This window comes from Piliocolobus tephrosceles, chromosome 17 (genome assembly GCF_002776525.5).
Source record: "Piliocolobus tephrosceles isolate RC106 chromosome 17, ASM277652v3, whole genome shotgun sequence".
In the NCBI taxonomy this organism is placed as follows: Eukaryota; Metazoa; Chordata; class Mammalia; order Primates; family Cercopithecidae; genus Piliocolobus; species Piliocolobus tephrosceles.
The window spans coordinates 17250238-17311227 of NC_045450.1; the positions used below are offsets into that span (position 1 = coordinate 17250238).

At 42.5% G+C, this 60990-nt stretch overlaps 1 pseudogene; it reads left to right on the forward strand.

Moving 5' to 3' along the window:
- The first annotated feature begins 22629 nt into the window (after positions 1 to 22629).
- LOC111524557 lies at positions 22630 to 51029 on the forward strand (annotated as a pseudogene).
- The last annotated feature ends 9961 nt before the right edge of the window (positions 51030 to 60990 follow it).

Sequence of the window (60990 nt, forward strand, 5' to 3'; positions counted from 1 at the left end):
AGATCCGGCCACTGCACTCCAGCCTGGGCAACAGAGCGAGACTCCGTCTCAAAAAAAAAAAAAAAAAAAACAGAAATCACAGCAAACTATCTCTCAGATCACAGTGCAATCAAATTAGACCTCAGGATTAAGAAACTCACTCAAAACAGCACAACTACATGGAAACTGAACAACCTGATCCTTAATGACTACTGGGTATATAACGAAATGAAGGCAGAAATAAAGATGTTCTTTGAAACCAGTGAGAACAAAGACACAAACTACCAGAACCTCTGGTACCCATTTAAAGCAATGTGTAGAGGGAAATTTATACCTCTAAATGCCCACAAGAGAAAGCAGGAAAGATCTAAAATCGACACCCTAATATCACAATTAAAAGAACTAGAGAAGCAAGAGCAAACAAATTCAAAAGCTAGGAGAAGACAACAAATAACTAAGATCAGAGCAGAACTGCAGGAGAGAGAAACACAAAAAAAGCCTTCAAAAAAATCAATGAATCCAGGAGCTGGTTTTTTGAAAAGATCAACAAAATAGACCGCTAGCAAGACTAATAAAGAAAAGAGAGAAGAATCAAATGGATGCAATAAAAATTAATAAATGGGGTATCACCATTGATCCCACAGAAATACAAAGTACCATCAGAGAATTCTATAAACACCTCTACATAAATAAACTAGAAAATCTAGAAGAAATGGATAAATTACTGGACACATACACCCTTCCAAGATTAAACCAGGAAGAAGTTGTATCTCTGAATAGACCAATAACAGGTTCCGAAATTGAGGCAATAATTAATAGCCTACCACCCAAAAAAAGTCCAGGACCAGACAGATTCACAGCCGAATTCTACTACAGGTAAAAAGAGGAGCTGGTACCATTCCTTCTGAAACTATTCCTAACAATAGCAAAAGAGGGAATCCTCCCTAACTCATTTTATGAAGCCAGCATCATCCTGATACCAAAGCCTGGCATAGACACAACAAAAAAAGAGAATTTTAGGCCAATATCCCTGATGAATATCGATGCAAAAATCCTCAATAAAATACGGCAAACTGAATCCAGCAGTACATCAAAAAGCTTATCCACCATGATCAAGTCAGCTTCATCCCTGGGATGCAAGGCTTGTTCAATATACACAAATCAGTAAACGTAATCCATCACATAAACAGAACAACAAAAGCCACATGATTATCTCAATAGAGCAGAAAAGGCCTTCAACAAAATTCAACAGCCCTTCATACTAAAAACTCTCAATAAACTAGGTATTGATGGAACGTATCTCAAAATAATAATAACTATTTATGACAAACCTACAGCCAATATCATACGGAATGAGCAATAACTGGAAGCATTCCCTTTGAAAACTGGCACAAGACAAGGATGCCCTCTCTCGCTACGCCTATTCAACGCAGTATTGGAAGTTCTGGCCAGGGCAATCAGGCAAGAGAAAGAAATAAAAGGTATTAAGTTAGGAAAAGAGGAAGTCAAATTGTCTCTGTTTGCAGATGATATGATTGTATATTTAGAAAACCCCATCGTGTCAACCCCAAATCCCCGTAAGCTGATAAGCAACTTTAACAGTCTTACGATAAAAAATCAATGTGCAAAAATCACATGCATTCCTATATATCAAGAACAGATAGCCAAATCATGAGTGAATTCCCATTCACAATTGCTACAAAGAGAATAAATTACCTAGGAATACAATTTATAAAGGACATGAAGGACCTCTTCAAGGAGAACTACAAACCACTGCTCAAGGAAATAAGAGGGAACACAAACTAATGAAAAACATTCCATGCTCATGGATATGAAGAATCAGTATCATGAAAATGGCCATACTGCCTAAGGTAATTTATAGATTCAATGCTATCCCCACCAAGCTACCATTGACTTTCTTCACAGAATTGGGGGGGAAAAAAAAACTACTTTAAATTTCATATGGAACCAAAAAAGAACCCACATAGCCAAGATAATCCTGAGCAAGAAGAACAAAGCTGGAGGCCTCATGCTACCTGACTTCAAACTATACTACAAGGCTACATTAACCAAAATAGCATGGTACTGGTACCAAAGCAGATATATAGACATATGGAACAGAACAGAGGTCTCAAATAACACCACATACCTACAACCATCTGATCTTGGACAAACCTGGCAAAAACAAGAAATGGGAAAAGGATTCCCTATTTAATAAATGGTGCCGGGGAAACTGGCTAGCCATATGTAGAAAGCTGAAACTGCATCCCTTCCTTACACCTTACACAAAAATAACTCAAGATGGATTAAAGACTTAAATGTAAGACCTAAAACCGTAAAAAATCCTAGAAGAAAACCTAGGCAATACCATTCAGGATATAGGCATGGGCAAAGACTTCATGACTAAAACACCAAAAGCAATAGCAACAGAAGCCAAAATTGAGAAATGGGATCTAATTCAACTAAAGAGCTTCTGCACAGCAAAAGACACTATCATCAGAGTGAACAGGCAACCTACAGAATGGAAGAAAATTTTTGCAATCTAGTCATCTGATAAAGGGCTAATATCCAGAATCTACAAACAACATTAACAAGTTTACAAGAAAAAAACAACCCCATCAAAAAGTGGGCAAAGGATATGAACAGACACTTCTCAAAAGACATTCATACAGCCAACAGACATATGAAAAAATTGTCATCATCACTGGTCAGAGAAATGCAAATCAAAACCACAATGAGATATACCATCTCTCACCAGTTAAAATGGCAATCATTGAAAAGTCAAGAAACAACACTTGCTGGAAAGGATGTGGAGAAATAGGAATGCTTTTACACTGTTGGTGGGAGTGTAAATTAGTTCAACCGTTGTGGAGAACAGTGTCGCAATTCCTCAAGGATCTAACACTAGAAATACCATTTGACCCAGCCATCCCATTACTGGGTATATACACAAAGGATTATAAATCATGCTACTGTAAAGACACATGCACACATATGTTTATTGCAGCACTATTCACAATAGCAAAGACTTGGAACCAACCCAAATGTCCGTCAATGATAGACTGGATTAAGAAAATGTGGCACATATACACCATGAAATACTATACAGCCATAAAAAAGATGAGTTTATGTCTTGGCAGAGACATGGATGAAGCTGGAAACCATCATTCTCAGCAAAATATCACAAGGACAGAAAACCAAACACTGCATGTTCTCACTCATAAGTGGGAGCAGAACAATGAGAACACATGGACACAGCAAGGGGAACATCACACACTGGGGCCTGTTGAGGGGTGGGGAGCTGGGGGAGGGATAGCATTAGGAGAAATACCTAATGTAAATGACTAGGTGATGGGTGCACCAAACCAACATGGCACGTGTATACCTAAATAACAAACTTGCACGTTGTGCACATGTATCCTAGAACTTAAAACAAAAAATGAAACCATGTGTACCTGTTATTTCTCTAGGATAAACTTCTAAAATATATTTAGAGCTCATGGAAACCAAGTAAGTCACAGGCTCCTAAGACCAGCAACTTTATGAACAGATGCTGTTAGGTGGGACTGCAGGATGATTTTAGCAGCCTTTGACAAATCTCTTTGAGGCTTTAATACACTTTGTTCTAGAACACAGGAGATGAATGGTCTAATACAGAGGCTCTGGAGACAGATAAACCAGGCAGAAAAACGAAGTTCCAATTCTGGTTCTGTGTCATTTCTAATGATGTGACTTCAGGCCATTTTTGTGACCTGAGCCTCAGTCTCCATATCTAAAAAATGGGAACAGTAACTATACAGCTCTCCTAAAGTTACTCTTAGGATTGAGTGAAATGCCATGTAAAATTGTTCAGCACAGTGCCTGACTCTTGGTAAAACCTCAGGAAATGTGGTTATTAACATTTTTGAGATCTGGTTTGGATATGTCAATCAATATACACATACACACAGATTTCTGCATTTCTGTCATACTCACCCCCTCTCAATGACTTTTTTTCAAACAGATTATCTATTTGCTAAAATAAATTGAAATGGGTGAAGAATACGAGGCACAATTTATACTAGATATATCTGCAATTACTAACTCTGAATTAAACATATCCCTTCATGAATAATGAAGCAGAAATAGGCCAAAGGAGAAATGAGATAAGATCTTAAATCCATGTATTTTTAATTGCTTCATTATCTAGAATTTGCTATGAATAGCAGTGGATACAGTTTGCTGTTTAAAGCACAGAAAGAAATAAGAATTTCCAGCCAAATCACAAAAGGCTATCAAAAATTAATTTTGTGTGCTGTGATCACTGAAAATTTAAGTGATTTTGAGGCAGAGTGACATTTCAAAATGCCATTTATATGCTAATAATAAATGAGTCTTTTTTTCATTTTGATGCAAAATAAATTTTATTTTCATTTTAATGAACTGTAATGAATTATAAGCATTTTCTTTTTATCTTTAAGTAAAAGTTTGGGACAGATAGCAGAAGGTTGGCAGAGACAGGTTAGATGTCTAAGAGGAAGTGAAAATGGGACCTGTCCCATGAGCTGCTACTGACCACCTAAGCTAGATGAGATCCTTTGCAGCTGAGGTGGTTGTTTCTTGGATTTTAGAAATTCATAAAAGTTGGGTTTACCCCGAAGACAGTGAATTATCAATTCATGCCATATTAGAGAATGGTATCTATGAACCGCATTGAATTGATTATCCTTTTTTTCTTACACTGGACGACATTCTTATTCTAGAAACTAAAATCAGCAATGCAATTCTTCACATCCTCAGTCTCTAAAGGATATTTTTAGATAATAATGCTTATTTTCTTTTTCAGATGGAGTCTCACTCTGTTGCCCAGGCTGGAGTGGAATAATGCTTTTTCTTTATTGAAGTCCTACTCCATGTTGGACATTTTTCTATGTTTCACATCCATTCTTTTATCTAACCTTCATGACAGCCCTAAGAAGTTGGGACTATTACAATCCCTGCTTTACAGATGAGAAACTTGAAACCAGAGAGTGTAGGCAATTTCCCTTTGATTTCACAGTTAAGGAAGTTTAGACCTGAATTCACATCTATGAGTTAAGTGCCATAACATTTAAGTTATGTCCACTGTCAACTCTTTTTTGAAAAAGAGGAAACAGAAGTATGTCAGCTTTTACTTAAAAAAAAAAAAAAATTGCTAATGGTGACATTTCAGGCATCAGCTAAAAAAACATCACATCAGGGGCTGGGTATGGTGTCTCACACCTGTAATCCCAGCACTTTGGGAGGCTGAGGTGGGCAAACCACTTGAGGCCAGGAGTTTGAGACCAGCCTGGACAACATGGTGAAACCCCATCTTTACTAAAAACACAAACATTAGCCAGGTGTGGTGACACATGCGTATAATCCCAGCTACTTGGGAGGCTGAGGCAGAAGAATCACTTGAATCCAGGAGGCAGAGGCTGCAGTGAGCTGAGATCACACCACTGCACTCCAGCCTGGATGACAGAGTGAGACTAAATAAATTAATAAACAATCAATAAAGAAAACACTTTAGGAAAGACAGAGAGGACTTTGGGTGTTATTGTCCACTGTGTTCAGGGTGCAGGTACCTGCCAGACACCTCACCCATATCCAGGCGAGGTTTAAAGCCAAGTTAGTCATTTGATTAGATCTGAAAGGATGCACGCTTGAGACATCTGGGCATGTGTGCCAGGCTTTGGTGAGAAAACAGCCAGAGCTCTGCTGAGCAGAGAGGCCTTTGGTTTTTACGGAGGGTCCGATATTACTCTCTGAAGGCTGCCTTCTTCAAAGTGAGAAGTCAACTTTCCAAATTCATTTCTGTGTTTTCCTCATCTCTTACTCTTAGGTCTTGGGTTGCCTTTTCCTAACTTGGTTGTTGATGTTAATTCTCTTTAACCAGGGTCGCTTTAAATAGGAGCTAGTGAGTTATGGAGCAGTAATTCACCCTTTGGATCTAGTGGACCCAAGGCCACAGGCCAGTCCCTATTAAACAGAAAGGTCTGAATTATTATCTTGTAATTCACCCACTGGAAGTGTCTTAATTCAATTATACTATGCCCCTGAATGACGATTAAAAGAAATAGAAAAAAAAAAAAGTCCTGGATCTTTTTTTGTTACAATCTAATTTTCAGTGCCAAAGAGTTCTTCCTTTAAAGTCATTAGAAAGCAAATTAAAAAGGAAGATTAAAGAAGAGAGCCCCTTATCACTGGTAAGGCTGCACTGTAGACAATCAATCGTATTTCAACCAATGGTAACGTGGCAGGAATCACAGCAATACAAGTATCTTCTTTTTAACCAAATCCTGTTGATTTATATCTTGCCTCCCCTTCCATTTTAGAATTGTTCTACTAGTAAGCTTAAGTTAAAACTAGTTCTAAATTATGTTATAATCTGCCCAATGATTACACTAGACATTGCATAATAAGTGCAGATGGGACTAGGCATGATTTGTGCCTGTAATCTCAGCACTTTGGGATTCCAAGGCAGGGGGATCACTTAAGACTGGGAGTTTGAGGCCAGCCTGAGCAACAGAGTAAGACCCCGTCTCTACAAAAAATTTTTGAACTAGTTGGTCGTGGTGGCATGCACCTGTAGTTCCAGCTACTTTGGAGGCTGAGTCAGAAGGATTGCTCAAGCCCAGGGGTTTGAGGTTGCAGTGATTTGTGACTGGATCATACCACTGCTCTCCAGTCTGGGCAACAGAAAGGGACCTCTAAAAATTTAATTAAATGCAGATGGATAAACTTGATGACATGATTAGCCTCATTGAAAAAGATGCAAACACAATGCAAGTTAAACAAAAACCAAATTTGAGGTTTTCTTGTGTCTTGGTTTGGGTTCTCTCAGGAGCAGACCCTAAGACACCCATTTGTAGCTGATGTGAGAGGTGAAAGTAGTGAGTTTAAAAAGGGAAAGAAGTCAGTGTACAGTGTTATCAAGCGACTCCTGTGGGCAACGGGGGCTGCAAAGCTCTGGTGAATGGTATAGGACAGGCACCTAAGGGGAGTGAGGGAGCTGGATATTGATATACTAACTCCCATAGGTCATGGGTTAAGAGCCATTGAGGAAAATGGTGATCTGGCCAACTTTGACTTTGCTGTCTTCTTGCCTTTCATGAGTCTAGAGAACTCTCAGATGGCTGTCTAATTGACTTTGTTCCACTCTACCTATAGCGATACGGCCAAAAACTACAAAACACCTTTTTCATGTTCAGAAACACTCATCTTCAGCTTTCTCTAGAGTCTTTACCTTGTAAAGAAAATAATCTGCCAAACTCTGTCTTTTTAAAAACTCTGCTTATGTAAAGACGGGGCCTCACTTTGTTGCCCAGACTGGTCTCAAACTCCTGGCTTCAAGGAATTCTCCCATCTGAGCCTCCCAAAGCACTGGGACTACAGGCATGAGCCACAATTTCCAAAACTTTTTTTTTTTTTTGAGATGTAGTCTCATTTTGTCACCCAGGCTGGAGTGCAGTGGTGTGATCTCGGCTCACTGCAGCCTCCACCTCCCAGGTTCAAGCAATTCTTTTGTCTGAGCCTCCTGAGTAGCTGGGATTACAGGCATGCACCACCACTCCTGGTTGAGTTTTGTATTTTTAGTAGAGATGGGGTTTCACCATGTTGGTCAGGCTGGTCTCAAACTTGTGATTTCAAGTGATCCGTCCACCTCAGCCTCCCAAAGTGCTAGGATTACAGGCATGAGCCACTATGCCTGGCCTAAAAATATTTTAAGTCTGTTTTATCTGAAAAATGACATGGTATTTTGATAGGGATTCATTACATCTATAGATTGCTTTGGATGGTGTGGTCATTTAGTGATATTAATTCTTCCGATCCATGAGTATGGAATGTTCTTCCATTTGTTTTGGTCACCTAGGATTTCTTTCATCGGTCTTTTATAGTTTTTCTTGCAGAGATCTTTCACCTCCTTGGTTAACTATAGTGCTAGGTATTTTATATATTTTTATAGCTAGTGTAATGGGGATTGTCTTCTTGATTTGGTTCTTAGCTCAATGTTGTTGGTGCATAGAAAGCTACTGATTTTTGTATCCTAAAACTTTACTAAATTCATTCCAACCTGTATCTATAGTTAGCAGAGGGTAATAGATCAAAGCTCAGAATATAGAGTCACAGGCTCAAATTCTGGGTATGCACTCATTTGTCATGTGATTATGAAGAGTCAGCTCTCTCATCTGCAAAATGGGTCCCAGGGTGTTTTAAGAAACACATGAGGTAATAATAAGACCCTTCCTTTATGACGCCATGCACACAAATGGCCATTATGATACTGATAAGGATGAAGAGGCTTTGGTTTGGGAGCAGGAAAACCACTCACCCTGAGTTGAGCAGACCTTGAATCTACTATCCCTTCCTTCTTCACCCAGTCCACGTTTAACTTTCTGAACTGAATTACTCTGACATGCAAAACCCAGATAGTTCCCAGAAGCTAGAGATCACCATCTGATAACCCACACATTACATCTACATGACATAAATGACGTCAAAGAATTTCCATTCAGTGTATTAAAGCAGATAGAGTTCTTTAAAAATTCAGATTTTGACCGGGGGTGGTGGCTTGTGCTTATAATCCCAGCAGTTTGGGAGGCTATGGTGGGTGGATCATTTGAGGTCAGGAGTTCAAGATCAGCCTGGCTAACATGGCAAAACCTCATCTCTACCAAAAATACAAAAATTAGTCAGGTGTGGTGGCACATGCCTGTAATTCCAGCTACTCAGGAGGCTGAGGCAGGAGAATCACTTCAACCGAGCAGGTGGAGGTTGCGGTGAGCCGAGATCATGCCACTGCACTCCAGCCCAGGGGACAGAGCAAGACTCCGTCTCAAACAAAAAAACAAAAAACAAAACAAAACAAAAAAAACCAAAAAAACAAAAAAACAAAAAAACAGATTTCTAGTCCTATTAAAATGTCAAAAAAAAAAAAATTGCCATATTGGTCCCAGTTGCCATTCTGCTGTATCGGCTGGACCTGAGGACTAGATGTTTCCTCTAGCCTAGGCGAGCTCCCTCCAGTCTGTCCCAGTTACCACCACCTTCTATTTTGATGACCGGTTCACATTTTCCCAGTACCTCCCCCGGCTGTGTGGGGATTTTTTAGTTTATGACTTCTGTTCTAGTTCATTGCACCAAAAACAGTTGCTTTAGACATACCCTTGCACAACAATGTAAGTCTATCCAAAATTATTTATCTTTCAAATCATTTTAATGAGGAGACTAATGAAATGTGATTCCTATAATCAGCTATGAATATAGTATGCAAAAGGATGAATATTGCTGCTGCTCAGAACATATCAGTGGAGTTATTCCATTTAGAATAGGAAATTGTGCTCTTCTGGCCAGAATTAGAGAACCAGGCTGGGCAGTCATTGGACTAAAGGACTGAACAGGCACAAACCTACCATCCTGAAGAGTGCAGCCCACAGAGGCAAGATAAGGAAAACACTGCATTTTCATCTAATAGCCCTGAAATTGGCTGATCTCCATCTGCCTGCCTCTTATGAACAGGGCAGGCGTCTTTTATACCTGGACTGGCTACAGACATGGAAATGAGTGGCTCTGGATAGCGATTACTTAATGAGGAGGAGTGTTAGGCATGTGGTGGAAAATCGCTTCTTCTGCAGCATAAAGGAAACGGGTGGGCATTTTGGGAGGTGTGGAGGGAACAGGGCAATAGTGGAGCTTCTGGCCCATCTGATCCTTTCCTGGAATTGCTGACCTCAAACAGTTTCCATTCACAGCCACATTCTATTCAGCACAGGTTTTCCAGCTAAGGCACAATTGATGTTTCCAGCCAGGTCATGTTTCGTTGCAAGGCAGGGGGAGTGGGGCTATCCCGTGCGAGGCAGGATTTATTTCATTTATTTTATTTTTTATTTTATTCTTTTGAGATGAAGGCTGTCACCCAGGCTGGACTGCAATGGCACGATCTTGGCTCACTGCACCCTCTGCCTCCTGGGTTCAAGCAATTCTCCTGCCCCAGCCTCCTGAGTAGCTGGAATTACAAGCACCTGCCACCACACCTGGCTTTTTTTTTTTTTTTTTCGTATTTTTATTAGAGACAGTTTCTCCATGTTGTCTGGGCTGCTTTCGAACTCCTGACCTCAGGTAATCTGCCCACCTTGGCCTCCCAAAGTGCTGGGATTTACAGGTGTGAGCCACCGCTCCTGGTCACAAGGCTGGATTTCAGCAGCATCCTTGGCCTCTATCCACTAGGTGCCAGTAGCATCTGCTTCCCAGTTGTGACAGCCACACACATCTCCAGATGTCCTGTGGGAGGCAAAATTGCCTGCAGTAGTGAACTACTGGTTTTAGCCTATGCAGTGTTTAATCATTTTTTCAAATTAGTAGACTTCCTTTAAAAATTAAGAGATACCATTTTAAAATCCTGATTTCCAGCCTCTAAGTTTGAATGTGTTGGCAATACTGGGTTCAGCTCATTCTCTCTGCGTCTTGGCCTATTACCCCTCTAACCTCATCTCCTGTACCCCCTTCCCCTGCCAACTCCTAGCCTTCAGTCACACTAGTTCCTCTCCAAGTGGTGCAACCCTGGGGCCTCTGCACCTGCTGGTCCATCTGCAGAGAAAGTTATTCCCAGGTATTTGCATGGATTGCTCCTCTCTTCCTTCAGGTCTTCGCTCAAGTAGCACCTGCTTGGTAGGGACGTCTCTGGTTGCTCTACCTACAACTTAAACACCTCTCTCTGCAAAATGTCCTGTTCACACTCCCAATTTTATTTTATTTTTCTCATAGCAGGCTGTATAACCATCTTCTCTTTACCTAAGATTTTGATGTTTTGTCCTTGTGGATATTTTTGCATTGTATTTTAAAACTTGCATTAAAGTTGCAAGTTGCATTAAATTATTTATCCTAATTACTCCAGTTTTTTGCACTGTCTTAAATTTTGCACCCAGAGTCAGCGCCTCATGTGTATCACCCTAGACCTGGCCCCACTATGTATGTTTACTTCTCTTGCTTGTTATTTCTCTACGCCTAGCACAAAGTAAGCCTCTTGAGGACAAGGATATTTTTTAATCTCCTTTGTATACTGCATTCGTCGTAGCACCTAGGTTAGTGTCTGGTATATAGTATGCATGGAATAAGTACTTGATAAATGAATGAAATTCCTGCCCAGCAATATCTGACAAAAGCTAGCCCTCAGCATCCTGCCTTTACTCCCAAATTCTTTCATTCATTCATTTTACAAACAGAAGACACTTCCCATGTGCCAGGCCCTGTGGCAGGTTCCAGGAAGAAACAGGTGAGTTCCTTCTGCTCTGAAGCTTTGAGTTGGATAAGGCCAGTTATAATGCAGAGAAATTAAGTGCCTTGATGTGGAGAAACAGAAGGGCTGCCCAGAGCAGGGGATCCTGACCCAGTCTCAGGCAGGGGTATCAGCTTGCTGGAGCTGCCATTACAATAGCACAGACTGTGTGGCTTAAAAAGAAACGTACTTTCTCTCAGCTCTGGAGCCTGAAAATCCAAGGTCAAGATGTCTGCAGGTTAGTTGCATCTGGGGTCTCTCTCCTTGGCTTGCACATGGCTGTCTTCTTGCTGCATCCCCTGTGGACTTTCCTGTAGGCACGAGCACCCCTGGTGTCTCTCTCCTTATAAGAACGACAATCATGCTGGATTAGGGCCCATGCTAATGACCCCATTTTAACTTGCCTCTTTAAAGACCCTAACTCCAAATACAGTCACATTCTGAGATATTGGGGATTAGGACCTTAATATATGAATTTCAGAGAGACACCATTTTGCCAATAGCAGTGGGGGTAGATATCACAGGCTTCCATAAGAAATATACACTCAATCTCAATGGAACAAAAGCTTTTCCCATCAATCAAAGGAGATGCAGTCCATATTCACAAAATCATGTATTCTACAAATGTCTATTGAGGATCCATTAGCTGCAAATCACTCTTCTAAGCCCTAGGCATATAGCAGTGAGCAGCAAGACAGAGGCAAGCATAAAAATAACCGATTCCAAAATTGCCATTTAGTTACTATTATGATAAGTGCTCTGAAGAAAACATAAGGAATGTCAAAAGGGGTTCAGCTCATTTCCTGTCAAAACAATTGAGAATGGGAGGACTCAAGTTTAGATTGGAAATCAGTGAGACTCTTCTGAAGAGGTGATGTTTAAGACATATAAAAAGAGTTGACTAGGCAAATAATAGGAGGGAGAAAGGGCATTCCAGGCATAGTTACAGTCCATGCTAAGGTCCTGGGGTGGGAATCAACAAGGAGTTAAAAGCAAGTCAATGGCGATGGATCACAGAGTACAAGCTGAGATGGAGACGTGATGGAAATGGAAAGGTAGAGGACAGATCACATATGACCCTGGGAATATGTCCAACACCCTCAACTTTATCCATGAAGAGTAAGAATGCAAACCATCTATTAATGCCTCACTCTCTGCCTGGACACTGAGAACAAAAACACCACCTTTCTGTCTACATGAACATGACTTTGTGCTATGCCTCTGTCTTCATTAACACGACTTTCCTTCTCCAACAATCATCTGCCAGGTAGAGGAACTGGTGTTCATTTTAAGAATCTGCAAAAGATCTATCAACTCCTCCATGGAATATATCAACTACTGATACTCTAAAAATTTTAAATCCCTTTTTTCAAAATTCACATCTTGGTGTGTCCACCAATCCCGGGTTGTTACAACAAGCTCCCTATCTGATCCTTCATCAAGACCCGCTTTGGAAGACCCTGAGTTCAGTTGAGCTTCTGATTCTCATTAAATTCTGACCTTGGCCAGGTGTGGTGGCTCACACCTGTAATCCCAGCACTCTGGGAGGCTGAGGTGGGCAGATCACGAGGTCAGGAGATTGAGACCATCCTGGCTAACACGGTAAACCCCGGTCTCTATTAAAAAAAATACAAAAAATTAGCCAGGTGTACTGGTGGGCACCTGTAGTCCCAGCTACTCTGGAGGCTGAGACAGGAGAATGGCAAGAACCCAGGAGGCAGAGCTTGCAGTGAGCCGAGATCGCACCACTGCACTCCAGCCCAGGCCACAGAGCAAGACTCTGTCTCAAAAAAAAAAAAAAAAAAAATTCTGATCTTACCATCCCTACTGAGGCATGAGGCGGTGTCCTTTTTTACTGCAGTAAGCAATAAACTCATAGCTTTATTTTATCAACAGGTTGTGTTGTGATATTAGGGGATGCTTGGGACTGGAGCCACAGAAGGAATTTGAACAGGAGACTGATAAATGCATGTAAAAAGTCAGATACGGAGTCAAGTCCAGAGAATATCTAGAGATACAACCCTGCTTGCAAGTAGCATTGGGTTTTTATGGTCATCACCTTCAACCTCTCTAGACTATTGGGGAAAAGCACAGAACCAGCGCAGGGATGAAAGAAACAAAAGCCACACAGGAAGCTGCCATAAGGGGAAGGAAACCCATGAACAATGCCCATATTCCCGTCTTCATTCCTCTCCAGCAGGAACCAGGCTGTGAATTCTTTAAAGATGTTTTTAAGTTGCTATCTTAACACATACACTGGAGATTGCCCAGGTTTTAGTTTTGTCTTTAATCAAGTAAAATTACACCATAATTTTGTTTAGTCATTAAGATGTTCTATAGTAAATCTTGTCAACAAGAGCCATTTTAAAGGGTTTTAATCAGTCTTAGTGGATCTTGAACAAGGTAGAGTTACGATATTTGCAACAAGGCAAGTGAGGCGTGAGATGCCCAAGACAGGCAGACCAAGCCTCCTGCATCTGTTACTCTGCAAGCAGTTTCCGCTCTGCTGGCTTTTTCTGCCTTTCAGACTTGCCAGGTTTCACATCCATCACCGTGTCAAACTGAGCTTATACATAAAGTTGTTTCGGGGTCTTAAAATGTACGTGTCTAGGACTGGCACGGTGGCTCACGTCTGTAATCCCAACACTTTGGGAGGCCGAGGAGAGCAGATCACGAGGTCAGGAGTTCGAGACCAGCCTGATCAACATGGTGAAACCCCATCTCTACTAAAAATACAAAAATTAGATGGGCGTGGTGGCACGTGCCTGTAATCCCAGCTACTCAGGAGGCTGAGGCAAGAGAATCGCTTGAACCTGGGAGGCGGAGGTTGCAGTGAGCCGAGGTCGCACCGTTGCACTCCAGCCTAGGTGACAGAGCATGGCTCTGTCTCAAAAGTTAAAAAAAAAAAGTACATGACTGTGTATGAATGGGGAGATGAAGACAGGACCCTGTGAATGGATGGTATTACCCCCACAGTAGGCAGTTGCCTTTTTGGATTTTATTTGAGACAGGGTCTCTCTGTTGCCAAGTCTGGAGTGCAGCTGCTCAACTCTGGCCCAGTACAGCTGTGAACTCCTGGGCTCAAGTGATCCTCCCACCTGAGCCTCTTAAATAACGGGGACCACAGGTGTGAGCCACTGTACCTGGGTAATTTTTAATTTTTTGTACAGACAGGTCTCATTATGTTGCCCAGGCTAGTCTCGAACTCCTGGCCTCAAGGGATCCTTCAATCTTGGCCTCCCTAAGTGCTAGGATCACGAGTATGAACCACTGCACCCAGCCTCAATTTAATTAGTAAAAGAATCATCCCCTAAATGCCTTTGTCCTTCAGAAGAGGCTACAGCGCAAGGAAATCCTTTCAAGATGAAAGACTACTAAGGAGACGATAGCCCAGAATGCATTGCCAGAGGTAAAACATGAAGTTTTTCCTTAGATTGAACCCAGCCCAGCCTTCTCTCTTGAATTTTACAACTTCAGACATGTGGGGAAAAAAAAGATATCAGCTTGTTACCGTGTCTATATAGAAGGAAGTAGACATAAGAGACTCCATTTAGTTCTGTATTTGAGATGCTGTTAATCTGTGACCCTACCCCCAACTTTGTCCTTGCAAGAGACATGTGCGAAGGTGATTTAAGGTTAAAAGGATATTGGGCTGTGCAGGATGTGTCTTTGTTAAACAAGTACCTGAAAGAAGCTTGACGGTTAAAAATCCTGCCCCTCCCTGAGATTGGAACATCTCCGGGTAATACCCATTGTGTGTCTTGTTTACTGAGTAAGGAGAAAACACCTTTAGGAATAAGGTGGGACTTGCTGGAGCAATACTGCTAAAAGGTTTATGGAGATGTCGCATATACATCTCAAGGCACAGCATTTTCCTTTAAACTTATTCATGTTACAAGGATTTGTTCATATGTCTTACTGCTGATTTCCTCCCTACAATAATCCTATTGTCCAGCCACTCCCTTATCCTTTTAATGATAAAGATAATTCTCAATAAATACTAAGGGAACTCAGAGGCCGGTGCCAGTGTGGGTCCTCTGAAAACACAGCACTGGTCCCTTGGGTCCCGCTTTTCTTTCTCTATACTTTGTCTCTGTGTATTATTTCCTTTTCTCAAGTCTCTCGTCCCACCTAACGAGAAGCACCCACAGGTGTGGAGGGGCAGGCCACCCCTTCACAGACATCCATTCACATTTCTATCTGTTGGATCCCCACCAGTAGATAGTTTTTTTGGATAAACACAGAAATTGATCCTTCTGTTCTTAAAGCTTCGAGCTTACATTTGTTGTTTTCTAAGACAGGGTCTCAGTCTGTCACCCAGACTGGAGTGCAGTGGCGTGACCTCAGCTCACTGTGACCTCTGCCTCCCGGGTTCAAGCAATTCTCCTGCCTCAGCCTCCCAAGTAGCTGGGACTATAAGTGCATGCCACCATGCCCAGCTAATTTTTATATTTTTAGTAGAGGCGGGATTTTGCCGTGTCGGCCAGGCTGGTATCAAATTATTGACCTCAGGTGATCCTCCCACCTTGGCCTCCCAAAGTGCTGGGATTACTGGCATGAGCCACAAGGCCTAGCTCTTACATTTGTTTCATCTGAGTTTCTTCCGCAGGAAAAGACCTTCAGGTCTCTTTCAAAAAGTATCAAAGAACTGAAACTCACCAGATTACCACATTCAGACAGCAAAATGTGGGACCCTCTCATTCATGAGATTGCTTCCTTGCCCCTCACTATTACCTTTTTCACACGTTGTTATATTTCTTCCCTGCTATATAAACCCCCTAGTTTTAGTTGGTCAGGGCAATGGGTTTGAGAATGAGCTCCCATCTCCTCGGCACCGGATCAAAGCTTTCGTCCTTAGCAATACCGGTCGTCTCAGTGATAGGCTCTCTGTGTGGTGAGCAACAGGACCCAGACCAAACTCCCAGTGTTTCAGTAGCATCACCACCCACTGGTAAACAATGTCTCAAACCCAGCGGGCATTCTATTTCCTCCAAAAGCAGTCAAGACAGGAATAGGCAGAGGGTAAGAGAAGGCAGGAAGGTACAGGGAGAGAGGAAGAGAAAGGTACTATTCCCTCCATCCCTGACTTACGGGAAACAATGGGACATGGCGTTAATCTGTTTCTTCTGCCTGATGCAACTTTCCCTTTTGACTTAGTTTCCTGAGACAGAGTCTAGCTCTGTCCCCCAGGCTGGAGTGCAGTGGCATGATCTTGGCTCACTGTAACCTCCACCCCCCAAGTTCAAGCGATTCTTGTGCCTCAGCCTCCCGAGTAACTGGGATTACAGATGCCCACCACCACACTCAGCTAATTTTTGTATTTTTAGTAGAGACAGGGTTTCACCAACTTGGCCAGGCTGGTCTTGAACTCCTGACCTCAGGTGATCCGCTCCCCCCTCCCCCAGCCTCCCGAAGTGCTCGGATTACAGGCACGAGGCACTGCGCCCAGCCAATTAACTCTTATTCAAACCTCAAAAGCATGCACAGGTTAGGTGTAATTTGAAGTAGCTCATCGGACCTCTGTGAGGGTCTTCTTACCAAAGACTATCTCCTCCCAGGGCTTATATCCTGAGGTTTCTGGGCTAAGACAAAGAGCTGTGGCCCTTTACTGCTCCTTTGCATATGGGGTACAGGCAGCACTTCATCATATTTAAGAAAAATAGCACCCAGACTTGGAGCTGGCCCATTTCAAACTGTGGCAGTTTTTATTATTTTAATTTTGATTTTAGATTCGGGGGTTACACATACAAATTTGTTACATGGGTATATTGTGCAAGGCTGAGGTTTGCACCTCTCTTAATCCCATCACCCAGATAGTGATCATCATACCTAGTAAGTTTTTCAGCCTTTGTCCCTCTTTCCCTCCTTTTGGAGTCACCAGTGTCTATTCTCATTATTATTTCCATGGTACCCAAGATTTAGCTCCCACTTGTAAGTCACAACACACAGTATTTTGTGTTTTCTGTTTATGTTTGTGTTATTTCACTCAGGAGAATGGCCAGCAGCTGTACCTATGTTGCTGCAAAGAATATGATTTTGTTCTTTTTCATGGCTGCATAGTATTCCACGGCATATATGTACCACATTTTCTTTATCCAGTCTGCCTTTGATGGGCACCTGGGTTGATTCCTGCCTTTGATATTGTGACTACTACAACAGCAGATTGTATACAATCAGTTTGCAGGCCCCTCTGTCCTATTTCTGCCTCCAGCCACTGGCCCCTCAACACTGAAACCAACTATACAAGTTAGGGCCTCAAAGCTGGTGAGTTTCCTATGCAGCCCAGATTCAGCCCTTTTTCTTACTCCTCCCCAACCTGCTAGTCCACTCTTGTCTTTTGTTCAAGCTTGTGTTTGCTTGTTTCCCCATCTTTAACTATAACCGTGCTTTCAGCATCTTTGACACAAGGAGTTGAGCCTTATTTATCTGTATACTGTCTCCCATGCCATGAAACTGTTTCCAAATCATTATTTTGCACAATATAGTGAAGTCGTAATTCTGCTAAAGTTGAGGGACCTTGGGAAAGTTGCTTAACCTGAGATTTCATTGTCTGGCCTAACGGGTGATAATGGTCTCATCTCACAGGGCCATTGTAAGAATGAAATGCATTATATGTGCAAAGGCCTAGATTATGGTTAAAACGCAAAAAGTTTTAGCTGTTATTAGGCACTCAATGCACGTGTTTATCAAATGGAATAATGAGATCTCCCTTTTATGAACTGTTTGGCAGCAAATGGATAGCGTGTCGATGTTGAGGCTAGGATGGGGAAGGAGAGAGGGGAAAGCAGAGAAGCCCCCAGGTTTCCTTTACCCTAGTCTATTAAGAAAACTTGTCGACTTAGGTTGGGGGTTTAGAATAAGAGCAGTGAGAAGAAAGATAAACGGGGATATGTCAGTCTTCTCTGAAATCTAGGGCATTAGCTCATTTCCTCTTTAAAATAAAATAGGTCAGCTACGTGAAATCGTATGCTCAAATATATGCTGTGTGTATATCTAAGTGTGAATGCATGAGAGAAAAAGCAAGAGATCTAGCCAGGAAGCTTAGAAGGGGAGGACACCCTGTACCTGCATCCTTGTAACAAGGGTCTCCTTGGATTTCACACTGTTCGTATCTCCTCACGTGGGAATTACAGCCATTCAGCAGGTGAATTTTCTGCTACGGTTTTCTTCTCTCCCCACCCCCAACCCGAATAGAGCATCCTGGTTAAGAAATAGTCAGAGGAAACTGGCTTCACACCCCAGTTCTGTCACTCACTGGGTGATATTAAACAAGTTACCATAATCTTTGAGCCTCAAGATCTTCGTCTGAACACTGGAGTTAATATTCCTCACACTGGTTGGCGGGGGTTTTTTTTTTTTTTTTAATTTTTTATTATTTATTTTATTGAGACAGTCTCCCTCTGTGGTCCAGGCTGCAGCACAGTGGCACAATCTCGGTTCATTGCAACCTCTGCCTCCTGGGTTCAGGCGATTCTCCTGCCTCAGCCTCCCAAGTAGCTGGGATTAACAGGCATGCGCCACCACGCCCTCCTAATTTCTGTACTTTTAGTAGAGACTGGGTTTTCACCATGTTGGCCAGGCTGGTCTTGAACTCCCGACCTCAGGTGATCTGCCCGCCTCGGCCTCCCAAAGTGCTGGGATTACGTGCGCCAGCCACCGCGCCCGGCCGGCATTTGTATTAAGTGACTTCACACGTTTAAATTGATGCGCGCTCAGGAGGCGCTAAAAGTAAAACGGCAGCTGCTGGTAGTCACGTCAGTAATAAGAGCAGTAGCCATCACAGTAGCGGCAGTAATATCAAGAGTAGTAGCAGCAATAATAGTAATAGTAGCAGCAGCAGCAATATTAAAGGCAGTAATAGTAACGTGGTGGTAGAGTAATGAAACAGAAGCAGCAGCAATAGTACTTATCACGGTAGTAAAGGAGATGGTACGAAGAGTGTTACTGGGTAGAGTAACCCAGGTTCTTGGCGTATAGAACAAAACAAAGTAACAAAAGAACGAAGCAATAGGAGACGAAGCAGCAGAGCGGAGTGATGAAAGCACAGATTTACTGAAGACAGCTCAGAGTGGGAGGGGGCTTCAGCAAGCGGCTCAAGAGACTCCTTGGAGTTTTATGAAGCCAGAGCCCAGCAACACACCTCTATCCCTTTAGAAGCCTCCAAGTGGCTACACCCCGTGAAGGATTGGCCTGCCACCAATCAGAGGCTGAAGTGGAAACCTGGCCTACACTCAATCAGCGGCTGAAGTCGCTTGTATTCCAACAGCCTTAGCAACCGCTTATTTGGCAGACAAAACATGGGCTATTACTTTGGAGACTTTGTGGTGGAGGTTTTGGGGTAATCCAAACCAGGAGATTATTTCCTTCAAGAGAACCTTTATAACCTCCTTAGCCTTCTCTGTTCTGGTAGGGCAGGCTTCAACCCAGCAGCAAAGGCGTCTATTGGTACTAGCGAAAACTTGTGTGAACGTTGTTTCCCATACTGATCTGGCCTAAGGACAGCCTATTTGTTGCTGATGCCTCTGACCCTAAGGGGTCAGGCATCTCTGATGATGTTTTTCCTCCACAGGCTATGGAATGGTCTATGATTCCCTTTGTCAACGGATGCAATGCTCAGCTCTTTGAGTCCTACCGAGTCAAATAAGCTTCTTCGGCCTGTAACTCAAGAAACAAGGAAGCTTGCAATGTACTGTGTAACTATTACTGGGTTCATCCCTACAAACAAGTGAAAATTCCGGGTTCTTATGCATAAAGAATTCATACAACAAATGAGAGTCCCTCGCCGCACTCTGAGGAGTATTAAAAATAAACCAAAATGTGGTCTTACCTCCTGACTGGTTCGCCAAAATACGTTATCAGCTAGAAGGTCCTAATCGTGAGTTGTCCAGATTCTTGGAGTATTGGACAAGGAATTGAACAAAATGCCACACGATGGGCAGAGTTACTGAAGACAATTCACAGAGCGTTAACAGGCTCGAGGAAGCAACTCAAGTGCCTTACTGCAATGCTCCCAAGAGTTTTTATAAAGCCAAAACAACTTGGCAACACCCCCTAGGTTCCCTTTAGAGGCCTCCAATTGGTTACACCCTTTGAAGGGCTGGTCCGCGACCAATCGGAAGCTGAAGTGGCTTGTTATCAGGGGAAGGGGAATGGGGCCTATATGCTGCACCTGCTGTTCTTTTGCTTACGTGAACTAGCTGCACCTGCTGAACCTCCGTTACCCTAATTCCCTGTTCTCCTACCACAAGAGTAGTATTTTTTACTCTCTTCTAGTTTATCCTCTCACTCATAAGTTTCTACCATCTGAGACCATTTTAGGAAGCCCTGATGATCTTTTAAGTAATTCAGTGCACAACAGGGACCCAGTTAAAATGTGTAATCTTCTCAGAAGTGTCTGAACCTGAGGGACTCCGTCTTGAATAGGGGCTGGGTAAAACAAGGCTGAGACCTACTGGATTACATTCCCCGGAGGTTAGGCATTCTTAGTCACAGGACGATATAGAAGGTCGGCAGGACTGGTGTTACAAGATACAGGTCATAAAGACCCTGCTGATAAAACAAGATCTAATAAAGAAGCTGGCCGAAACCCACCAAAACCAAGATGGCAATAAAAGTGACCTCGGGTCATCCTTATTGCTTATTACACACAAATTAGAATGCATTTGCATGCTAAAAGACACTCCCACCAGCACCATGGCAGTTTACAAAAGCCATGCAATGTCTAGAAGCTACCCTGTGTCTTCTAAAAAGGGGAGGAAACCTCAGTTCCAGGAATTTTCTGTCCCTTTCCTGGAAAACTCATGAAAAATCCACTCCTTGTTTAGCATATAATCAAGAAATTGCCATTCATATACTCAGTTGAATAGCCCATGTCACTGTTCTGCCTAAGAGGTAGCCATTCTTTTGGTTGTTTACTTACTTAGTTTCTTTTTCTTTCTTTCTTTCTTTCTTTTTTCTTTTTTTTTTTTTTTTTTGTGAGACAGTTTCACTCTTGTTGCTCAGGCTGGAGTGCAATTATGTGATCCCTGCTCACCGCAACCTCTGCCTCCCAGGTTCAAGCAATTCTCCTGCCTCAGCCTCCTGAGTAGCTGGGATTACAAGCACCTGCCACCACGCCTGGCTAATTTTGTATTTTTAGTAGAGACAGGGTTTCACCATGTTGACCAGACTGGTCTCGAACTCCTGACCTCAAGTGATCCACCTGCCTCAGCCTCCCAAAATGCTGGGATTACAGGTGTGAGTCACCGCGCCTGTCCTGTTCTATACTTTCTTAATAAAATTGCTTTGACTTCACTCTATGGGGACTTGCCCCAAATTCCTTCTTGTGTGAGATCCAAGAACCCTTTGTCGGAATCTGGATCGGGACCCCTTTCTGGTAACAATAGAGTACCTTGTCACAACTGAGCTTCACGTTGAGGAAACAAAGGAATGTTGCTTTATTGCATGTTGGTACCTGGGTTTATCTTAAAAACAGGTTGAGGTGGGCCGGGCGCAGTGACTCACGCCTGTAATCCCAGCACTTTGGGAGGCCGAGGCAGGTGGATCACCTGAGGTCGGGAGTTCGAGACCAGCCTGACCAACATGGAGAAACCCCCGTCTCTACTAAAAATAATAAAATTAGCCAGGCGTGGCGGTGCATGCCTGTAATCTCAGCTACTCAGGAGGCTGAGGCAGGAGAATCACATGAACCCAGGAAGCAGACGTTTTGGTGAACAGCAATTGCACCATTGCACTCCAGCCTGGGCAACAAGAGTGAAACTCCGTCTCAAAAAAAAAAAAAAAAAAAAAACCCAGGTTGAGGCTGGTTAAAAAAAAGACAATTCCTCCAAGGGCTGGTAACCTATTTGCAAGTTTGTCTTTAACACCATATTGCTGCATCATCCTCTAAAGGGTGACAATGACCTTGGCAGTATTATGTGTTAGGGTAGATCAAACCCTAGAAAGCCAGAAGTGTTGAGTTCTTGAGCTTGAGATCCTCACTGGCAGACTCCAACTCCAGCCACGCATATCCACTCTGGCAAGATGATAAAACACTTCGAAAAAATGCCCGCTGTACAACTGTGATTCCAAATCATTTTCTTTGCCCACCGATTCTTTGTTCAAACTTCCAGGGAAACTAATTTGAAAAACAAAAGGTCAGTGTTGTAAAGGGATGCGCTTATATTTCCTGCACATTCTGTTTCAGCTGTTTGAAGAGAATAGAGAACGTCAGGAGTTTCGAAGCCGTCTCCTTTCCACCAAAATTACTTTCAGTGTGAAAACCACGTGTGACCTCAGACCCAAACCTCTTTCTAAGTCTCTCCTATATGTTGTTGGGAGAATAGGTCCAGCAGGCAGGTTCTGGGGACACTGCTGTCTAAACGGAGATCACAATGGTGATTTCTGGGTGTATGCAACTCTTGCCGTTTGCCAGCCCTGCTGACTTTATCCCCTGTAGACACCAGCGGCAAAGTGTGAGTGGATCTAGAGGCTGCAAAATGTCTTGTGTCTAAAGTCTGTGTTGGTTTGTTTTTTCCTCCAACTGGAATTCAAGGAGAGGTTGCTGGAAAGAATGAGCGATATAGAGTGATTTTGTAATGCCTTCATTTAAGTTGTAAGTCCAAGTTGTAAGCCTGTGCTTGGGTTCGAAGACTACTGCCTGTCTCGATCAGAAGTGGTTCTGTCAAAGGCTTCTGACCTCCCTCTGGAGCCATCCACACAGGATGAGCCCATATCCAGCAAGGAGCACACCCCTGTCCCCAGAGCCTCTCCCCAAATCAGAGCTTACCTCCACTCTGCTGCTCCCTGGAATTTCTGTTTCTCTGACATCCTGAATCCTGGACCCAGAACGTGAAAACTATAGGGCTTGCCCATGTATGTATGTAAATGTATTACTGTCAGGCCTCTGAGCCCAAGCCAAGCCATCGCATCCCCTGTGACTTGCACCTATACGCCCAGATGGCCTGAAGTAACTGAAGAATCACAAAAGAAGTGAAAATGCCCTGCCCCGTCTTAACTGATGACATTCCACCACAAAAGAAGTGAAAATGGCCGGTCCTTGCCTTAAGCGATGGCATTATCTTGTGCCTGGCTCATCCTGGCTCAAAAAGCTCCCCCACTGAGCACCTTGTGACTCCCACTCCTGCCCGCCAGAGAACAACCTCCCTTTGACTGGAATTTTCCTTTACCTACCCAAATCCTATAAAACGGCCCCACCCTTACCTCCCCTCGCTGACTCTCTTTTCAGACTCAGCCCGCCTGCACCCAGGTGATTAAAAAGCTTTATTGCTCACACAAAGCCTGTTTGGTGGTCTCTTCACACGGATGTGCATGACAATTACTTTAATAAAAATGAAAAATAGGCAGCTCACACCTGTAATCCCAGCACTTTGGGAGGCCGATGAGGGTGGATCACTTGAGGTCAGGAGTTCAAGACCAGCCTGGCCAACATGTCTCTAACAAAAAATACAAAAATTAGCCAGGTGTGTTGGCACGTGCCTGTAATCCCAGCTACTTGGGAGGCTGAGACAGGAGAATCACTTGAACCTGGGAGGCAGAGGTTGCAGTGAGTCGAGATCCTGCCATTGCACTCCAGCCTGGGTGACAGAGCAAGACTCTGTCTCCCCCCGCCAAAAAAAAATGTAATAATGTTTGTTGTCAAAAACAGAAAATGTAGAAACATGTAAAGAACATGCAGAGTACTTAAAATGTCACAATCCTGAGATAATCACCATTCCTGTTTCTCTGAATTTCCTTACAATCTTATTACTGCATTTTTAAAGAACTGATGGTCATAAAATATGCTTTTCCTCTTTTACATATTTCATCTAATATTATACCATGAGAACATTGTCAAGTCATTAAAATGGTTTAAAACATGATTTTAACATCTGCGTTATAGTCCATTAAATAGATTTACAATAATTTACTCAATCAGTCCCTTATGATTAGACATTTAAGTTCTGTCCAATTTTTTACTTTAACTTTTTTAAGTACCACAATGAAGATTTTTGTACATAAACCTCTTTCCTCATCTCTAATTATTTCCTTAAAAGTGAAATTACTGGATCAACAATGAGAAAAACAGAAATATTGAATGAGCAAAAAGCAGTAGAATTGTTATACGAACTTTGAAAACCCCTGCATAATTGTTATAGGTTGTTTAAACACCACATTTAAAATATCTTTCTTAAGATGTTCTTTATCCTGGGGCAAGTGACATCTGCCAACTTTTAGGCAAAATAGCTAGACTGCATTTGGAAAGGAATGCTTATTTAGACGATGATTTCTGCATTGAGAGATTACTGAAAACAGTTAACGTCATTAAACGATTTGCCCTGCAGCTTCCTCAGCCTTTTTTCTTGTAGATTATCCCCAGAGAACATCACTGTCTTGTCCACACTTAGTGACAGAGCTGAGACTAGAATCTTGGATTTCTTCCTGATTCCCACACCATGGTATCACTTGATTTGAATAGATGAGTAAATACTTAACTTTTTTTGACTTTTCTTTTAGATTCAGGGGTACATGTGCAGGTTTGTTATACAGGTAAACTCATGTCACAGGGGATTGTTGTACAGATTATTTGGTCACCCAGGTACTACGCCTGATACACAATAGTTATTTTTTTCTTATCTTCTCCCTCCCCTGACCTTTCACCCTCAAGTAGGCCTAGTGTCTGTTCTTCCCCTCTGTGTGTCCATGTGTTCTCATCATTTAGCTCCCACTTATAAGTGAGAACATGTGGTATTTGGTTTTCTGTTCATACATCACTTACTAAGGATAATGGCCTCCAGCTCTATCCATGTTCCTGCAAAGTGCATGATCTCATTCTTTTTCATGGCTGCATAATATTCTATGGTATATATGTACATTTTCTTTATCCAGTCTACCACTGATGGGCAGTTAGGTTGATTCCATGTCTTTGCTATTGTGACTAGTGCTGCAACGAACATATGTGTGCATGTGTCTGTATGATAGAACCATTTCTATTACTTTGGGTATATATCCAGTAGTGTCATTTCTGGGTCAAATGGTAGTTCTGCTTTTAGCTCTTTGAGGAATTACCACACTGCTTTCCGCAAGGGTTGAACTAATTTACACTCCCCCTAACAGTGTATAAGCATTCCCTTTTCTCTGCAACCAATACTTAACTCTTTAATTATCTTGACTGGTCATTGACATTTAAAGGTGAGTCAATACAATAGACATTTCACCGTCAGGCAAAGAGTTTCTGGAGATCTTGAATAAAAAGTACCTGACTTTGTGAAAGGAAAAACGAATCACTGGTGGAATGAAAATCTATGATTTCGTCAAATAGAAGGAAAAGAAAGAACTCAATCTTTACTTGGATTGTAGAAAATAAGGTCAATCCAAACGATTTGAGATATGAATATGAAAGAGAGAAAACTCTGTGTTTCTTAGGTACCTTTTGTGGTGTCAGATTCTTTACCTCTTCTTACTTGCCATGGTAGGTGACATTATTTTTCCCCAAGTCTCCCTTGTCTCTTACCCTAAATAGACTAAACATCTCTGCCCCATTAGTATTGGTTTTGACGATGTGAGTGGCTTTGGCCAATAGAATGTAGGAAAAGGTGTCAAAGTGTGGGTTTAGAGTTTACAATGAAAAAGGCATCCTGTGTTTCTTCTTCTTCTTCTTCTTCTTCTTTTTTTTTTTTTTGAGATGGAGTCTCGCTTTGTCACCCAGGCTGGAGTGCAATGGTGCGATCTCAGCTCACTGCAACCTCCGCCTCCTGGGTTCCAGCGATTCTCCTGCCTCAGCGTCCCAAGTAGCTGGAACTACAGGCCTGCACCACCTTACCTGGCTCATTTTTGTATTTTTAGTAGAAACGGGGTTTCACCATGTTGGCCAGGCCAGTCTCGAACTCCTGACCTCAGGTGATCCACCCTTGTCGGCCTCCCAAAGTGCTGGGATTACAGGCTTGAACCAGCACGTCCAGCCATGTTTCTGATTGCTATGCTGGGATTACAGGCATGAGCCACCATGCCTGGCCATGCTTCTGATTGCTATTCTGGTACCACTGTCATTGCCCATGAAAGAGCATGCCCCAGGTAGTACACAGGGAGTAAACTTAAACCCGATTTGCAGCCTGAAGCTGAGCTGTCTTGACTAACCCACAGACCTATGAGCAACAATAAACAAGTAAGTACATTTATATGACAAATAGACTATTTAATTAATATTGTTGTAAACCAATGAAATTCTGAGGTTATTTGTCACACAGCATTGATGCAGCAATAACTGACTAATACATATTAATTGACATTTTTTGATCTGCTTACAATCTGTGCATTAGCACCCTCCTCAAAAAGAGCTTGTTAATACTATCCAAAGAAACAATAGTGACTTCTTAAATCGTAATTAATAGACTATTTGATAACTTATTGTTGCATTTATAGTCACACATAGCTTAATTATAAGAATACATTCTGGAAAATGCATCATTAGGCAGCTTTATCAATGGAGTAAACATCACAGGGTATACTTCCACGAGCCTGGAAGGTATAGCCCACTACACACCTAAGCTATAGAGTATAGGCTATCACTCCTAGGCTGCGAACCTGTACAGCATATTACCGTACTGAATACTGCAGGCAATTGTAACAGAGTGATAAGCATTTGTTTACCTAAACATAGAAAAGTTATAGTAAAAATACAGTATAAAAGGTAAGTACCCTGTTGGGTACTTACCACGAATGGAGGCTATAGCACTGGGTGAGTCAGTAAGTGAGTGCTGAGTGAATGTGAAGGCCTAGGACATTACTGTACACTGTAGACTTGATAAACACTGCACACTTGGGTTATACTACATTTATTTTTTAAAAAGTTACTTCTAGCTGCGTATGGTGACTCACACCTATGAGCATTTTGGGAAGCTGAGGCGGTTGAATTTCTTGAGTCCCAGAGTTTGAGACCAGCCTGGCCAACATGGCAAAACCCCATCTCTACAAAAAACACAACAATTAGCCAGTCATGGTGGTACATGCCTGCAATCCCAGCTGCTTGGAAGGCTGAGGTGGGGGATTGTTTGAGCCTGGGATGCAGAAGTTGCAGTGAGCTGAGATCACACCATTGCACTCCAGCTTGGGCAACAAAGTGAGACCTTGTCTCAAAAGAAAACAAATTATTTCCTCAATAACAAATTAATCGTAGCTTACTGTAACTTTTTTACTTTATAAACTTATTTTTTAACTTTTTGACTTTTGTAATAACACCTAGTTTAAAACATACACACATTGTACAGTCATATAAAAATATCTCCTTATTCTATATATGCTTTCTAGTTTTAAAATGTATTTTTTTTCTCTTTTTAAACTTTTGTGTTAAAAATTAAGGCACAAAGAAAAACATTAGCCGGGGCCTACCCTAGGTCAGGACCATCACAATCACTGCCTTCCACCTCCACATCTTGTCCCACTGGAAGGTCTTCAGGGGCAATAACAGGCATGTGTTCATCTCCATGACGTGGAGACCTGCCATCTCCTATGACAACAATATCTGCTTCTGGAATACCTCCTGCAGCACCTACCTGAGGCTGTTTTACAGTTATCATTTTTTCAATACATAGGAGTATACTCTAAAATAACCATAAAAGTATAGGATGGTAAATACATAAACCAGTAACATTGTCCTTTACTATCATCATCAAGTACTCTGTACTGTACATAATTGCATGTGCTAGACTTTTATACAAGTGGCAGCAAAGTAGGTTTGTTAACGATAGCATCACCACAAACACGTGAGTAATGTGTTGCACTACCATGGCTATGTATGACATCACTAGGCAATAGGAACTTTTCAGCCCCATTTTCTTTTCTTCTTCTTTTTGAGATGGAGTCTCAGCTCTGTTGCCCAAGCTGGAATGCTTGGTGCAATCTTGGCTCACTCTACAACCTCTGCTTCCCAGATTCAAGCAATTGTCCCACCTCATCCTCCCAAGTAGTTGGGACAACAAGCATGCGCCACCATGCGCGACTAATTTTTGTATATTTAGTAGAGACAGGGTTTCACCGTTGTTGGCCTGGCTAGTCTCAAACTCCTGACCTCAAGTGATCTGCCCACACCTCAGCCTCCCAAACTGCTGGGATTATAGGCTTGGCCACCATGCCTGGCCTTTTCAGCTCCATTATAATGTTATAGGACCACCGTCGTATATATGGTCCATCATTGACCGAAACGTTGTCATGCTGTGCATGACTGTAATTCTCACAACAGGAAATAAAGTCTAGAGAGGTAATACAACTTGTATAACATAACGCATTGACTAATAGCTAGGGCTGGGGCTTGAACTCAAGTCAAATTAATTAATAAGACACCCCCCATGCATACAGAACTACAAAGACCAGTGATACAAATAGTCTAATAAAATTAAGGTGCTGAGATGTTGACAACAGATACGCTCTGGAGACAACTGCCAGTTGAAATGCAAAACAAGGAGAATCACATCAATGTGGTCAGAGAATGTCACTGGATTTTCACTGGTAGTCATTTCTTACATTCCTCTGTATTTGGGGAGGAATCTGACATGTCAATGTTATTTGAAAAGCAAAACTTTCATTTCCTAGGGAAATTCTTCCCCTGTGACATCGGGTACAGCTCTGTGGCCACATAAAATGTCACAGTAAACAACTTAATATATATTTCAAACGTTAATTGTCTTCCCAGACCTTGGAATTTCTCACTGAGCTCATTCACAAGTTTTATTGAGGGCATAAAATTGATTGTGTTGACACACTCTTTAAAGTGCTGAATTCATCAAGGCCAAAGCAAGCCTGGATGACATTATGGAGAGTGAGTCCAAATTTTTTCATTGGAAGTTTTGTTCTATGCTTCTCTTTTTACATCACAACCCCAATTAAGGGGCTGGAAGGAAAAAAAAATGCCACCGCTTTTTAAAGGAAATGCAATGATCCTTTTCCAGGCACATTCACATAGAACCATAATGAAGCCGCATTATCTATTCTAAAGAAGTCTGGGGCCCCTGCAACCGGAATAAATGATGAGAGTCTGTGTTTGAAATGTCTCGGCGAGATGGTCCAGTGTCAGAGGGGTCTCTGGAGATCCTCAGATAAAAGGAGTTTGCTATGGGACTTTTTGATTTGTTTAAAGAGAAGACATCTTGTGACATGATGTCTTCAATTGATAATTGTTCAACATTTTGCTTCTCAGAGGCTTGGCTTGCAACTCACATGTCAACATGCTTGGCGAAGAGAATATCTTAAAATATAGAAGATCCCAACATAGACAGAAAGGCCCAGCCTCCTGTGAAGACCTTAGCAAAGAAAACAGCGAGGTGAAAAAAAGAACATGTTGCTTTCGGAATATATTTTAGATGTCGACAACAAATACCATGCAAGGGGTTATAAAAACACCAATGAGGAAATGAAGGACAGAGAGGTACCCATCCCCTAAGGCAATAATCAGAAGTCATCCAATAGTTTTACTCCCTCATTTACTCCAACCCAAATACTTACTAAGAACTCTGAAGCCAAACTGCCTGGGTTCAAATCCTGCCTCCTCCATTTACATGTAACACCACTTTGGGCAACTTAATTCTTCTCTGCCTCAGTTTCACATCTACAGAAATGACGATTATAATAATACTTTTATCATAGAATTGTTAGAAAGATAAAGGAAGTCGGTGAACGTACAATGCTTAACTATATGCTGGGCACGGGCTTACAGTATATGAATTATTACAAGTATGCAAATTTTCTTGTGGATCTTACATTTTAGTAATGGAAATGATCCACCAAATGTACATTTATGACCCAGTGTGAAAAGGCCTTGAGTTGCCTATTTTATCCAAGGAAGAGTATTTTCCTGGATACTATGACCATCTGCCCCACTCAGTAGAGTGAGGCAAACTCATGCAGACCCATAGATGATCATTCCATTTTGATTGTGTAGTAGTTATCTGTTGCTGTGTAGCAAATTACCCCAAAATGTAATGGTGTAAAATACAAACATTTATGATCTCACTATTTCTGTGGGTCTGAAACCTTGGGAGCAGCTTGGCTGGGTGCCTCTGGCTCAAGATCAGTTAGGCAGTTGTGGTTGTCAGGGCTGAAATTTCGCTTGAGGACACAACTTGAGAGGATTCGCTTTCAAAGTCACTCAGGTGGATTTGGGCAGGCCACAGGCCTCTGCTCCTGCCACATGGGTCTCTTCCCAATCCTGCCTCATCACATGGAATCCAGCTTCACCTAGAGTAAGTGATCTAAGAGAAAGTAAGACAGGGAATACCGAAGGTCATTAGCACAGTCATTTTATGATGTAAATGTTTTTTTTTTGTTTGTTTGTTTTTGTTTTTGTTTTTGTTTGAGACGGAGTCTCGCTCTGTCGCAGGGGCTGGAGTGCAGTGGCCGGATCTCAGCTCACTGCAAGCTCCGCCTCCCGGGTTCACGCCATTCTCCTGCCTCAGCCTCCTGAGTAGTTGGGACTACAGGCGCCTGCCACCTCGCCCAGCTAGTTTTTTGTATTTTTTAGTAGAGACGGGGTTTCACAGTGTTAGCCAGGATGGTCTCGATCTCCTGACCTCGTGATCCGCCCGTCTTGGCCTCCCAAAGTGCTGGGATTACAGGCTTGAGCCACCGTGCCCGGCCGTGATGTAAATGTTGAAGTGACAGCTCATCAGCTCATCCCTTCTGCCTCTTTTTCGTTTTTTTTTTTTTTAATTGAGATTCACTCTTGTTGCCCAGGTTGGAGTGCAATGGCATTATCTTGACTCGCAGCAACATCTGCCTCATGGGTTCAAGTGATTCTCCTGCCTCATCCTCCTGAGTAGCTGGGATTACAGGCGCTCACCACTACACGCAGCTAATTTTTATATTTTTAGTAGAGACGGGGTTTCACTATGTCGGCCAGGCTGCTTTCGAACTCCTGACTTCAGGTGATCCACTCGCGTCAGCCTCCCAAAGTGCTGGGATTATAGACGTGAGCCATCACACCCGGCCTTCTGCCATATTTCATTTGCAAGAAGTAAGCCAATAAATCCAGCCCATACTCAACGGGTAGGGATTCCACAGAGCATAAATATTGGGATGTAGGAATCCTTGAGGGGCTCTCTTACTGTGTCTATTGTGGTCTGTTGGATCATTTCAGGCACTTTGGAAGAGATTTGGCAAAAAAGCACAGAAAGCAAGGAAGTTAAAAATTCTACTGTCCATTGTTTTTATCACAAGCCACCAAGCTAACACCAAAAAGAGGGAGAGAAGCCATTCATTCAAGTGTCTACTCAAATGCCATCTTTTCAAAGAAGCCTCCCTTAGACCACCTTATTAGTGTTTCCTCTCTTCCCATTGCTCATTATCTGATCTTGTTCTTGTTTTCATTCTTATATGACATAGTATTTATTTACTTGTTTATTATATTTTCCCACCCACTATATTGCAAAATTCACGAAGGCAGGGACCTTGTCCATCTCAAATCTCAGCACACAGCAGATATTTATCAAATGACTACAGGGCTTTCTATATAAACAAGAGGCACATCTGATGTACAGTCCCTAAAATGTGGTTGGAAAGACCAGGGTAGAAACAGGAAACAGTAAGAAGTAAGTATTTGCCATGATTTCTGTCTTTAATTGCAATCTGGTTAGAAGACCGAAGAAGCCAGAGAACTCTCAGTGAAGAAAACAAAGCTGATCAGGGATTCGCAGGGTGTTGTGGATTTGGTAAAGCAGAGAGATGAGCTCTATTTAAGGGAGGAAGAGTGTAAGTAGCAGGTGGATAGGTAAGGGGGGATCAGGTTCAAGCTTAGAAAGCTAAGCAGGGCACATGCAACAAGCTGAAAGCCAATCCCAATTCCTTGCCAGTAGCCTGGCCAACTGATACACTGAGGCCATGTGTCTCCTGCACCACTCAAACAGCTGAGCAAAAGCATTGACATTGCCAGGCTTTTTCCAAGAGTCTCCAAAAATGTCCCCAAATGAGAAACACTGCATCTCTCACAAAACTAGATATGTGTCCCTTTAGAAGAATTTGCTGCCAACTTGTCTTTCCAGCATGAGTGAACATCTTTGAGGATCACCTAATTCTCTTTACTCTGATGTTGTGCTCACCCAGTAACCTGTCGAGAAGTGATTGACAGCCCAGAGATTTCTACAATAATCCAGCTTGAGCCAAGTGACCATCACTGAACCAGTCCCTTGGGGCCAGGGCAATGGTATTCCCTGATTGGCTAGCCAAGGACATGTGACTGCCCTGTTGCCATGGAGCGAGGTCAGTCACAGACACAACAAAGTCACAGGATCTGGAAACTGAAGGAAGATGGTGCTCCCAATTAAAACTGGAATGACTTTGTCCAAAGATGATGAAGGATCCTGGGAAGATAAAAAACAGATGTTCATATAACATCCTGAACCACCTTAAGCAAATCACATTGCGTTTCTAAGTACAGTTGTCGGTATCACAGTCCCTTAAGAGGAATTTTCACACACTCAGACTGTGTGGAAGAACAGAGATTGTTTAAACTAGATGCCAGGGAGGGAATCTCATGGTGTGTGAATCACCTACCAAACATGCCATAAAGAAAGATAAATAAGCCAAATGTGATGCCTCACACCTGTGATCCCAGCACTTTGGGAGACTGAGGCAGGCAGATCACTTGAGCCTAGGCATTCAAGACCAGCCTGGGCAACATAGTGAGACCCCATCTCTACAAAAAATACAAAAATTAGCCAGGTGTGATGGCATGTGACTGTAGTCTCAGCTACTCAGGAGGCTGAGGTAGGAGGATCACTTGAGCCTGGGAGGTCAAGGCTGTAGTGAGTCATGATTTCACCACTGCACTCCAACCTGGGCAATAGAGGAAGACCCTGTCTCAAAAAACAAGAAAGAAAGAAAAATAGTATTATTTACTGTATCTCCCTAAAGAGTAGGCTCAGGGATATAGTAGGCACTCAATAGATGTTTGTTATAAATGGCAGAAATCCATGAGAAAGAGGGACCTCTTACAGATTAAAAGAGACTTAGAAGCATTTATGTGCTAAGGTACATAAGTCCTCATTTCTCCTGGATAAATAATTAGAAATGAGATGGCAGGATTATATGTAGGAATATGTATTAGTTTGCTATTGCTGCTATAACAAATTACCAGAAACTTAATGGCTTAAAATAATAGAAATTTACTATGTTACAGTTGTAAAGATCAGAACTTTGGAATTCATAGGAAGCACTTTTGGAAGCACAGGCAGACCTGTATTCCTTTTGAAAGCTCTAGGGAAGACTCATTCTCTTGTCTTTTCCAACTTCTAGAAGCCACCTGCATTCCTGGACTCATGGCCCCTTTTCCTCTTCAAAGTCAACAATGTAGCATCTTTACATTTCTTTCTCTGGCCCTCCTGCCATCCTCTTATAAGAATATTTATAATTACATTGGACCACACAGATAATCCACATAATCTTCCCATCTCAAAATCTTTAACTTAATCACAACTACAATGTCCTTTATTTTTTTTTTTTGAGACAGGATCTCACTCTGTTGCCCAGGCTGGAGTGCAGTGGCGCCATCTCGGCTCACTGCAACCTCCGCCTTCTGGGTTCAAGCGATTCCCTTGCCTCACCCTCCCAAGTAGCTGGGACTACAGGCACATGCCACCATGCCCGGCTAATTTTTGTATTTGTAGTAGAGACGGGGTTTCACCATGTTGGCCAGGCTGGTCTCAAACTCCTGACCTCAAGCGATCCGCCCGCCTCAGCCTCCCCAAGTGCTGGGATTACAGGTGTGAGCCATTGTGCCCAGCTCCTTTTTCTATGTAATATATTCACAGGTTGCAGGGATTAGCATGTGCACTTCTTTGGGAGGTGAGACATTATTCTGCCTACCACAGTGTTTATTTAACTCTTTGAAAAACTGTCAAACTGTTCTCCAAAGTAGCTATATCATTTTACATCCCCACCTGCAGTATGAGAGATCACGTTGCTCCTCATCTTTCCAACATCTGGCATAGTCAGTCTTTTTTTTTTCTTTGAGACAAGGTCTCACTCTGTTACCCAGGCTAGAGGGCAGTGGCATGATCTCTGCTCACTGCAGCCTCGACCTCCCAAGCTCAAGTGATCCTCCCACCTCAGCCTCCCAAGTAGCTGGGACTACAGGCATGCACCACCATGCTGGGCTAATTTTGTTTGTTTGTTGGGACACAAGGTCTCACTGTGTTGCCCAGGTTCATCTCGAATTCCTGGGCTTAAACAATCCTCCCACCTCAGCCTCCCACAGTGCTGGGGTTTGAGGCATGAACCACCATGCCCGACACAGCTTTTTATATTGTAGCAATTTTAATAGTGGTATCTTATTTCTGGTTTTATTTTCCATTTTCCCAAAGTAAAGATGCTAAGTATATTTTCATGTGCTTATTTGCCATCTGTATATCTTCTTTGCTGAAGTAGCTGTTTAAATCTTTTGCCCATTTTTAATTAGGTTGTCCATTTTCTTCTCATTGAGTTTTGAGGGTTCTTTATATACTCTGGACATAAGTCTTTTGTTAGATCTATGCTTTGCAAAATTTTCTTCCAGTCTCTGGATTATTATTTTTTTCATTCTTCTAACAGCCTTATTTACAATAGCAAAAAACTGGGAATGATCCAAATATTCGCCAACAGATGAACAGATAAATTGTGGTATATCCATCCAACAGAACATTACTCAACCTTACAAAGGAATAAGCTATCCGCACCCAACAACATGGATTAATCTCAAACTAATTACAATTATAAAAGAAGGTCAGATAAAAATCAGTACCTGCTATACGATTCCATTTATATAAAATTCTAGAAAATATAAACTAATCTAAAATGACAGAAAGCAAATTACTGCTGGCATGGGGCTAGTGGGTGGGTGAAGTGAGGTGGGAAGAGGTGGGAAGGAGGAATTACAAAAGGCTACAGAGAAACTTTTGGGGTGATGGAAATGTTCATTATCTTGATCGTGTTGATGGTTTCGTGGTTATAAACATAGGGCAAAGCTTATCACATTGTACACTTCAAATACTGTGTGCCAATTACACTTCAATAAACCTATTATTGAAAAAGAAGACTTAAGAGATTTACTGACTAAATGCAATGCCCAGATCTTATTTTGATCTGGGTTGAAAGAAATTAACAATCAAAGAACGTAAGTCAGGGACATTTAGACACTGGCTGAATATTAATGATTTTAAGGAATTACTGTTAATTTCAAAATCAGGTCACCTTAAAATGTTTTAGTCCTTATCCCTCAGAAATGTGTATGGAAGTATTCACTGATAGAGCAATATGAGATCTGAGATTTCCTTTCAAAGAATCTATGCAGGGTGGTGGGTGGAGATGAGACAAGACTGGCCACATGCTGATAATTGTCAGTACTGGGTGATGGGTACCTAGGGGGTCATTACACTGTTCTCTCTAACTTTATGTATATCCCCAAACTTCCATCCTATAGAGTTGAAATGTTTAAATTTCTTTACAAAATGTTTGTTGGATGAATGATACAAGAAGGCATATTTTGACTCAATACATGATTGATGCTTTCTAAAAACAGCACCTTTCTGAAAGCAGAATAATCTGCCTTAGGATGCAGTCAGTTGGCTGGAGTTAAAAAAGGAAAGATTCAGATGCCAGAGGACCATTGATGAGGAATGATACACGAACAGTCGATGATCTATGGCCCGTGGGTCAAGTCTAGCCATCCTCCTGCTAGCTAAGAATGTTTTCTTACATTTTTAAATAGCTAGAAAAAAATTGTGAAGAATATTTTCTGACAGGTAAAAACTATATGTAATTTCATTTCAGGGTTCATAAAGTTTAATTGGAACACAACCACATCCATTCATTTACCGATAGTCTCTGGCTGCTCTCATGTTACAACAACAGAGTTGAGAAGGCACCGGCAGACACCGTATGACCCACAGAGACCAAACTATGTACTATCTGGCTCGTTACTGAAAAAGTCTGCTGATTTCTGATATAGGAGATCACCTTGACCCCTGAAGGTGTTTTCCTAAATAGACTCCACTCCAGAGAAAAAAACAGCGAGTGGAAAAAGCCAGACATGAATGAATCTAGCTTTCAGCTCTGTCTCTCTCAGTAATAGGGACCCCAAGGATGATGGGAAGATGTTACGCTCAATTCATCATGATGAACACATGGTCATTTCTGGGAACAGAGTGAGCTGAGGGTGGGAAGTTGAGTTTACCCTCCAGCCTCAGGATTCAGTATCTCCTTTTGGACATCATCAGAGCCAGCAGATACGTTTCAAGAGCAAAGTGCAGCTCTTAACCCTCATCTCTGTCTGGACCACTTGTGTGCTTGCTCACTTGTTTATTACCTGTCTCCCCCACTAGAACAGAGACTCCATGTGGACAGGGACTTGGTCTGTCCTGTTCACTGCCATCTTGCACGTCTGGAGCAGTGCCTTGCACATAGTAGGTTCTTCATCAATGCAGGCAGAGGGAATAAATTGACTATGAAGGAAGCCTCATCAAATCAAGAATGAGTGAATGTCATGGCACTGAATCTCAGAGATAAAAATTAATTATTTTTCCTTGCACAAGGAGAACTATCTTTACTCCCAATCGAGGTCTCCTCATATATGTCTAAATATAGCACCTATAAATCGTGCAATATGAGTATTGAGGGAATTTTGCCTACCTAGATTTCTGTGCAAATCAGAAGTTCGGCTCCTGTTCCAGAAGGCAGCCACTGCTCAGAGTTCTGCTGCATAACATACACACACTTCTCTTCGTGACGAAGTGTGCACTGATTTGCTGTGTGACCCTGGGCAAGTGACCTACCCTCTCTGTTCTTCATATCTGTCAAAATGGGGGAGCTTCATGGGGTTCATGTGAAGATCAAATGAGATAGTATGTGTGAGATGACTGAGAACAGTGTCTGTCACCAAAACAATCTGGATTTCTCCCCTGTTCTCAATGATAGAACCCTTCTCTACCTTCAGTATAAAAAAAGCTTTGGGCTCATATCAGTATTATTCACAATAGCTAAAATGTGGAAGCAAACAAAGTGTTCATCAACAGACACATGTATAAAAAAATGTGATCTATCCATACAATGGACTATGAATCAGTCATAAGAAGGAATGAAATCATGACACAGGCCACAGCATGTAGAAACCTTGAAAACATTATGCTAAGTGAACGAAGCCAGATACAAAAGACCACAGATCACATAACTTCATTCATACGAAATATCTAGAATCGGCAAATTCATAGAGACAGAGAAAAGATGGGAGGTTACCAGGGGCTGAGGAGAGGAAAGAATATGTGGAATGATGGCTTAACTAGTTCAGAGCTTCCGTTCGGGGTGGCAAAAATTTTGAAATTGATGGTGGCGATCAACGGGGTTGCATGACATTGTGAATATACTTAATGCCATTGACTTGTATATTTTCAAATGGTCGAAATGGCAAATTTTATGTTATACGTGTTTTGCTACAAGAAAAAAAAAGGCTTTGGAGACTGAAGTGCTACGGAAGTATAAAATGCTGATTCAAGGAATTAAAGCCAGAATTCCTGGATTAGAATCCTAATTCTGCTAACTTTGTAACTTTGGGCAACCTTTGATCATCCTATGCCTCAATTTCCTCATCTGAAAAGGGGGAAGGAAACACATTTTTATCTTCCACCTGTTGTAAGTGTTAAAAGAGTTCATTAATGTAAGCACTTAGAAGCATGCCTGCATATATAGTAAGTGCTCAGTAAATCCTAGCTGGTAGTAATAAGGCTACTACTGATAAGTGATTCTATCCACACATACTCTTAGAACAGGGCTTCTCAACGTCCACACTATTGACATTTGGGGCCAGATAACTCCCTGTTGTGGCGGACTATCCTGTGCAATGCAGGACATTTAGCAGCATCCCTGGCCTCTACCCATTAGATGCCAGTAGCACACAATTTCTCCACAAAGTTGTGACAATCGAAAATGTCTCCAGATGTTGTGAAATCTCCCTTGAGAAGCAAAACTGCCTGTGCTTAAAAACCACTGTCTTATTGATACCATATTGCAAAATTGCAAGGGGCCTTAGCTATTACCTGCTCTCATGACTTCCACGTTCTTTTGACCATATTCCATGACTCATTACACATGTAAATAGTGTATGTTACATATTTATCATACATGTCATGTGTATCAAAAGTTTACAACACTTACCCTTACTATGCACTGCAATGTATCCTGATATTTTCTTTTCTTTGCTTTTTTTTTTTTTTTTTTTTTTGAGATGGAGTCTTGCTCTGTTGCCCAGACTGGAGTGCAGTGGTGCAATCTCCGCTCACTGCAACCTCTACCTCCTGGGTTCAAGCGATTCTCCTGCCTCAGCCTCCTGGGTAGCTGGGATTACAGGTACACACCACCTCACCCGGCTAATTTTTTTGTTTTTTTGGTAGAGACAGGATTTCACCTGTCTCTAGGATCAGGATTTGGCCAGGTTGGTCTCAATCTCCTGACCTCAGTAAATCCACCTGCCTCGGCCTCCCAAAGTGCTGGGATTATAGGCATGAGCTACCGCTCCTGGCCTGCATCCTGATATTTTCAATTCCATTGCGTTGCATTCTATTTCTTTTCTAAAAACAGGGATACTAGTTATGACCCTTCAAATTGATTTCATGACCCATTTACAGGTCACAACCTACAGGCTGAAAAATACTGATGTGGTCAACTTTACAAAGAAATGTTCAGGCATTTCAGACCAGCGCTCAGCCCCCAGCGCAGCTCAGCCTGCCCATGAACATTTCAGGCTGACCCTCACTGGCTCTCCAGCTTCCAAAATGGGCTGGCATTCCATGAAGTGGAGGGGAAATGGGGATTCCAAACCTCGAAATGGACATAAGTTTGAAATATTGAGGGGAAAAATGTAATTCCAAGGGATGGAATCAGCCCTGAATTGATTCTATATTAAAAAGCATTCTCCCTCTCCGTCTCATTCTGTTTGTTTTCGTTGTTGTTGTTGCTATTGTTGTTTTTTAAGAGACAGGGTCTCACTCTGTCATCTATGCTGATGTGCAGCTACAATCTGCAGGATCATAGCTCAGTGTAACTTCGAACTCCTGGGCTCGAGTGATCCTCCTGCTCAGCCTCCTGAGTAGCTGGGACTACTGGCTTGCATTACCCTGTGTGGCTTGACTTTTTATTTTTTGTAGAGATGGAGTCTCCTTATGTTGCCCTGGTTGTTCTCAAACTCCTAGGCTCAAGCGATCCTCCCACCTCAGCCCCCCAAGTAGCTGGGATTACTGGTGCACCCCACTATGCCTGGTTAATTTTTAATTTGTAGAGAGAGGGTCTCGCTATGCTGCCCAGACAGATCTCGAACTTCTGACCTTAGGTGATCCTTCTGCCTCAGCATCCCAAAATGCTGGGATTACAGATTACAGGCTACCACACCTGACTCTCATTCTGTTTTCATTCATAGCAAGCAGCAGGTTGAAAGGAGCTGTGCCTATTTTCCAGAGGCAGGACCCAGCCCTACCCCCAGGGACCTGCCTTTACTAGCCCCTCAGAAATTTTACACCCAGACACACCACCCAGAGATCAGTCAAGTCTGGCCTTGAGTGGGGTTGGGAGTTGTTGGAAGAGGAGCTTTTAGATGCAATCAACCAATCCATTCTTTATGATCTACTATTAAAGAAATGAGAGAGGGCAGCTACAAGGACCGAGGGCAGCTACAAGGACCTTTTCAAAGAGGAGAAATATTTCTTAGTTTAAAATTTAAAAGGCTGAATCATAAAATCCTTTCAAAAAAACACTCTCTGTATAATGCTTTTTTCACCCCCAAAGTTACTCACCTGAGGATGATGGTGAATAATAACAGCTGACATTTCCTGCGTGCTTGCTACAGGCAAGGCTGTGTGCAAAATTCTTTATACGATTATTTCATCATCATAATTACTTTAGGAGACAGCTGGTATTGTTACCAGCCCCGTTTTGTAGGTGGGGGATACTGAAACTCAGAGAGCCTAAATGATCAGCCTTAAACAGCATGGCTTCAGAGTAACAGCACTGAGACTTAAACCCAATAGGGTTGCCAGACGTAGCAAGTAAAAATACAGGATGCCTCTGACATGGGACTTACACTAAAAAATTATTTGTTGTTTCTGTGAAATGCAACTTTAAATGAGTGTATTTCACCAGGCAACCCTAAGCTCAAGTTGTATGAATCCAGAGTCCTTGTTCTAAGCCAATTGGCTGGTAGTTCTCAATGTGTGGTACCTGGACCATCAGCGTCACCATCACATGAGAAATCGTCAGAAATGCAAGTTCTCAAGCTCCACCCTAAATTTTCTGAGTCAGAAACTCTGTGGTTGGGGCCCCACAATCTGAGTTTTTGTTTGTTTGTTTTTGTTTTTTAGATGGAATCTCGCTCTGTCTCCTAGGCTGGAGTGCAGTGGAGTGATCTTGGCTTACTGCAACCTCTGGTACCCAGGTTCAAGAGATTCTCCTACCTCAGCCTCCCAAGCAGCTGGAATTACATGTGCCCACCACCACACCCAGCTAATTTTTTGATTTTAAGTAGAGACTGGGTTTCACCATGTTGGCCAGGCTGATCTCGAACTCCTGACCTCAAGTGATCCGCCTACCTTGGCTTCCCAAAGTGCTGGAATTACAGGTGTGAGCCACCGCGCCTGACCAGTCTGGGTTTTAAGAAACCTCCCAAGTGATTCCAATGCACGCTCAAGTTAGAGCATCACTGCAGAGTGCTCCCCTACCCACCACAGTATTCTAAAGGAAGTAGGGATGCAGGCAAGCTTAAAATTGGGCCCCAAATCTGAGTCTTAAGGTTTTTCCATGACCCTTTATCTCTTTATCTTCTCTTTCACTCAGTAAAGTCCTGCATACATCAACCCCCAATTCTCCGTAAAACTCCTAACAATATACTTCACTAAAAGCACTCCCAAGTGTCTGGTGCTTTCCCATGGACCTTCATTCATTCATCCGTCCATCCATCCATCCATCCATCCATCCATCCATCCATCCACCCACCCACCCATCCATTCCTGCAAACACTCAATCATTCTACACAACTTAATTAAGTGCCTATGATGGTTAATTTTATGTGTCAACTTGATCAGGCTGAGTGGTGCCCAGATAGCTGGTAAAACATTAGTTACGGATGTGTCTGTGACAGTGTTTCTGGAAAAGATTAGCATTTGAATCAGTAGACTGAGCAAAGATGATTACTTTCACCAATGTGGGTGGGTAGTATCCAATCTGTTGAGAACAAAAAGACAGAGGAAGAGTGAATTTGCTCTCTCTACTTGAGCTGGGGCATCCGTCTTCTTCTGCCCTCAGACACAAGCACCCCTCGTTCTTGGGACTTGAGACTCGGACTGGAACCACACCACTGGCTTTCCTGGTTCTTTGGCTTGAAGATGGTGTATCATGGGACTTCTCATCCCTCATAATCAGGTAAGCCAATCCTTATAATACATTTCTTTCTACAATTTCTTATATAAATTCCATTTCTTCTGTTTCTCTGAAGGGGAGCAGCTAATACAGTCTCAATGGGGCAGGCACTGTGCTGAGTCCTAAACACAGTTTACTTTGTATTAAAGCAGCTTATTTAAACATATCTATTTCCTGCACCAAATTAAGATCCCCTGGGAGGATGGGGAAGAGGAGTCTTTAATGTCTTGAGTCCCTAGTTCTTAGCCAAGGCAAGCTTAAAATTGGGCCCCCAAACCAAGGATCATAAAATGTGTGATAGGATTGAATGGGAAAAAAATGAAAAGAATTCTCACACCTCTCGTTTTTAATTCAAAGTCCTTCAGGTCTGAGAATGCTGCCTGTCCTTCCTCTTCCCCAAAGGAAAAACATAAAAATGGTCTCATTAATTCTCCTGGACATGTTTGACAACTCAGTTGTCCCTCAGCCCTGATGCTAAGTGGGTTTCTCTGTTTGTAGTTAAGCAGGGAAGAGGGTTATTCAGGTTTCATGCCAAGAGTTCACCAGTTTTTCTTCCTGTCACTCAAAACAACCATCTTCGCTTGCCCACTGAATAAGGATAGAGAACTGGGATAGTGAAGAGATGTAATCGAAGATGGGATTTTTACAGCTACAAGACACACACATGCACACGCGCACACGTACACACACACACAGACGTCGTTAGTCTTACAATTTGCCAAGGGCCAATCACAAGCCTTTGGTCAAGAAAAAGATTCTAGGAAATGATGTCAAAATCCATCTTATAAAGAAAACACATCTGTCAGGGCCCAGGGCTGTCAGACAAATTGGCAACGCAGAGAATGGAAGTTACCACCAACTAGGGTTGGAGCCAATGCTGCTGTTGAGTAGGCTGGAGGGACAGGCATGAGAAGTGAGTACACTGTGAACATGGCCTCTAGCCTGGAGCGCTCTTCACACGCCCTACTTTGCAGATCTCAGTTTAAATGTCACTCCTCCCAACCAGGTCAGATCCTCAGCCTTAGCCCTCACACACTGCCACCATCAGAACAAAGTCTTAGTTGCACAGGGAATTGGTGCAGGCGTCTCCACTGGAATGTAAGTGCCATTAGGACAGAGAGCTTGTCCTACCTATTTGCTCATTGCTGCCTTCTCTGTTTCTAGTGCAGTGTGTGGCCCAGTAGATGCTCAATAATTATTTGTTGTAAGTGACAATGGAATGAATCCCAGCCCCACACCTGCTAGAGTTGTGACCTTGGGCAAATGACTCAATGTCTCTCTTTAAGTCTCAGTTTCCTTATCAACACAATAGGGATAAAAACAGTACCTGCCTCTTTTTAGGGTTGTTGTCTATTAGAATGAGATATGTGTGTAAAAGATAAACACAGGCCAGGTGCAGTGGCTCATGCCTGTAATCCCAGCACTTTGGGAGGCCGAGGTGGGTGGATCATCTGAGGTCAGGAGTTCGAGACCAGCCTGGCCAACATAGCGAAACCCCATCTCTACTAAAAGTACAAAAATTAGCCAGGGGTGGTGGTGTGCACCTGTAGTCCCAGCTACTTGGGAGGCTAAGGCAGGAGAATTGCTTGAACTTGGGAGGAGGAGGTTGCAGTGAGCCAAGATTGCACTACTGCACTCTAGCCTGGGCGATAGATTGAGACTCCATCTCAAAAACCAAAAAAAAAAAAAAAAAGACAAACACAGTGGCTTGGCACACAATAGACATTTGGTAACAGTCAGTTGCTGTGACTATTAGCTGTATCTCTCATCCAGTGGGGAAAAACAAGGTTATATAAAGAATGGTGGTCAGGCACGGTGCCTCACACCTGTAATCCCAGCACTTTGGGAGGCTGTCAGTGGGTGGATCACCTGGGGTCAGGAGTTCAAGACCAGCCTGGCCAACATGGTGAAACACCATCTCTACTAAAAACACCAAAAAAAAAAAAAAAAAAAATCAGTCAGGCGTGTTGGCAAGTATCTGTAGTTTCAGCTACCCGGGAGACTGAGGCATGACAATCGCTTGAACCTGGGAGGCGGAGGCTGCAATGAGCTGAAATTGCGCCACTGCACTCCAGCCTGGAAGACAGAGGGAGACCTTGTCTCAATCAATCAATCAATGAATCAATGGTTACCAGAGGCTGGGAAGGGTTATGTGCAGGAGTATGGTTAATGGGTCCTCCCCACAAAAAAAAAGAATGAATAAAACCTACTATTTGATAACACAACAGGGTGACTATAGACAATAATAACTTAATTGTACCTTTAAAAATAACTAAAAGAGTATAACTGGATTGTTTGTAACACGAAGGATCAATGCTTGAGGGGATGGACACCCCATTCTCCATCATGTGATTTTCACACATTGCATGCCTATATCAAAACCTCTTGTGTACTCCATAAATATATACACCTATGCACCCACAAAATATAAAAATAATTTTTATAATCAAAAATAAGAATAAAAAGAAATTCCACGACAGAAAAAAAGCCAGGTTATACAGCAACTAGAACATCACCTGGGACATAGTGAGTGCTCGATAAATCTGTGTTAAATACACGTAGTACATTTTACATGCCTCCTTCCTGCTAATCCCAATAGTTGATGCTAAGTCATCAATAGTCTTTTCTTCCCACTTCATAGAAGAGGCAGAGGCTCAGGGAGACTGAAACTTGCTCAAATCACCCAGTGATTTGAGAAGTGGCAGATCCAGAATTTGAGCCCATTTATTTAAGCGTGATGACACTAGACTGCCAACCCAAGCTCTCTGTCCTCTTTAAGTCTTGGTTTGCTTATCTGAAAACTAAAATAAAATAAACAAACACAACGAGGACCGTAGCCTTGTGGGTCTCAGAGACACCCCACAGAGCAACCATTCCCTGAGAACAGTGGGTGAAATTCTTCCAAATCCATTTGCCTTGAGCACACGCAGTTGGGAGAACTGCTTCCATTTTAAGTGTTCATTTTCACGGCATGATAATGTAGCCGGGCTCCATGAGGATTCCTTTCATGCCTTAAGACCAAATCAAGGCCAATGGGCTGAAAGAAGAGAGAGAAAAGAAAGTCTGATGGGCTCTATCTTTATTTTTAGGTGCAGCCATCTCTTGATTGAGACAAACAACCAGTCTCCCAGCCTGTTTCCTGGAGCAGCTTAACATCTCTTGGTGCTTTAATTTCCCACCACCTTGATCCTAAGTACTCGACTTTTCCTTCAGATGTTAGGTCTGTTCTTTGCACCTGTCAGCAGGCGTGATACTCTCCTGATTCCCCGAGGTCTCTCTGCTTCATTACTCTTCTTTTCTCTGTTGCATCCCCCCAACCAGTGCAAACTTGAAACGTAAATGTTTCCTATCCCAGAATGTAATTAAATCTCTTTAGCCTATATTTTGAAACAACACACATTTGGGGATGTGAGCATGGTAACCAGCTTAATGAGTCCTAGAGTTTGTATGTCTATTTCTATTTGTGACTGACATTCCCATCCTGCTATCAAAATTAGTAGCCATCAGTCAAGCAGAAAGTTATTGTCAGTGAGTGCTAAACAAACCCCAACTCCAGGTGGAATTGAGGTTTTTCAATAATGCATGTCTGAGCAATTTAACTAATCGCTATATTCAGCCTAGCTGAGCTTTTTCTCCCCCTCACACATAAGCAAACAGAAATCTGGAAAGTTATGAGTCTGGTGCAAGCAAATTAATCTTTAGCTAGAAATTTAACCTGAGAAGAAATCCTATTTCTTTTAAACTATATGCTTGTTTTTATTTATTTCAACCTGTGTCATGTACAGTTCTATGCCAGGAATTTAGACTGAAGCTGAAGATGAAAAGAAAGCAGTTAAGGAAAAGAAAGAAACCCCCATTTATCCTATTTGGCAATTTCTAAAATTATCACCCTTCTTCTACTGTCCTAGAAAGTGCTTTTCTCACATTATAAAATACCTGTTGACCTCTGTCCATTTTACCACGTATATTTGCAGCAGACAAAAAGGTGAGGTTTCCCCTTAGATCGGAGAAAGATATCATTTGGGGAATGCAGTGATTGAAGTTTGAATATTATAAAATGTTCAACCCAGCATGCACTGGGGCAGGTATTCTCATGGACAATGACAGGTTTTTGCTTATAATTTTACAAATACATCAGCCCTTTTCCTACAAGATTATGAATAGAAAGAAGTTCAAATGAATTGTCCAATAAGGCTGGGAAAACCAGCAGAAAAATATTCTCAGGATTATATGTAAAAAGGAGTACAATGTAACAGAAGAACTGGCCCATGATCAGAATTCAAGACTTAATGTTTCTTAAAATATAAGAGAAGCACATGGATTGGGATGTATCACAGTGCAGAGATTTCAAACATGAGCTTTGGCACCAGGCAAACCTGAGCTGAGTCCAGACTCTGCCTTTTACTGGTTTTGTTGGAGCAAATTACTTAATGTTTTTTGGCCCTTAGTTTTCACATCTGGGAAATGGGCGTAATCACTGTAGCTAACTGATAGAATTATTCAGATAATTTAATGAGATAATGCATGTGAAGTGCTTCACCCAGGACCCAGCCCATCGAGCACTCCAATACATGTCACTATTATCAATATTAATGTACAGGATAGTCCCACATGTCATTGTTGTCATGATTGTTTTGACTATATTTATTACTCTTAATGATATAGGTTGGTCTCTGGGGTAAGGATTTCAAAACCTCATAGCTTTATTAGAATATTGCCAACACAGTCACTGCAGCAGGGCTATGAGAAAAAGCCTTTTGTTCTTTATTCTTTTTTTTTTTTTTTTTGAGACGGAGTCTCGCTCTGTCACCCAGGCTGGAGTGCAGTGGCTGGATCTCAGCTCACTGCAAACTCCGCCTCACGGGTTTACGCCATTCTTCTGCCTCAGCCTCCCGAGTAGCTGGGACTACAGGCGCCCGCCACCTCGCCCAGCTAGTTTTTTGTATTTTTTAGTAGAGACGGGGTTTCACCATGTTAGCCAGGATAGTCTCGATCTCCTGACCTCGTGATCCGCCCGTCTCGGCCTCCCAAAGTGCTGGGATTACAGGCTTGAGCCACCGCGCCCGGCCTGTTCTTTATTCTTAATATACAGACTCAGCCAAGAAGAAAAAGCCTTCTTTCCCCCCCACAGAATACGAAACATAATTCTGTGAAATAGATATGAGATTGCAGAGGACTTTGAAAGGTATTTGTTCAACAGTAATTTTTAAATGACATATTGTTATTACAAAAATAATGGATTTTCCTCGTCTCCAAAAATTTAAAGAATGCTAAATGGCGTGCTCCACTCAGATCCCCTAAAATCCCTTTACCATTTCTTCACATCTCTTCCTCAACAGTGGTAAGCTTTTGCTCCCAATGGCCTGCACCTGTGACTTTGCCTAGGCAGCCTGCCTTCAGGCTACTGGAGAAGCTGCATTCAGCTTGTCTGGGAGTTTATGTCCCCACCCCCAGGGTGGCCTTTAACCAATGACTGCTGAGTGAAGGAGTTTGAAAGACCAGCTTCCTTGCCTTGGGTTAGAATAAACCTAAGGTGTAATTTACACTTAGAGTTTCTCTGTGGGATCAGACTGAAGTTATCCTCTATGGCAGAGGTCCCCACCTTTTTGGCACCAGGGACCATGTTTGTGGAAGACAATTTTTCCATGAATGGTGGGGACATAGTTTTGGGATGATTCAAGTGCATTACATTTACTGTGCACTTTATTTCTCTTATTATTACATTCTCATAGATGATGAAATAATTGTACAACTCGCCATAATGTAGAATCAGTGGGAGCCCTGAGCTTGTTCGTCCTTCACGAGAAAGTCTCATCTGGAAGTGATAGGAGGCAGTGACAGATCATCAGGCATTAGATTCTCATAAGGAGCTTGCAGCCTAGATCCCTCACATGCGCAGTTCACAGTAGACTTTTTGCTCCTATGAGAATCTAAAGCTGCCACTGATCCGACAGGAGGTGGAGTTCAAGCAGCAATGTGAGGAATGGGAAGTGGCTGTGAATACAGATGAAGCTTTACTCGTTCACCCGCCACTCATCTCCTGTTGTGCAGCCCAGCTCCTAACAGGCCATGGACAGGTACTGGTCCCATAGACCAGCTGGGGACCCCTGCTCTATGGGACTTGGCCTAAAATTGCATGCTGGCTTTGCTTCCTATCCTTTCTGTCCTGTTTCTTACCTGTTTCTCCGGGAAGCACTCCCTTAATAACTCTGTTGTGGCCAGGTGTGGTGGCTCACGCCTGTAATCCCAGCACTTCGGGAGGCCAAAGCACGTGGATCATGAGGTCAGGAGATCAAGACCATCATGGCCAGCATGGTGAAATCGTGTCTCTACTAAAATTACAAAAAAAAATTAGCCAGGTGTGGTGGGGAGCGCCTGTAATCCCAGCTACTCAGAAGGCTGAGGGAGGAGAATCGCTTGAACCCAGGAGGCGGAGGTTGCAGTGAGCCAAGATCACACCACCGCACTCCAGCCTGGCAACAGAGCAAGACTCCGTCTCAAAACATTAATTAATGAATTAATTAATCTGTTGCACATGAATCCTTCTCTTAAGACCTGCTTTTGGAAAGCCAGACCTAATATAACTACTATTAGTAACAGCATCTACCCTTCCAGAGTGTGTGTGTGTATGTGTGTGTGTGTGTTTGGATATTTTATGATCTCCAAATCTGACAACTGTGAAATTGTGTAGTACACATAATGGTGTTTTTTTTTTTTTTTTAATTTAAACACTTATCTTTTCATGTCTACAAATAGGCTTCAACATGTATTTCTAAGAGCCACCTGGTATCCCATTGTAGGGTTGCACCATAATTTAGCCAGTGCCACTCAAACTTTTTTTGTTGTTCATTGCTATGGTAACAATGTGGGTTAAACATCTTTGCCAGAAAATTTCTGTGTAAGTCCATTTGTTATTACTCTACCTGAAAACATAATTCCTGGGTCAAACTATAACCCATATCCAAGGGTTGTGATTCTTATTCCCAAATGCCCTCCAAAAAGTTGGACCAATTCATATCCTTGCCAGCACTATCCTTGGTCTCCATCCCTACCCTTCCTCCATTTGTAATGTTAAAGATTGGTGGGCATGAGCTCTGAGGAGGTCTGGAGCTTGGATGATGAACTTTGATCTTCAAAATAGCTTGAGTGCTACTTCCTCTGCGTTAATCAATCTAAGACTCACCCACATTTTAATTTTCATCTCATGTGAATTAAACCGACTTTTCTTGGAAGAAAAGTTTCTTCCTAATTGCAAAACCTACTGCAAGCTACAGTAATCAAAACAGTGTAGTGCTGGCATAAGGACGGACATCTACACCAAAGGAATACAATAAGGACCCTAGAAATAAACTCTTACATATATGGCCCAGTGATTTTTAGTAGGGGAAAAGGGTAATCTTTTCAGTAAATGGTGCTGGTAAAACTAGACATTCACATACAAAAAAATAAAGTTGGCCCCTTTATACTATTTACAAAATTTAATTCAAAATGGATAAAAGACCTAAATGTAAGAGCTAACACTATAAACCTCTTAGAAGAGAACACATAGGAAAATTTTTATGACATTGGATTTGGCAATAATGTCTGAAATATGATAGCAAAAGCACAGGCAACAAAGAAAAAAATACATGAATTGGACTTCATCAAATTATAATTTTTTTTGGATCAAAGGATATTATCAAAAGAGTGAAAAGACAACCCACTAAATGAGAGGAAATATTTGCTAATCATATTCCTGATAAGAATTAATATTCAGAATATGTAAAGAACTCCTATAACTCAACAACAACAAAAAACAAACAGCATATTTCAAAAATGAAAAAAGGACTTGAATAGACATTTCACCAGAAAAGATACACAAACGGCCAATCAGCACATCAAAAGATGCTCAACATCATTCATCATTAAGGAAACGCAACTCAAAACCACAATGGGGGCCGGGCACAGTGGTTCACGCCTGTAATCCCAGCATTTTGGAAGGCTGAGGCAGGTGGATCACAAGGTCAAGAGATCAAGACCATCCTGGCCAACATGGTGAAACCCTGTCTTTACTAAAAATAAAAAATTAGCCAGGTGTGATGGCAGGCACCTATAATCCCAGCTACTCAGGAGGCTGAGGGAGGAGAATCACTTGAACCTGGGAGGCAGAGGTTGCAGTGAAACAAGATTGCACCGCTGCACTCCAGTCTGGTGACAGAGCAAGACTCCTCTCAAAAAAAAAATAATAATAATAATTTAAAAAAAAAAACAGAAAACAAAATAAACCACAATGGGATACCACTTCACACCAATTAGGATGGCCACCAAAGAAAGAAAAGAACATGTTTTGGAACATCGTTCAGCATAAAAAGGAATTAAATTCTGATATATGGGATAAGAAAAATAAACCTGGGACTTGGCCACAGGCCATGGGGTCAGTGTCTGCCTCAAGGGATGGGGCTGCGGGGTGTGTAGGAGCCCTGGGCCTACTGTGTTCCACAATACAGGATGGTGAACCAGGAGGTCACGGTGTAGCACCGACATCTGCAGAGGAGGTGGGTGCTCGCCCTGGTCTTTGGGCTGTCACTCATCTACTTCCTCAGGAGCACCTTCAAGCAGGAGGAGAGGAGAGTCAAAGAGAGGAATCTCCTCCAGGTTCAGGACAACGATCAACTCATTCTGTGTAAAGTACAGTTTAACCCGGGCAATGGCAGTCACCCCAGCAATCAGTGCCGCAACTCCATTCGAGGGGAGCACCTCATCATGAATGAACTATGTTTGTGAGAGGAAGAATTTGCTGGTGAATGGCTGCTGCAACGTCAATGTCCCTAGCACAAAGCAATACTGCTGTGATGGCTGCTGGCCCAACTGCTGCTGCAACTGCAATGTCCCTAGCACAAAAACAATACTGCTGCCATGGCTGCTGGTCCAGCAGCTGCTGCAACATTAACATCCGTGGAACAAAGCAATACTGCTGCCATGGCTGCTGGCCCAACCGCTGCTTCAACATCAACATCCCTGGAACAATGCAATACTGCTGTGATGGCTGCTGGCCCAGAGGCTGCTGCAACATCAACGTCCCTGGAACAAAGCAATACTGCTGCGATGGCTGCTGGCCCAGCGGCTGCTGCAACATCAACAACCCTGGCACAAAGCAACACTGCTGTGATGGCTGCTGGCCCAGCGGCTGCTGCCCAACAAGCAGCTTCTCTTGGAGTGCTTCCCCAGTCAGGCAGCTGGGGCATTCCAGAACCTCTTCATGGCAGTTGAAGAACATTTTGAGTTGTGCCTGGCTACATGCAGAACCTCAACCCAGAACAGGCAACATGAGAACACCTACCAGGACCCCATAGCAAAGTCTTGCTAAGGAGAAAGCCCACCCAATCTCTTCCCTGCATGATGGGTGCAGGGGACTTGCTCCAGCTTGGGCAAAGAGGCCCCACCAAAGAACTTGCCTCCTAAGGCCTGGTTTCAGCATGAGGAAACCTCGGCTTTGACACCTTCTCGTGTTGTCATCTTTGGCTTCACTCACCACCTGGGCTTACCAGATGCAACTCTTCCGCAAAGCAGCGTGGACCCTCTACCAGGTCCCATTCGGGAAAGATGAAAGCTCAGGCTGGGCTCAGGGAGTGACTTTCTTGGACCACTCAACCCTGGGACTGCACAAGGATCTGTAACTTGTGTTGTCAGGGGGCTGGCGTCACTTTCAGGTGTTTGTTTCTTTGTTTGTTTTGTGATGGAGTCTAGCTCTGTCACTCAGGCTGGAGTGCAGTGGCATGATCTAGGCTCACTGCAATCTCTGCCTCGCGGATTCAAGCCATTCTCCTGCCTCAGCCTCCTGAGTAGCTGGGATTACAGGCACCTGCCATCACGCCCAGCTAATTTTTGTAATTTTAGTAGAAACGGGGTTTCACTCTGTTGGCCAGGCTGGTCTTGAACTCTTGACTTCATGATCTGCCCACCTCGGCCTCCCAGAGTGCTGGGATTACAGGCATGAGCCACCGCACCTGGCCATCGCTTTCAGTTTTGATTATAATTTTGTAAAATTATTTATTGGATTCCTTTGGAGTAGCAGGAAAATTACAATGTTTTATGTTGGAAAACGCCTTGCCATTCTAGTTGAACATGTTCAAGGATGTTATTTCTGTTGTTGTTTTGTGTTCTTGAGTTTCCCGAGTTAAATCATCCCTTCACCCAGAAAACATGTTCTGTCTTTTAGGGCGTGGATGTTCTCTAGGCAGTTATTTTTGTTTTTATTTCAACAGTATCAAGAGTAGGCCCTGAACATAGCCTCTTAACCATATCCTGGCACCTAAAATTATCTAAAAACTCAGACACTCTTCTAATCTAACTGCAAGATTTCTTTTTTTGTTGTTGTTGTTGAGACGAAGTCTCGCTCTATCACCCAGGCTGGAGTGCAGTGGCCGGATCTCAGCTCACTGCAAGCTCCACCTCCCGGGTTTACGCCATTCTCCTGCCTCAGCCTCCTGAGTAGCTGGGACTACAGGCGCCCGCCACCTCGCCCAGCTAGATTTTTGTATTTTTTAGTAGAGACGGGGTTTCACCGTGTTAGCCAGGATGGTCTCGATCTCCTGACCTCGTGATCCGCCCGTCTCGGCCTCCCAAAGTGCTGGGATTACAGGCTTGAGCCACTGCGCCCGGCCTTCTAACTGCAAGATTTCTAGCAGTTGGCACCCCGTGCCTGCCCTCTGGTTCCTTTCTAGAGGGGGTTGAATATGCTCATATACCCTATGGGAGAGCACTGTTTTAGCAGAAATGTAACTTCTCATCCTAGAGGAATTTGTTCTCATTTCTTTTGCCACTTAAAATTAACTGTGGGCTGCTTAGCCTCAGGTACAATGGGAACTTCAGAAAGGTCAGAGGCAAACTCCTCCCCTGTTCTGTCAACAGAAACCCAATGTTAAGGCAACTTCTAAACAGAGATGCACATAGCAGCTTACTATTTAAAAAAAAAAAGAGGCCGGGCACGGTGGCTCATGCCTGTAATCCCAGCACTTTGGGAGGCGGACGCAGGCAGATCACCTGAGGTGAGGAGTTCAAGGCCAGTCTGGCCAACATGGCAAAACCTCGTCCTACTAAAACACAAAAATTAGCCAGGCATGGTGGTGCACACCTGTAATCCTAGCTACCTGGGAGGCTGAGGTAGGAAAATTGCTTGAACCTGGGAGGCAGAGGTTGCAGTGAGTCGAGATTGCAACACTACACTCCAGCCTGGGTGACAAAGCCAGATTCCATCTCAAAAAAGGAAAAAAAAAAAAAAAAAAAAAAAAGAGAGAGAGAGAGAAATAAAATCCTTTATAGACAAGCAAATGCTGAGAGATTTTGTCACCACCAGGCCTGCCTTACAAGAGCTCCTGAAGGAAGCACTAAACATGGAAAGAAACACCCGGTACCAGCCACTGCAAAAACATACCAAATGGTAAACACTATTGACACTATGAAGAAACTGCATCAACTAACGGGCAAAATAACCAGCTAGCATCATAATGACAGGATCAAATTCACACACAACAATATTAACCTTAAATGTAAACAGGCTAAATGTCCCAATTAAAAGACAGAGACTGGCAAATTGGATAAAGAATTAAGACTGATCAGTGTGCTATATTCAAGAGACCCATCTCACGTGCGGAGACACACATAGGCTCAAAATAAAGGGATGGAGGAAGATCGACCAAGCAAATGGAAAGCAAAAAAAGAGCAGGGGTTGCAATCCTAGTCTCTGATAAAACAGACTTTAAACCAACAAAGCTCAAAAGAGACCAAGAAGGCCATTACATAATGGTAAAGGGATCAATGCAACAAGAAGAGCTAACTACCCTAAGTATATAAGCACCCAATACGGGAGCACCCAGATTCATAAAGCAAGTTCTTAGAGACCTACAACGAGACTTAGACTCCCACCCAATAATAGTGGGAGACTTTAACACCGCACTGTCAATATTAGACAGATCAATGAGATAGAAAATTAACAAGGATATTCAAGTCTTGAACTCATCTCTGGACCAAGCGGACCTAAGAGACATCTACAGAACTCCCTACCCTAAATCAACAGAATATACATTCTTCTCAGCACCACATCACACTTATTCTAAAACTGACCACATAATTGGAAGTAAAACACTCCTCAGCAAATGCAAACAAACAGAAATCATAACAAACAGTCTCTCTGACCACAGTGCAATCAAATTAGAACTCAGGATTAAGAAACTCACTCAAAACCACACAACTACATGGAAACTGAACAACCTGCCCCTGAATGACTGATGGGTAAATAACAAAATTAAGGCAGAAATAAATAAGTTCTTTGAAACCAATGAGAACAAAGATACAATGTACCAGAATCTCTGGGACACAGCTAAAGCAGCGTTTAGAGTGAAATTCATAGCATTTAGAGTGAAATGCCCACAAGAGAAAGCAGGAAAGACCTAAAATCGACACCCTAACATCACAATTAAAAGAACTAGAGAAGCAAGAGCAAACACATTCAAAAGCTAGCAGAATACAAGGAGATAGAGACACGACAAACCCTTCAAAAAAATCAATGAACCCAGGAGCTGGTTTTTTTAAAAAAGATCAACAAAATTGATACACCACTAGCCAGACTAATAAAGAAGAAAAGAGAGAAGAATCAAGGAGACACAATAAAAAATGATAAATGGGATATCACCACTGATCCCACAGAAATACAAACTACTGTCAGAGAATACTATAAACACCTCTACACAAATAAATTAGAAAATCTAGAAGAAATGGATAAATTCCTGGACACATATACCCTCCCAAGTCTAAATCAGGAAGAAGTCAAATCCCTGAATAGACCAATAACAAGTTCTGAAATTGAGGCAGTAATAATACCCTACCAACCAAAAAAGTCCAGGACCTGACAGATTCACAGTTGAATTCTACCAGAGGTACAAAAAGGAGCTGGTACCATTCCTTCTGAAACTATTCCAATCAAAAGAAAAAGAGGGATCCTCCCTAGCTCATTTTATGAGGCCAGCATCATTCTGACACCAAAACCTGACAGAGACACACAATAAAAGAAAAGTTCAGGCCAATATCCTTGAAGAACATTGATGCAAACATCCTCAACAAAAGACTGACAACCCAAATCCAACGGCATATCAGAAAGCTTATCCACCACGATCAAGTCGGCTTCATTCCTGGGACTCAAGGCTGGTTCAACATACACAATCAATAAACATAATCCATCACCTAAACAGAACCAATGACAAAAACCACATACTTATTTCAATAGATGCAGAAAAGGCCTTTGACAAACTTCAACACTCCTTCATGCTAAAAACTCTCAATAAACTAAGTATTGATGGAACATATCTCAAAATAGTAAAAGCTATTTATGACAAGCCCACAGCCAATATCATACTGAATAGGAAAAACTGGAAGCATTCCCTTTGAAAACCAACACTAGACAAGGATGCCCTCTCTCACCACTCCTATTCAACATAATATTGGAAGTTCTGGCTAGGGAAATCAGGTAAGAGAAAGAAATAAAGGTATTCAAATAGGAAGAGAGGAAGTCAAATTGTCTCTGTTTGCAGACATGATTGTATATTTAGAAAACCCATTGTCTAAACCCAAAATTTCCTTAAGCTGATAAGCAACTTCAGCAAAGTCTCAGGATACAAAGTCAGTGTGCAAAAATCACAAGCATTCCTGTACACCAATAATAGACAAAAAGAGAGACAAATCATGAGCGAACTCCCATTCACAATTGCTACAAAGAGAATAAAATACCTAGGAATCCAACTTACAAGGTATGTGAAGAACCTCTTCAAGGAGAACTACAAACCACTGCTCAACGAAATAAGACAGGACACAAACAAATTGAGAAACAATCCATGCTCATGGATAGGAAGAATCAATATCATGAAAATGGCCATACTGCCCAAAGTAATATATAGATTCAATGCTATTCCCATGAAGCTACCATGGACTTTCTTCACAGAAGTTTTAAAAAACTAAATTTCATATGGAACCAAAAAAAGAGGCTGCATAGCCAAGACAATCCTAAGCAAAAAGAACAAAGCTGTAGGTATCACACTACCTGACTTCAAGCTATACTACAAGGCTACAGTGACCAAAACAGCATGGTGCTGGTACCAAAACAGATCTATAGACCAATGGAACAGAACAGAGGCCTCAGAAATAACACCACACATCTACAACCATCTGATCTTTGACAAACCTGACGAAAGCAAGCAATGAGGAAAGGATTCCCTATTTAATAAATGATGTTGGGAAAACTGGTCAGCCATAAGCAGAAAACTGAGACTGGACCCCTTCCTTACACTTTACACAAAAATTAACTCAAGATGGATTAAAGACTTAAACATAAGACCTAAAACCGAAAAACCCTAGAAGAAAACCTATGCAATACCATTCAGGACATAGTCATGAGCAAAGACTTCATGACAAAAACACCAAAAGCTATGGCAACAAAAGCCAAAATTGACAAATGGGATCTAATTAAACTAAAGAACTTCTGCACAGCAAAAGACACTGTCATCAGAGTGAACAGGCAACCTACAGAATGGAAGAAAATTTTTGCAACCTACCCATCTGATGAAGGTCTAATATCCAGAATCTACAAGAACTTAACCAAATTCACAAGCAACAAACAACCCCATCAAAAAGTGGGTGAAGGATATGAACAGACACTTCTCAAAAGAAGACATCTATGCAGCCAACAGACACATGAAAAAAATGCTCATCATCACTGGTCATCAGAGAAATGCAAATGAAAACCACAATGAGATACCATCTCACACCAGTTAGAATGGCCATCATTAAAAAGTCAGGAAACAAGACATGCTGGAGAGGATGTGGAGAAATAGGAACACTTTTACACTGTTGGTGAGACTGTAAACTAGTTCAATCATTGCGGAAGACAGTGTGGCAATTCCTCAAGGATCTAGAACCAGAAATACCATTTGACTCAGCCATCCCATTACTGGGTATATACCCAAAGGATTATAAGTCATTCTACTATAAAGACACACGCACACATATGTTTATTGCAGCATTGTTCACAATAGCAAAGACTTGGAACCAACCCAAATGCCCATCAATGACAGATTGGATAAAGAAAATGTGTCACATATACATCATGGAATACTATGCAGCCATAAAAAAGATGAGTTCATGTCCTTTGCAGGGACATGGGTGAAGCTGGAAGCCATCATTCTCAGCAAACTAACACAGGAACAGAAAACCAAACACCACATGTTCTCACTCATAAGAGGGAGTTAAACAGTGAGAACATATGGACACAGGGAGGGGAATATCACACACCGAGGCCTGTCAGAAGGTGGGGGGCTAGGGGACAGATAGCATTATGAGAAATACCTAATGTAGATGATGGGTTGACGGGTGCAGCAAACCACCGTGGCACGTGTATACCTATGTTACGGACCTGTATGTTCTGCACATGGATCCCAGAACTTAAAATATAATAATAATAATAATAAAAGGCTGGGCACAGTGGCTCATGCCTGTAATCCCAGCACTTTGGCAGGCCGAGGCGGGCATATCACCTGAGGTCAGGAGTTCGAGGCCAGCCTGGCCAACATGGCAAAACCCCATCTCTACTAAAAATACAAAATTAGCCAGGCATGGTGGTGCACACCTGTAATCCCAGCTACTCGGGAGGCTGAGGCAGGAGAATCACTTGAACCCAGGAGCTGGAGGTTGTGGTGAGCTGAGATGGAGCCATTGCGCTCCAGCCTGCACAACAAAAGTGAAACTCAGTCTCAAAAAAAAAAAAAAAAAAAAAAAAAAAATAGCTAGGCGTGGTGGTACATGCCTATAATCCTAGCTACTAGGGAGGCAGGAGAATTGCTTGAACCCAGGAGGCGGAGGTTGCAGTGAGCCAAGATCATGCCATTGCACTCCAGCCTCGGAGACAAAGCCAGATTCCATCTCAAAAAAAAAAAAAAAAAAAAAAAACAGAAGGAAGAACCTTGGAAACGTCATGCTAAGACCAAGAGGTCACACACCAAAGGACAGATACCATCTGACTCTACTTGTGTAAGATACCCAGAATAGGCAAATTCACAGAGACAGAAAACAGAAGTTACCAGGGATTGGGGGAAGAGAGGAATGGAAAGATACTGTTTAATAGGCACAGAATTTCTGTTTAGGAGGATGGAAAGTTCTGGAAATAGTGTGATGATAATTGCACAACATTGTAATGTACTTAATGCTGATTTGTGCACTTAAAAATGGTTAAAATGGTCAATTTTGTGTTGTATATATTTTGCCACATTGAAAAAATTGCAAAATAGGCCAGGTGTTGTGGTTCATACTTATAATCCCAGCACTTTGAGAGGCCAAGGCAGGCAGATCACTTGAGGCCAAGAGTTTGAGACCAGACTGGCGAACATAGCGAAACCTTGTCTCTATTAAAAATACAAAAGTTAGCTGGGCATGGTGGCACATGTCTGTAATCCCAACTACTCAGGTGGCTGAGGCAGGAGAATCGCTTGAACCCGGAAGGCAGAGGTTGCAGTCAGCCAAGATTGTACCACTGCACTCCAGCCTGGAATACAGAGCAAGACACTGCCTCAACAACAAAAAAAAAAGAAATTAAAAACAATAGCAAAATGAATATTCTTTCCCTGATGACTGGGAAAGAAAAGTACACTTCCTCTCCTGTATTCAACATGACATTCAGAGTTGACAATACGAAAGAAAACTTTAAGAGGCATTATAGCATAATAGTTCAGAGGACTGGACTTTGCATTTTGACAGCCTGGGTTCAAATTCCAGCTCCACCCCTTACTTGCTGCATCACTGTGGACATCTGACAAAACTTTCTAAATAGGTCACCTGAAGTCATCTGTAAAATGGCAGGAAGAATAGTTTCTACCTCATGGTGTTTTCTAGGTATTAAATGGGACAAGGCTTTTGACATATTTAGTACAGTGTCTAGTGTGAGGTTTAAAAATGCACAAATGATGTATAACTCTGGTTATCGCAGTGGTTGAATGTTATTGTCATTATTACCTAAAGTACTTAGGACACTTTGATTTTCTTGATTAGTTATCTTGATTGCATTTCATATCATTAAGAGACAGGCTGCAGGAAATTAATCAAGGGGCATTTCCAGCTCTGAAATGGGGAAATCTGATCTTTGTCCCCTTAAGAAAATACTTTCTAATTATGGAATTTACGGTGTTCCTGGCAGTTTCTGATCACTCTCAAATGCACTTGGGTGCCATCAGTTTGGCCCTCTTTATTCTCATCAATTTAACTAATTTAGAGAAAACAATTCCTTAAAGGAGGGAGAACTCAGCAAGGGCTTGCTCCTGGTATGACAAATCCATCTCAAATAGCAGAGGAAGCCAAAATGCTCTGGTCCAAATGTCCTCTCCTCCAGGTTCATGGCGGCTGTAAACCCCATGCTGTGTGAGTGGGCTCATTCTCCATGGGATCCACTCCAGGATCCATACAAGGGGCTGCCATTCACTGAATGATGATGATTTCTGATGTGCTGACTCCCTGCAAGGCCCTTTCCTTCAGCTAATTGTGCAGCAGGTTTACTTTGAAGGACTCTGAAGGCAGGCTCAGCATTTTCCTTCAGATGAATTAGCTTCTTGGTCATGGCTGAGAGAGTTGACTTGCTCAGAGCTTCTGCAATGGAGTTGGGAACACCAGAAGACCAAAGACCCTCATGCTAATCTGACCTTGCCATTAATTTCTATGACTTTGGGGAAATCTAATCTTTGTTCCCGTAAAACAATACTTACTAATTATGGAACTTAACTCTCAACCTGTAATTTCCTAAAGGGTGAAAGGTCTGTTTTACTGGATGGGAGAAGTCGGATATACTCGGGCATCTAGAAAAGCATAAATATACACACACAAATTTAAGTGTTGTGATTTACCTGCTTTAGGGAGAGAATATTGATATAATCAAAGATTCATGAGCATATTTGAGTTGTAAGTTTTCTTAGAAATTCAAACAGTTAATTTTACAAGTGGGAAATCTGAGGCTTAGAAAGACTGAGTTTCCAAAGCAGGGACAAAACTAGGCTTAGACTCCAGCTTCATGACTTGGAGTCAGAGTTCCATAATGTGCTACGTGATGTGCCTCCTCCAACTACCTTTCATAGCTTTGTTGGCTCCCACAGTCACCCTTGTTCACATTGTTCCAAGCACATCATCCTCCTTGCTGTTACTGTACCAAGTCTTAGGGCTTTGCGCCAAATACTTTACCTGGGATTGTAAACAGGAAGACCTGAAAAGCCAGAAGAAGCCCTCAGAAGTTAAAAATGTGATAGCACAAATGAATGCATTAGTTAAAAGGTTGAAAGAGGAGACTGACAAATTTTTCCAGAAGTGAGCAAAAAGACAAAGGGAGGCAAAATAAGAGAGAAGAATAAAAAAAAAAAGTGAACTGACATCTGAATAACAAGAGTTTTAGAAAGAGAAAGCAAGAAAAAAAAAAATGGAGGGGAGAAAATTATCCATTAGATAACTCAAGAAAATCTCCAGAACTGAAAAGCATGTGTTCCCAGGTTCCAAAGACCAGCACCATAACCGAGGTACACTGAGGCACATTGCCGTGGCATTTTTGAAATCCAGGTGTTTGGACGAACGGAGGCAAGATGGTGCACTTCCGGGTTCTTCTTCACCACCAACTCTTCCCGCGCACGCGAAAATGCAGCCGGCACCCGGGAAGGTGCAGATCAACTGGGCATGTGCCAGGTGACGTCAATCCGAAGAGACCAAGATTTACCTGGTCGCACCTGCGGAACACCCCCAACACGCCCATGCCCCGCCTATTGCCCTCCCACTCCTAGAAAAGCCGCTCTCGGCCATTGAGCCACATGGCCTTCCTGAGTCTTTCACTCCTGTCCGGATGTCAGGACTGCAGGAACTCCGTCTGAGAGCCCCACCGGGGGACTCTGCCGGCCTTCTTTGCCGGAGGCCGACAGACCTCTTCCCCACACCTTAGGTTACCAAAAATAAATGTGCAGTTTTGCTCCTACCCTTGCCTGGTCGCTGGTTCTTTTTGTGCTCGCTCGGCTGGTCTTAGAAAAACAAATCAGTTGGTGCCGAAACCCGGAAGGAGACCCCTCCTCAGGCCTCTAGGGGTTGAGGAACCTCCTCCTGCTCCCACGCCACAGACGGACCAGGACCTGAGACCCACTTCCCTCACTCTCACCGGCCTCTCTGAGGTAAGTGCCCTTGTCTCCTCTTTACTTCCCTTGGCCAAAAATCCTGCGCAGGTCCGAGGCCCACTTTTGAGCCACCAAGTGGCTCGGGAGACCCGTTCAGGACGGAGACATCCGCCTGAAGGTAATCTCCAC